At 39.3% G+C, this 72,089-nt stretch overlaps 1 protein-coding gene, 3 long non-coding RNA genes and 2 pseudogenes across 15 annotated transcripts; 3 read left to right on the top strand and 3 right to left on the bottom strand.

The window, feature by feature from the left end:
* The first annotated feature begins 22,693 nt into the window (after window positions 1-22,693).
* LOC131246578 (uncharacterized) lies at window positions 22,694-25,897 on the top strand. The gene is made up of 3 exons (XR_009171442.1): window positions 22,694-23,171; window positions 24,179-24,514; window positions 24,674-25,897. It is a non-coding gene; the product is annotated as an uncharacterized LOC131246578 (long non-coding RNA).
* A 4,055-nt stretch (window positions 25,898-29,952) lies between these two features.
* Window positions 29,953-35,811, bottom strand: LOC131246575 (uncharacterized). Of its 12 annotated transcripts, none has more exons than XR_009171438.1 (7): window positions 35,476-35,811; window positions 35,212-35,319; window positions 34,026-34,106; window positions 31,770-32,039; window positions 31,542-31,613; window positions 30,963-31,326; window positions 29,953-30,798 (listed from the first exon to the last, which is right to left on the bottom strand). XR_009171438.1 is itself a non-coding variant. In XM_058246837.1 (5 exons), exons 1-5 carry the CDS (start codon window positions 35,502-35,504, stop codon window positions 31,585-31,587), a joined length of 318 nt encoding a protein of 105 aa, XP_058102820.1. In that variant the 5' UTR covers window positions 35,505-35,811; the 3' UTR covers window positions 31,333-31,584. The 12 variants fall into 12 exon arrangements, 1 of the variants encoding a protein (XP_058102820.1); XR_009171434.1 differs by having other exon boundaries at window positions 31,542-31,851; window positions 32,011-32,039; XR_009171432.1 differs by lacking the exon at window positions 34,026-34,106 and having other exon boundaries at window positions 29,953-30,126; window positions 30,631-30,798; window positions 31,542-31,851; window positions 32,011-32,039.
* A 1,246-nt stretch (window positions 35,812-37,057) lies between these two features.
* Window positions 37,058-39,441, bottom strand: LOC131247140 (CRM-domain containing factor CFM3, chloroplastic/mitochondrial-like; annotated as a pseudogene).
* Window positions 39,442-44,606: 5,165 nt separating this feature from the next.
* Window positions 44,607-47,289, top strand: LOC131246572 (chalcone synthase 3-like; annotated as a pseudogene).
* Window positions 47,290-55,922: 8,633 nt separating this feature from the next.
* LOC131246577 (uncharacterized) lies at window positions 55,923-57,989 on the bottom strand. Its single transcript, XR_009171441.1, has 4 exons — window positions 57,822-57,989; window positions 56,514-56,947; window positions 56,323-56,410; window positions 55,923-56,221 (listed from the first exon to the last, which is right to left on the bottom strand). It is a non-coding gene; the product is annotated as an uncharacterized LOC131246577 (long non-coding RNA).
* Window positions 57,990-59,538: 1,549 nt separating this feature from the next.
* On the top strand, window positions 59,539-66,413 carry LOC131246581 (uncharacterized). Its single transcript, XR_009171445.1, has 3 exons — window positions 59,539-59,631; window positions 65,918-66,116; window positions 66,210-66,413. It is a non-coding gene; the product is annotated as an uncharacterized LOC131246581 (long non-coding RNA).
* The last annotated feature ends 5,676 nt before the right edge of the window (window positions 66,414-72,089 follow it).

Genomic DNA, 72,089 nt, shown 5'->3' with positions numbered 1-72,089 from the left:
GGAAGCGGAACCCTTAAACATTCTTCTAAGTTTAAGACCATTGCTAAACGAATTCAAAGAAGTCTGGCATGAAGATTTACCTGATGGATTGCCCCCATGAGGGACATCTAACATCACATAGACCTCGCCCCTAGGGCTAGCCTACCCAACTGTCCTCATTATCGGATAAGTCTAAAGGAGTGTGAGATACTTCAGGGGCAAGTAGAGGAATTGTTCTATAAGGGTCTCTTGAGAGAGAGCATGAGCCCATGTGCCTACCAGCATTATTAACACCAAAAAAGATAGAAGCTAGCGCATGTGTATTGACAACCGGGCAATCAACAAATTTACTATCAAATATCGGATCCCAACACTATGGTTGGACAACATGCTCAATATGCTAAAAGGGGCTAAGGTGTTCTCTAAACTAGACCTAAGGAGTTTGTTCTGTATACTGACCATTAAGCATTAAAGTTTATTAATAGTCACACTAACGTGAATTGTATCCATGATAGATGGGTTGCGTTTTTATAGGAATTCATGTTCGTTCTAAAGCATAAGTCAGGGCAACAAAACAAGGTGGCTAATGCACTTGGCCGTTGTACATCACTACTTGTTATGATGAGCAACAAGGTGGTCGGTTTCAACTGTCTCAAGTAGCTGTATATTGAGGATGAGGACTTCAAAGATTCTTACATGAAGTGCTAAGAAGGTCACCCCAGTGACTTTCATATATATAGGATAGTTTTCTCTTCAAAGGGAATCGATTGTGCATCCCCCAAAGTTCTCTGAGAGAGCAGATTATTCAGAAGCTACATGGAGGTGGCTTTGGTGGACACCTTGGGTGAGACAAGACGCGAGCTCTTGTGGAAGAGAGATATTATTGGCTGCAATTGGTACGTGATGTAAAAAGTCGTATAACATTGTCATATTTATCATACCTCCAAGGGACAATTTCAAAATACGGGCCTCTACACCTCGTTACCTGTGCCTGACGGTCCTTTGGAGGATTTATTTATAGATTTTATGCTTGATCTCTCACGAACACAACGCGACATGGATTCAGTGTTCGTGGTGGTAGATTGTTTCTCTAAGATGACTCATTTTATCCCATGCAAAAAGACCCTCGATGCAACACACGTGGGGAATCTATTCTTCAGTGAGGTCATACGGCTACACGGGATCCCTAAGACCATTACTTCTGATCGTGACACGAAGTTCATTAGCCACTTTTGGCGGACTTTGTGGACTCGATTCGATACACGACTTCAATTCAGTAGCGCCTACCATCCACAAACTGATGGGCAGACCGAGGTTGTGAATCGCACATTGGGAAACCTCCTTCACTGTATTTCAGGAAAAAAATTGAAGCAGTGTAATTTAGCCTTGTCTCAAGTAGAGTTTGCATTCAACAGTATGGTGAACCGTTCGACAGGGAAATCACCGTTCTATATTATCTACGGACGAGTGCCTCGCCACACACTTGACTTGGTCCCTCTGCCCAAGCTCCCAAGTACAAGCATTGCAGTAGAACATATGGCAGATAGGATCATGGGCATCCATGCGGAGGTGCAAAACAAGCTACATGCCTCAAACGAGAAATACAAGGAACAAGCGGACAAGCATTGGCGACAAAAAGTGTTCAAGGTAGGCGACCGTGTTATGGTCCATCTGCGTAAAGAGAGATTTCTGACCGAGACATACCACAAGCTGAAGAATAAGAAGATTGGACCCATATCAATCATCTAAAAGAAAAATGACAGCGCTTATGTTGTTGATCTTCTAGATAACATGGTGATCTCACGGACTTTCAACGTCGCAAACCTGACCGAGTATCATGAACCAAAGCAGGACCAGAACTTGAGGACAAGTTCTTTTGAAGTAGAGGGGACTGATGTAGAGTGGTTCATAGACAGTTTCATGGCTAAGATGGACTAGAAAAGGCCTAGTTGATGACAAAATTGATCTGGACCGTCAGAACTTAGATCAAGCGTATCTCACAATCCGTAATGAGTTATCGGGCATAAAATATATGATTTTGGAGTAGAATGAGCTACTTTATCCTACCAACCCTGCTATGCCAGGTTATGCAAGCCAGATTTGTGAAATACCCTTAGATCGACGGTCGTTTCCCTATTTTTAATTTCGTTTTTACTATAAATAGTAAGTTTTAGTTTGATTATAACTCTTCATCCGTTGAGCTTTAGGAGTTGTGCCGAACGTGAAAGGATCTCAGAATAATTAGGAGAACGGTTTGGTGAAGCCAAATAGAACACTTACTATTTTTGGCCAAAAACCTTGCGCACTAGTAGACATCATGACCGTCTATAAATAGTAAGTTTACTATTTATAGTAAGTTGCGAATTCTAGGAGTTTTAGTTATAGTTTGCTTTTGATTTCTCTCTCATTGCTTGGTATCCCTATTTAAAGGGTTGTGAACTTGTTTATTTCATTCATTAATGAAATTTGAATTTTATAGAATTTATTTTCTATTTTGCTTGCTTTCTTTCTCATGGATTTGAGAAGCCTCTGTGAGGAGTCCAGAGAAATTCCGTGGATTCGGAATAGTTATCCTTGCGGAAGACGGTGATCAACCTCATCATGTTCATCCCTGTGTCACCTGTCCCAAAAAAAAGAGAATTATCTTCTGGCTTAGGAAGGCTAAAAACTTACGACGCCGTCTTCTCATGCTTAGAAGAGGCTTCATCATAATCAACCTGACCTTCTTCCAAGTTTAAGTTTGAGTTTGATTATAAAACTTCTTCCAAGGTTTGGTATTACTATTAAAAAGGTTGTAAATTTATTTTTATCATTTATTAATTAATTTTTAAATTTTTAGAATTTATTTCTATTTTCTTATTTTCCCTCATAAATTCGAGGTTATCTCTATGCATGAGGAATCTAGAGAAGCTCCATGGATTTGGAGTAGTTATCCCCTTGAGGAAGACGGTGATTAAACTCATGTTCACATTCATCTTGCGTCATATAATAAATTCAAAAGATTTGATTTCCAAGAGCCCTTTTTCACAATGTGTTGAGATTCCAGGCCTATCAATATTGAATGCTACGGGCTATGCTGAGCACCGGTGCACAGTGTGCCATTTTAAATAGACGTGTTTTAATGGATTGGCGAATAATGATAGATGTTTATTTAAGAATTTGGAAGGCACTTAATTAGAATTAAAATAAAATTACTCAATGAATTTTGATTTATGTGGAACTGTCAGTTTTAACAGGCATCATTTGATGAAAAATCATTTCAATTGACTTTTGGATTTGATTGTTTTTATGCAAGCAGAGCTTCTTAATGTCATAAACAATATTTTAAAACTCTGGTTGGACCAGTAAGCTAGACTGGTTTAGATCGGACTGGACAACCTTTGGAGGTGGGTCACTATCCTCATCACATGTGCTTTTTGGTCGGGCCATCAAATCATTCAACGCAAGACGGTTTGACCACCTTTCGTAACAACGAATATTGCTCTTGGCAATTTCTCAGGAGATTTTTAGATTTTAACATTTTTCTTGCTTTTTATGAAAAAATATTGCTGAAATATTTTAAAGTATATATTATTAATTATTAATTATTAAAAACTTCAAATAAATGGCCGGAAAAGGATTGATTTAAGTTTTTAAATGATTTTCTTTATAAATATAATTCAAGCCATGAAACCCTCACTTCTACAATTACTAAGGCAACTTGAATCAATGAGTCATGTCTAGTTCTAAGAGAAACTAGCCTTGGCACAACATGGAAGAGATGAGAGCTTACAAAGTTCAAGTTTTAAAAAACATGTCATCAGAACAGTGGTATAATGCAGGTTGGCCAGACAGGACTAAGTCCAGCCGTTAAGTATTGAGGTCCATAGGTTAGACCTAGTCTTACATCTGTCTAGTGGCATGAGAAGTAAGCCCAGCCCATACAATTATTTTAATATGGCCGATTGAGCAATTGGATGGATCCGATCCCAACCTGGATTCAAGTCCTTTGTTCATTAGTTGTAATAGGACATTATCAGTCTCGGCTAGTCCATTAATCACTTTTTGGGGGATCAGAAGTGAATTTGATCATTCTGTCTATTTTAGATTATTGGGTGATGAAGAATTCATTACTCTATTGTTGTATGTTAATGATATGCTTATCGTCAAGTATACCATGTCTAAAATTAACATATTGATCAAAGCTCAGTTATCCATGACATATGGTATAAAAGATTTCGGGGCTACAAAGAGGAATATTCCCGATATCGATATACACAGGGGTAGGGAAATGAATAGGCAATGGTTGTCCAAAGAGGAGTATCTTGAGAATGTCTCAGTCAAGTTTGAAAAAGTCTAAACTGGTTAACACACCACACGTTACTCACTTTCATCTTTTTTTGGAGCAATGTCTTATGTCAGATGAAGAAAAGCGTTATATGTCTTGTATACCCTATTCGAGCATAGTTGGCTGTCTTTTGTATGCCACAATCTGTACTACACTAAATATTTCACATGTAGAGGGTGTTATAAGCAGATACATGTTAAACCCCAACAAATAACATTGGTAAGTAGTGAAATTATTACTTTGTTACGTACGAGGTATGATAGGGACTACGTATTGGTATCCAAAAATTCTGAAGAGATACTTTTAGGCTATGTGGATGTGGATTATATAAGAAATGTGATCAATAAAATGTCAACTTCTAATTACTCGTTTGTTTTAGCAGGTGGAGCATTAGTTGGATGTTGAGGCTTCAGCTTGTGCTTGCTCTTTCCATAATTGAAGCTGAATATATGTCACTGACGAAAGCATTCAACAAAGTTGTTTGATTGAAAGATATGATGAATGAGTTTAGGCTTCAACAATCCTCCCTCTTCAGGCAGGCCTCCCTCCTCTCGGTTAAGGTTAGGGGCCTTTTCCTGCTTGATAAAGTCGGGCTGGGCAATATTAGGCACATTCCATTAGAAGCGAGTTGCTTCGAACACCACTAGTCCAGTTTTCTTTTCTTTTTTCTTTCTTCACTTTTACAATAGGCCTCCACTAAGTCTTTTATCCTAGCAGAAGCTCGAAATATGTCCATGGCTATAATATTTTATGAATGAATGAAACAACGGATCCTTTTTCTTCTTTTTTTAAAAAAGTTTAGGCTTCAACAGGAAGTTGTACCTCTGCATTGTGAAAGGGAGAGCATGATCATTTTGCGAGGAACTTGGTGTATATCATTTCTAAACTAAACACATTGATATATGTCATCATTCTATCCAACAAATGCTAAAAGAATGATGTGTTACTATTGAGAAGATTCATATATGCAAAAATCCAACGAACATGCTTATGAAGGTTGTTCCTACAAAGAAGTTCAAGTTTTGCTCGATTTCTGAGGTTGGTATAAAGAAGAAATGAATACAAAGGATGCATGAAAAGTGATGATGATGGTGTTACTATGAAGATGATTAGAAATAGTGATAGCAATTTAGAGTAGTGGAGTGGAAGATTAAAGCCATGGTGGAGATTGTTGATCGAGTGACTTTAATATGGTTAAATTTCTTTCTTGGTTCAATCGAGATATGTTTCAGTTGACTGTTGCACATTGTGATGTATTTGGTCAACCGAAGGTCCAATTAGTAGATCGAAGTATGTTGTAAAGTTTTTGGTCAATCAAAGGTCTAATTAGATTGATTGAACGGGCATGTAAGTGTTTACGTAAGTGCAGGTTTTGTTTCTTAATTTTGTACAGAAGTACGTCCGTAAATGCAATTAGGGTAATTTTAGAGACGTTATGGAGGATTGCCTACTGATAGCGGGAGTAGTCTTAAAACCATTCTGTTTTAGAAAACCATTAGCGCCACGACCATTTTGTCAATTAGAGCTATTATTGATAATTTATTCTGCATTCTTTGCTTTATTTGCTTATCGTACTTCAACTATATTTAGATTAATAAAATTGGCATGTAGCCTTATTTTTTAGTTTTTCTATAATTATATTGCTTTTATTAAGGAATACGACCAAATTATCACCATTATAAGAAATGTCATTGTTTTCAAGGAAATAAGAATCCATTTGAAGGACTAACCCTCTCACTTGCAAATCGTTAGATTACCTTGTCAATCAGTGGTTGAATTGACATTTGATCTTCACAAATCCAATCTTAATTAGTCTAACTATCTCAACACCTGAAGTCACAAGTTGTTCTGCTCGATCCGATTCAAATACGATTTTGACATGCCTAACACTTACATAGTCACACAAGCATAATTGAAATTGTGTTATTCGTTATATTTATGGCCGCATGTCCGAATTGAATAGCAGTATCATTAAAAGTTGTTCTAGCTTAATCTCTATATTAGAACTCTATTCTTTTACACTCGTTTGGCATTTCTTATCTAATCCAATAAGAGTCAGGGAATTAAAACTTTTTGTTCCAGCTCTTATTTTAGTAAGATCATCTAATAAAATTACTTTTTAGAACAAAAAAAAAATAATAATCTTTCATGAAATAAGGATGTTTAGTAATACATTTTAATAAGAGCCTTTTTAAAGGGTATGTACTGTATTTTTAAAGCTTGCAACTGTTTCATCTCAAACAAGCATCCCCCTTCATGCATCTCACCTTGGATGTGAGTAGTCCATCATATTGACATTGGGGGTGCATCGTCCATCATGTGGAGCCCATCTTTAATGTGGACTATACATTCGTATGAACCCAACCTTCAAAGTGAGTCGTCCATCAATCGCAACCCGCCTTGGATGTGGACTATTCATTATTAGGGGTTGACCTTTAAAGTGAATTATCCATTATGTGGTGCCCACCTTGATGTAGGTCATCCATCACGTGGAGCCCACTAAAATGTCATTTGTCCTTTATTTAGGGCCTTTCAATGTCCACTCCCCATCACATACAACCCACATTTGATGTGTCTATGATGTGGACCCCATCTTTAAAGTGGTTGTCCATCATGACGGCTGCCTTTGATGCATTAGGGGCCAACCTTTAATGTGGATAATCCATTATGTGGGGCCCAACTTGATGCAAGTCATCCACTATGAGTTGCCACACTTTGATGTGGGTCATCTTTCATGTGGGGCCCAACTTTGATGTGAGCCATCCATCATTTGAGGCCCACTTTTAATGTCCATCAACCATTATGTGGGGACACACCTTCCATGTTGATCATCCAACATGTTGGGTGACTTTGGATATGGCTCATCCATCATGCAAGACCTTTGATGTGGATCGTCGATTATGTGGGGCCCACTTGATCTAGACCATCCATTATGTGGGGCCACACTTTAATATAGGCCATCCATCATGCGAGGCTCAATTTTGCATCATAGGGGGCCTTACCTTCAATATGGGTCATTCATCATGTGGGCCCATTTTGATGTTAATTGTCCATCATGTCGGCACACCTTTAATATCAACCATCCATCATGTGGATCACACCTTTGATGTGGACCATCCATAAGGTGGGCACACTTTAATATGGGTCATCCATCATGTGAGGCCCAATTTTGCATCAGAGGGGGTCTCACCTTCAATATGGGTCATTCATCATGTGGGCCCACTTTGATGTCAACTGTCCATCATGTCAACCCACCTTTAATATCAACCATCCATCATGTGGATCACACCTTTAATGTGGACTGTCCATCAGGTGGGTCCACTTGATGTGGATCATCTAGCATGTGGGACCACAATTTGATGTATCCCATACATAATGTGAGACCCACCTTGATGTTTGAATGGAGCCCCACCTTCAATATGGGTCATTCATCATGTGGACCCACCTTTGATGACAACCTTCCATCATGTGGGCCCAGCTTTATGTCCATTATCCTTCAAATGGGTCCCACCTTTGATGTGGATTGTCCATTAGGTGGGCTCACTTGATGTAGACATTCTACCAGGAGTGCACACTTTGATGTGGGCCATTCATCATGTGGGTCTCACCTATGATCTGGACCATCCATCAAGTGGGCCCACTTAATGCATATAGTCCGTCATGCGGGGCCACACCTTGATGTGGATCTTCCATCTTGTGGGGCTCAATTTTAATGTGAATTGTCTATTATATTAGCCTACCTTGATGTGGACCAATCATCATGTAGGCCCCACCTTCAACATGGGTCATTCATCATTTGAGTCCACCCCTATGAGAGAGATCATAGAGAGAAGAGAATTTGGTAAGATAGAAATTTCTTTAAAATTTGTGGTGCAAAATTGTTCCAAAATTATTTAGAAGATGTCTACCAGCTTTACCAAAGTAAGCTCTTAAAAAATTAGTAAACTCTTTGTGTCCTTAAGGATCAATTAAAAGGTAAAATCTATAATATCTAAGATAAATAAATGTAAAATAAGCTACTACCAAACAATGGTGTTTTAAAACACCATCCCAGAGTGGGAGTGCGTAGCTAACTTAATGGTTACTATTAGCCTTAAGTTACAACTAGCAGCAATTATATGATGAATTTAATGAAATGTATACATTCACAGATCCCTAAATAGTCTTGTTAATGCATATGCATGTATTATGATATGATGCATGACCTCGTAACAACACTCCCTCGAGCGACTTCGTCTAACGATTGCGCACGACCAACACTCCCTCATTGCGACCTCAACTGCCGAGTCGCCAAATTGTAGCTAATACAATGTGTGAATAATGTTAGCCGAGTATTTAATTAATTCCGTTCATCCACTAGATTGGGAAAACTGGTACACCCCACGTATCATTGCCCTAAACTGGTTGCGAGGCCAAAGCCCCTCAACATACGAGGCCAGGACCCCACGATCCTTGATCCCATCGGGTTCCTCATCCCCGATTTCAAGCATATGGGGAGTGCTAAGAAGAGGGATCGCTTGCGGTTACTACTGGGAGGCTCGTCACCCCAGCGTAGGCCGACAGCTCGGACACAGTGTCCCATTCCACTATACCTGGCTCTCGAGTCAATGGATCAGTTTCAAATGGTTATCAATAGGCTTCAGTGGTTGAAGGGTGTTCCAGGTTCCATACAGGCGTGAGCAGACATGGTTAACGAATATGGTTGGTCAGTAAGCGAACTAAACCGTGCGAGTTCAGGCGAGTACGTGATGGACGACATCGAGTACAAGCGACCCATGTAGTCCAACTACTGTCACCCATTCGCATCCGCCCAAACCAGCTGGTTTAACTACAAGATGGTCCTACCAATGAGACCACCTTCTCTCACTTCAGTTCCCTGACCAACCCAGGGGTTTATGATCTTCAATAATATTCCAACAATTCCGGATTCGCCTTCTAACACTAGTAAAGTCATGCACTCATACATCAAACATAAAAATTCAGATTTTCTACAATGCAACTACCAACAAAAAAAAATATAAAATTTATGTGTGTGCATGTTGAGTGGGGTTGCTGAAGAGATCAAGAGCTATACATCATTTATAATACAAACATACAACAAGGATTAATGCTAGCACAAATATACAATAAGGATTTATGCAAGCATAAACATACAACAAGGATTTTATCCAATCGTACATACCACAAGGAAGGTTATACTAGAATCACATATGAGATGAACATGCCACTGCAAATCAAGCTCAATCATGTTGAAGAACAAATAATCAACACTTAACCATTTCATGTGATTTAGGTGAACTTATCATGTAGGGCCTTGGCTAGGTTCTCTCTAAATTACTCATGCACATCATCCTAACATTCATAATCATTAAACTCATAGTAAAATTGGTGGTAGGCCACCTAAGGATAATAGTTCGCACCTTGTGATGAACTGCTCGATTCACGGCGCTCGTAGGGTTATGGTGTTAGGAAATCATCATTGAGATGCCTAAATAAGCATACAAGCTTGTAAGAATTGAAAGGGATTAAACACAAGACCTAAACCTACAAACGTAACTCAGTACATACCTTCAATCATCACCGAATCGACATTAATGAAGGACAATGTTGTTATAGAGGAGATGAGAGGGTGAAGGTACACAAACCCTCATGCTTCCAAGCTCTCCCTTTCTCTTTCTCCTCCTTTCTCCTCTTTCTCTTCTCCCTTTCTCTCTTTCTTTCTCCTAGGGTAAATTCGTATGGGGAAAGGGGTGCCCAAATGAAACCCTTATATAGGGCCAGATTTGGTGTAAATGGCCCGAAGGGATAGGTTTTTACTATACTAGCCCTATGGGAGGGTCTTTCTAACCTCTATGGCCCACTATGAGGTGTACATATTAATATACACCATAAGATAGTTAGCCCTAATGATGATCTACGTATAGATGTGATCGGCCTGCCATTTGGATGCGCCAATCAATAGATATGATTAGAAGTCTATTCAACGGTCACCAATGGTCGATCAGGGCTGCGGCTATATGGATATGAGCAAGGAAATATCCTTACTCCACGTATGAAGTTTGGTCATAAACCGACGGTCCAAAATCCTCAACTTTGCCTAAGAGTGGATGACCCAATTCACTTAAGTTTCAGCTTCTTCATTTAGGGTATTTGCACTTCTCATGCACTCGTCCTTTGACTCAAGTTAAGCGGTTCTAGATAGTACACAGGTCTGACTCATGCGATGGACATCAAGCCCAGTAAAACGGACATTATTCTATAGTTTTGGAACTAGTGGCCCACCAACAAGTCTAGGGCTTGTTTGGAAAAAAGGGGCATTTCTAGAATGAATTAGGTATTGAAATTTTTTGTGGGCAATGATTGCGGTTTGGATTAACTATGTTTATAGTGTGGCCCATTTACAACTAGTGAAAGTGGATATTTGGTCATGATTACTCTAAACCGTCGGTTTTAGGCTAAAAGAGTAACGGGGTTGATTTAGTCTATTAGTCAAGATCCGGGCCTTATCTGACTCGACTTCGGTTAGATCTTTAATTTAGTTATGATTGTCTTAATTAGTTAACGATAAGTCGGTTAGATTTAGACCCTATATAAGTAAATCATGGGGCTAAACTTGATGTTCAAGTGACCAGGTGGATTCGTTGGCTTCCTACGGTTGATTAATCAGACTTATGCGGTTCTTTACTGGTTCCACTCATGCATAAACTAACATTAAGTTCTAATGGGAAGTAAGTGATAATATAAGTTAATTATAAAAAAAAATTCAAGGATTTTTGGAGATCCAAAACAGTGAAAATCCATGACATTACAATAACACTCCACTCTTCCAATGGAGCATATGCTTCCCGTCTTTGTACTTTCGGGAGCTTCGTACTCGCGTATACATTCAACCACTGTGTATATGATGCATATGGCGCCCTCCATTTTGTAACAGCCGTATCAGAATTTACCAGAAACCCTAACCGACACGCCTCCGCAAGCATACCAAGGTCACCTGTCTTGCTTGCGGGGGCTTCGTACTCATGTATACTTTCAACCACAGTGTATGCGATGCATATGGCGCCCTCCAGTTCATAACGGTCTATCGAAATTCGCCCAAAACCCCAACTGACACGCCTCCTCTCTCATCCCCTCCTGGGGCCACGAAATCCTCGTCCCATGCTCCCCGCCCTGCATCTTGTACCAGAACCTGGAATACGACACCAATACGATGTCCGAAACGCCCACCACCAGCATAGATTTCAAGCGCCTCACGCAGATCTCCACCTTCTTCTCCAACGCCGACATCTCAACCCTCAAGAGCCAGATCAATGACCGTAGATGCCCCACCTTCGACGTCGTAGCCGCTTACCTCTAGCGGGCTCACACCCGAGCCCTCACTCTGAAAACCGTTACGAAACTCCTCTTCCCGAGTGACACGCGCTTCCAATACCATCCCTTGCTATTGGGTGGATACTACGGGACTGTGGTGGTCTTCCTCTGCACCGTGACGATGCCAGAAGCGCTTTGTAATGGCCTGATACGTTACGCTGCGGGGCTGATATCAGGTATGAAGAAATCGGTTGTTGGAGACGAGTATCAAAAATCGGTTTTAAATTTCATATAGGTGAATGGGTGGAGGGGTTTCTGTTCGGAGGGCGCGTTCGTTATGTCGGACATGAGCCGGTTGCGATTTACTAATGTGGACTTGGGGTGGGGCCTAGGGGTTTTGTTAGGTCTAAAACCTAGCTTCTTGTTGACGTGTGGCTGCAACCACCATAAAAAAAATTGAAACTTTTAAAGAGGAAGAAAGAACTACAGATGTATTTTTATTGAATTAATAAGAATGAATACAAGGTGCCTTTTATAGGCTTTTCTTATTATGTCAAATAACTAATTTATCCCTATCTAGATTCATCCTAGCGGCAACTAAAGAAAGAAAAAATCCAAAAAATATCTACCGTTTATCTTCACCCAGCTAATACTTTAAACTTAGAAAAAAATATAAACTCACCGCTAGCTCACACGGTATGCACAGCTAGCTCAAAAGATCCTTACATGGTTTTGGATTTGCACACATCCACCACCGTGTCCAACACTCCCCTTCAAACCAAAACTGGCTTCATTCCGAGCATCGTTCTTAGTCATTTGAATGCATCTGTCGGCAATGCTTTTGTGAAAATATCCGCCACTTATTCCGTCGTATGACAATACTCTAATTTCATCATTTTCTGCTTCACATAATCACTCAGAAAATGGTATCGAGTATCAATGTGTTTGCTTCTTCCTTGCTGCACCAGATTTTTAGTTAGCTCGATTGCCAACTTGTTATCCACATATATGACTGTGGATTCTTCCTGCGGATGCTTCAGCTCCTTTAGCAGGTTTCTCAACTAAATTCCCTCATAGACGGTGGACGATGCTGCCACATACTCTGCTTCACATGTGGACAGGGTGACCACACTCTGCTTCTTCGAATTTCATGTGAAAGCAGTTGTTCCAAGATAGAATACATAGCCAGTGGTGCTCTTTCTTTCATCTTGGTCACCTCCCCAATCACTGTCTGAGATCCATACAACATTACTTCATCATGGATAAAAGATACCGAATTCAATAGTCCCTTTGATATACCTCATTACTCGTTTTGCAACTAGCCAGTGTGACTCTTTTAGGGCTTCCATATACCGACTTAGAAGCCCAACACTATAGATTATATCTGACTTAGTGATTGTGAGGTACCTTAAGCTTCCAATTAGGCTCTTAAATAGGGTTGAGTCAACGTTTCTTCCTTCTCCATCTTTTGTGAGCTTCAGGCCTATTGTAACAGGTGTATTTACCACTTTACATTCGACCATCTGAAACTTCTCAAGAAGTTCCTTTATGTACTTCTTCTGGGATATGTAAATGCTGCAGACTTGTTGCTTCACCTCAATGCCCAAGAAGAAAAACATCAATCCACCATTAGTCATCTCGAACTCTTTGAACATAGCTTGATTGAATTCTTCAAACATTACCTGACTGTTCCCAGTGAACAGCGGATCATCAACATATAAACAAGCTATAAGCATATCACCATAGGCATTCTTCTTTGTGTAGATGGCATGCTCATACGGACATTTGACAAAACCATTCTTTTAAAGATAGTCATCGATTCGTGCATTCCAAGCACGGGGAGCTTGCTTCAACCCATACAGGGCTTTCTTCAGCCGATATACCTTGTGTTCCTCCTCTTACATGATAAAACCTTTAGGCTGGTCAACGTAGACTTCTTCTTCGAGTATTCCATTCAGGAATGCGGATTTCATATTTAGTTGGTAGATCATCCAACTGTGATGAGCTGAAAGGGAGATAATCAGTCTTACATTGTCATGGCGAGCAACTGGGGCGAAAACTTCTTCATAGTCTACCCCATATTTCTATTTATAACCTTTTGCTACGAGCCTTGCTTTATATCGTTCAATCTTACCATTAGCATTCCGCTTGATTTTGTATACCCATTTGAGACCAATGGTCTTCTGGCCTTTAGGGAGTGAGGTCAGCTCCCATGTTCGATTCTTCTCGATGGCTTGAATCTCTTCTTCCATAACCTTTCTCCAGCATTCTTTATTTACAGCCTCTTCATATGTGAGAGGCTCGTGGTCCACATACAGGCAGAGCAAATTCACTTCCTCAGTTTCTACATAGATGTCGTTGAGGCTTCTCATTTTAATATGAGCCAAGGGTGAAGGAGAATTGGATGAAGATGTGCTGGATGAATTCTGATTTGATAAAGTACTTCCAGGGGAGTTGAAACGTACTCCTGGACTTCTGCGATCCGAAGGGGTTGATGTGGTGTCTATTCTTGCTTCTCATGTCTCTCTTCTTCGTATTCTTCGACCTCAACCTGCTTTTCTTTGGTCAAGTTTCCTTCGTTCCATTTCCATGCTTCTTCCTCACAAAATACCACATCTCTACTGACCACCAGCTTATTGGTTAGTGAGTTGTAGAGCTTGTATGCCTTTGACTCTTCACTGTAACCGATGAAGATGCACTTCTTGCCACGATCATCAAGCTTTTTTCCTCTCACTTCTGAAACTTGAGCGTAGGCGACACACCCAAAGATCTTAAGGTGCGCCATGCTTAGCTTGTATCCACTCCATATTTCTTGCGGTGTCTTGAATCTGACACTTTTGGTCGGACACCTATTAAGCAGATAGGCAGTACATGCAACTGCCTCTGCCCAGAAATTTTTTGGCAGACTTTCTCCTTCAGCATGGTCCTCGTCATGTCGAGGATGGTGCAGTTCTTCCGTTTTGCAATTTCATTTTGTTGTGACGTATACACTGCAGTGTGTTGTTGCTTAATGTCATGTTCCCTTTAATATTCTCGAAAAACATTTGAGGTGTACTCCCCACCTCTATCAAATCTAAGAGTTTTTATTTTAAGACCACTTTCTTTTTCAACAAGGGCCTTAAAATTTTTAAAAATAGTAAAAGCAGCGGACTTCTCTTTGATTACATACACCTACAATTTTCTACTGAAATCGTTAATGAAGGTAATAAAGTATTTATTACCTCCAAGAGAGATTGGCTCTAATGGTCCACAGATGTCAGTGTGAACCAACTGTAATGGTTCTCTTACTCTTCGGGATACTCTACTCGAAAAGGAGTTCCTTTATTGTTTCCCAAGTGTGCACGCCTCACACACATGTTCTGGATCTTCAATAGCAGGCAAGCCACGCACCATGCTTGATGAGGATAGAAGTTTCAGGCCCCTAAAATTTAGATGGCCAAAGTGAAGATGCCACATTTAAGAATCATTCTTTACTTTTCCATAAAAACACTTCTCAAGCATTGTGTTTATATGGAGAGGAAACATACAATTCTTCGCCAGCTGGACTTTTACAATTAAACGTCCATGCATATCTCTTATGGAAAGAAAAGAGTTCTCTATGTCTAAGACATACCCTTTTTCGAGGAGTTATCCGAGATTCAGTATATTGCTTTTCATGTTGGGCGCATAGTACACATTGGAGATATAGTTTGGAACACCATTCTTCTGAAAGATTTTGATTTTGCCTTTACCTTTCACCGGCATTTTTAATGAGTCTTCAAATGTTACATCGTCATGAACTCCTTTTGTGAGTTCCGCAAAGAGTTTCTAGTCGCCGCACATGTGATTGCTTGCACCCGTGTCGAGATACCATATATCCTGCTGATCACTACCTTTCTCTTGTGTAAGGAGAAGTTTGAAGCTTTCTTGTTCATAGCCTGATGCTTCGACATAGTTGGATAACTCATCTTGATTCATCGGCTTACTCCAATAATCAGATGCATAGTGGCCAAGATTGCTATAATTATAACACTGGATGTTCTTTATACTTCCTCGTCCACGCATCGATCTGCCTCTACCATTTCCTCTTCCATGAAAATTGGTATTTTTTTGCTGGATTTAGCCGTGACTTTGTTGGTATTCGCACCCTCTGCCTTTTGTGTGATTGTTAGCAAAACGTCCACCACGTTGTGAACTTTCACATCCACCATTGTTATCATTCAAAGTCATCTTGACTCCAAAGCTTGTTCCATCAGCACGAAACTGGCATTCTTCTACATTCGTTGCTTATGAACTTGCAATGACCCCATCAGCTCCTCAATGGAGAGTTTTTCAATATCTTTTGATTCTTCGATCGCCACAACTACATGCTCAAACTTGGTTGTGAGGGATCGAAGTATCTTTTCAATAACTTGGACATCTTCAATCTTCTCACCATTTCTTTTTAAATTATTGACAATTACAAGCAAACGCAAAAAAAATAATCAGTAATATTCTCACCTTCCTTTATGTGAGTCGCTTCAAAATCGGCTCTTAATGTTTGAAGGCGAACCCGCTTCACTCGATCTACACCCTTGAAGATGGTGCCAAGGGTATCATATGCTTGCTTGCTTGATATTCCTTCGACAATCTTTTCGAAGGTGGATTCATCCAACCCTTAATAGAGGAGAAACAAAGCCTTGTTGTCCCTCTTCCTTTGATTTTTTGGAATGGTCTTTTCTTCGTTGGTGAAGGCGGCTTCTTCTTCCATTGTGGGTTCTTCATACCCATCGGTGACGATCTCCCATAGTTCTTGCGACTCGAACAATGCCTTCATTTGGATGCACCATTTTTCATAGTTGTCCTTTGACAACTTAGAAACTTGCAGCTAGATAGTGCTGGCTGTCTTTTTCTTTTTAAAAAAATGGCTGATTTTTTTTTATTTTTTGAAAATGAAGGGATATAAAAATCTGATTGTTTTTTTAAATAGTTTTTTTTTTAGCTAGAAAAACAAACTGCTGAAATCTTTTTTTTTTTTTGCTGAAACGGGGAATCTTGCACAGATTCTTGGCTTTTGCAATATGATTTTTTTTTTTTTGAAAACTGATTTTTTTTTTGCTGCAATCTGATTTTTTTGAAAACAGATATTTTTTTTGCTGCAATCTGATTTTTTGAAAACAGATTTTTTTTTTGGACAGATTTTTCTGAAAAAAAATCTATCTTGGCTGAAAAATTGCTAGAAACCATTTTTGAAAAAAAAACCTCAGGACTTGTGGGTTATGGGCCCACCACACCTGATGGCTTTGATACTAGTTTGTGTTGGGATTTTGGCCTATAGAATCACACAGATCTAGATCTAGGATAGCAATCCAATGGCACCAAGCACATAAGAGAATACACAGATTTAACGTGGAAAACCCTTGCGGAAAAAAAACCACGACACAAAGCGACAAAATTCCACTATGAAAGTATCAATTACAAAGAGAGAGGACCTACCCGATTCGAACAACCTTGAATCTTACCCTTGCTACACCCTTTGATAACCCTAGAACCCTTTAGGAACCCTTGGAAACCTTTTAGAAAGCTTTTGTCTCACCTAGAATAGCCCTAAAGACCCCTATTTATAGTTTAGGAAACTTCCCTTTCGCACCCTTGCGAAAAGCGACATAGAAATCCACAGTCCTCATTAAATTTAGAAACGAATTTGCGTAACTACAACTGGTTGAGCGGACTGCACGACCGGTCGAGTATGGTCCACGACTGGTCGAGCACCTCGGACCCAAAAACTGATGCTCGCTTGAGTTTGAGTCGAGCGAGCCACGACCGGTCATACAACTCCCACGACCAGTCGAGCCAGTCCCTCGATCGGTCGTGCACGGTAAAAATCTCAGATTTAAGACATCTGACAACAATCTCCACAATGTCTTCAATCTTCAACCGTGTAGCTCGAACTCATCTTATCTTTGCATCACATCATAACTTCTCATGCACACCGTCCTTCTTTTCTGCCATCGCCAAGCCCAGAGAAGTTGCACATAACTTGAACTTCTTTGCAGGAACATTCTTGTTGATCATGTTTGCCGGATCTAAATCCACATGCCTAACCACCTTTGCTCCTGTCTTCCCAAAAGAAAAGACGTAGTCTTCTTACCATCTCACCGCTACCCAATATTACTTGCCGGGGTACTTGCTCACAACACTGATAGCCTGTGAAATAACCAGTCCAATCCAGACCATGACATACACTGCCAACCGCATTCGAATAAGGCTCATGAGATATCCTGCTTTTCCTCATCTGTTTTGGGACATGTCCTGAGGAAAACTTGAGGAGAGACGTGTAGGGAACGCTCTCCGACTTTACATGGTCCATCACCTCCCTAATCAATACCTATACACAAGGTATTCCTCCTATGATCTCCAAAGCCTACTCCTCCTTCAGTCTCAATGTCGAGAACCATCTTTACAGCCCCACAATCCTTCATCCTAAGTATCCCACTTAACCGAGTCTTCAGTACATTGATTTCAAACATGTCATAATTAGCGATCTACATGTTATCAATTCCTAACTCACCATGAAGGAATCATACCACTACCTAGGCGACAGGTAGAACCACGACCTCCTGCAAAGTCTTTTCTCAACCCCTTTAACTTCAAACTGCTTTAGTTGCTTCATGTAGATCTGCTCTTCTCTTTCCCTTGCAGAAGTGCAAACTCCACATCCATCCTTCGAGCTCAAGATCACATTGGCTAGCCAACGCCAATCACAGATCTAATAGACACCTACTATACCGTCGGCACGAATATCTCTGAGAAGCTGATCTCTTCTCTCTGAGCAAAACCCTTCACTACCAACCATGCCCTGTATCTATGTTGTATCCTTCTAAAGATCCACCTGCATCTAACCGTTCTCTAGCCCACTGGAAGCTCACCCGCTCCCATATGTCGGTCTGGTACAACGAATCCATCATATTGCCCATAGTCACCTTACACTTCTTAGCACCAGGCTCACCTAGAGCCATCTGAATAGAAGATGAATCCCCTGCGATATTGGACTCGTCCATGTACCTTACCGATATCCTACGATCATGCCGTGTGATTCTTCTCACAGGTGACTGCTCCACCTTCTCTGTATCCCTATCTACACTTCTTAGCCTTCCTGCCCTCCCCACTCATGTGGCCATGCCCAATATGTCACACACATGCAGAGGTGGAATCCGCTACATCCACTATAGTTCCACCTTTTGAAGTACTCCTGATCAACCTGTACAAGTTATCGAGTCATTGTGCTTTCATGATTACCCGTGCCCCCTTAAATACCTTAAGAGTACTATCAATACTTGTTTACTTGCATCCTTTTGCCTCAAGTAGACCAAGAGAAATCAGATTCTGCTTCAAATCAGGAACATGCCTGACATCAGTCAAGGTACGCTCCACCCCATCAAACATCTTGATACACACTGTGCCGACAACCACAACATTACATGCAAAGCCATTGCCCATAAATACCTATCCACCATTGCACTCCCTGTAGCTAGCAAACCAACTCCATTGAGGAGTCATCTAAAAAGATGCCCTTGTGTCTAGCATCCACTCGTCCTTACGATTATCGTATAGCTGTCTGATAGTAGACACAGATAAAATATTACCATCATATCCACTCGATTCATCTGACGTGGCAGCATTGGCCTCCCTGTACGAAGCCTTAGAATCTTCTCTCTTCGATTTAAGATTTTCACAATCCTTCTTCACATGTCCTTCCTTCCCACAATTACAACACTTTACCTTTCCTTTGCCCTTACCCTTTGATTTGGATCTATAACCTGAAGAACCTATACCTTGCTCAGAATTTCTGTCCCTCGTAAATAGTGCCTCAGAAGATGTCCTCATGTCGCCGTTTAGCTTTCTCATAGCCTTCACTTGAAGGGCTGAGATAACGGTGTCGACACTCAGGGTTTTATTCGTGCTGCACATAGTATCCTTGAATGACTCATACGAACCCAGAAGAGAATTCAGCAACATACATGCTTCTTCTTCATTTTTTCATTACTTCCTCTATATCCAGCAATTTATAAACTAATTTATTAAAGTTGCTGATGTGAGCCTTCAGATCTCCACCCTCTGCCATCTTGAAATTATACCACTGCCGCTTCAAGTGCAGGCGATTTTCAGAGGATTTTTTCGTATAAACATCCTCTAACTTTGTCCATAACTTAGCCGCTGTTTTCCCCCTCATAACATTGTGGAGAACATCATCCATGAGACATAAACGGATCGATGATAAAGCCTTCTTATCAAGAGTATTCCATTCATCATCAGTCATAGTAGACTTTTTCTCCTTAAGAGCACCATCTTCGCCTTACTTGATTAAGGAACTCATCATCTTGATCTTCCATAACTCAAAATTATTTTTCCCTGAGTACTTCTCAATATCATACCTAGTACTTGCCATTATTACTAACCCCTCAGATTCAGATCTATGCCCCAACGATTGCTCTGATACCACTTATTGGGATTTTGGCCTGTGGAATCACACAGATCTAGATCTAGGATAACAATCCAATGACACCAAGTACACAAGAGAACACGTAGATTTAACTTGGAAAACCCTTGCGGGGAAAAAAAACTACGGCACAAAGCGACAAAATTTCATTATGAAAGCATCAATTACAAAGAGAGAGGACCTACCCGATTCGATTAACCTCAAATCTCACCCTTGTTACACCCTTTGATAACCCTAGAACCCTTTAGGAACCCTTGAAAATCTTTTAGAAAGCTTTTGTCTCACCTAGAATAGCCTTAAAGACCCCTATTTATAGTTTAAAAAACTTTCCTTTCGCACCCTTGCGAAAGGTGACAAAAAAATCCGCAGTCCGCATCAAATTCGGAAACGAATTTGCGTAACCACGACCGGTCGAGCGGACTGCATAACCGGTCAAGCGGATCCCGCGACTGATCGAGCATGGTCTACGATCGGTCGAGCACCTCGAACCCAAAAACTGATGCTCGTTGGAGTTTGAGTCGAGCGAGCCATGACTGGTCGTGCAACTCCCATGATCGGTCATGCCAATCCCTCAACCGGTCGTGCACGGTAAAAATCTCAGATTTAAGACATTTGACAATAGTTTGTTGGGTCTAAAACACAGCTTCTTGCTGACATGTGGCTACAGCCACCATAGAAAAAACTGAAACTTTTGAAGAGGAAGAGAGAACTGTTGGTGTATTTTTATTGAATGAATACAAGGTGCCTTTTCTTGATAAGGTTGGGCTTGGAATGATTCAAACCGCCGCTTAGCCCTCCCCCTCCTCTATCTATATTTCTCCATTGTTTGATGTACAGAGGTTCTTTTACAATAGGTCGGCCCATCCCTTTTTATTGCGGGGTTGACCTGAAAGCGATAGGTTGTACATCCCCCTTTTTCCTTTTATGAAATATAATACGAATGCTTTCCGTTAATAATAATAAAAAAAAAATACAAGGTGCCTTTTATAGGCTTTTCTTATTATGTGAAATGACTAATTTATCCCTGTCTAGATTCATCCTACGGGCAGCTAAAGAAAGAAAAAATCCAAAAAATATCTACCATTTATCTTCACCCAGATAATACTCTAAACTTAGAAAAAAAAAAATCTAAACTCATAGCTAGCTCATACAGTATGCACAGCTAGCTCAAAAGATCCTTATACGGTTTTGGATTTGCACACATCCACCACCGTGTCCAACAGCTTAATGGTGGGCCAGGGCTAGGACAGGGATGGTGCCTGGTATGGTGACATCTGTCATCGGACATAAGGATGAAAGAGGGGTTGAATGGTGGCTTTGGTATCTTTGCCAGAAGGAACGGTGGAAATGTTTGAATGGGAGGTAAGGGAAGAGACACATAAGGGGGAGGAGATTGACGATATTTTCCCTGTAATGGTGTTGTCTGCTCTTTAGCTTGGAGCTACATTTATGAGGGTACGTTGGTAAAGTGGGTCTTTTTCTTTTTCTTTTTGATGTTTTTATTTCAAAAGTTGGAATAATGTGCACTTGTAAAAGATACCGTTTTAATGTTACCAGTCAAGACCTATTTACAACTTAAAAAAAAAAAAAAAAAAAAAAAAAATCTCCGTGAGAAGTCTAGAGAAACCCGTAGATATGGAGTAGTTATCATTGAGGAGCACAGTGTTCGACCTCATTGCTTCCATCCCTGCGTCACCAAGCCTAATTAAGTAGGCCCTAAAATCTCGTTTTTAATGAGGGGACGAGAGTCATTAGGTGTCTGTATGGCTTGTCAGCTGGAAGCTTCAGATCGCGGATCCACTCACAAAGGGTTACCTTCACCTAAGTTTAAGGAGCGTTCAAGTGGCATTACGATCAGTTGATCTAGTGGGCCATCACATGGACACAAAGAAAAGACTGTCGAATCTGGCAGATTAATGTATTCCGAAAGGAAGGGCTAAGTAGAATAAAAAAATAAATAAATCAGCAGCCACATTCAGCGGCCGAGACCATGCAGCAACATTAATAATAACACACTACAAGAAAATAGGGCAAAACCGACTGTTGGTGGAACCCTTTGCCGGCTGGAACCAAATCCAGCTGCCGTAAAAGGGTCTCTATTAAATCAAAATGCGAATGCTTTGATCTCATTTTCGGCACTTTTCCTCTCCCCATCGCCGACTCTCTCTCTGCGCCTTTCCTCTCTCTCTCTGCACCTCTCCGTCTCTGCTCGATCTCTCTCTCTCGGCCCCCGTCCTCGCCCTCCCGCCTTGAGAACCTCTCTCTCTCTCTCTCTCTCTCATCCTCTGGCCAGATCTGGTCCTTTTACTCACTGCAAACCGGTACAGATCTAAACCCCTCTGCGGTTTAGGGCTTTTGCATTCTATTCCCTTCCCTTCCCTCTCTTTCTCCCTCCTAGGTTTAGGGCTTTTGGATGAGATTCGACACATGTTGTTCAGTGATGGAGGCGATTATTAAGATGTGGTGGCGTTGAATTTGTAACTTGCATTTCCTCTTCTTGTGAATTAATTTGGTGAGACTTCTTTCCCCTTATCATTTTCATTTCACTGTTGATAGTTACATGAAGTTAATGTAATCATATGAAAGTTTTGTAATTGATCAAGAAAGTAAAAAAAATAATATGAATTTCTATTTTTATTTCACTAAAGCATTTCATTATTTTTATATGAAAATCTGCATGCTAATTGTTTGAGGAAATGCCTCAACCAAGAATGTTCTTGTGTTAATCATGCTAGAGGTCCTGCGTTTCAACTCTCTGTAAATGGGGCACAAATCACTATATGGTTGGATGAACCCATTGTATCATCCATCTAGTTGACCCTGCTTTAGTGGACCAACACATAGATTCACAATGACTGGGGAATTTTCCCCTGTTGACCATTTTTGTTTTCAATCATCTGTTCGATCAATTGGCCAGGATGATTATGTTAGTTTGACTTTTGAACTATGGTCAAAAGTCAAACTGAGGGCTATATAATTTGATTGGTCTGTTTTCACATGAATGTGTGCTATGTGTATGGTGGATGAGACAACATAAAGTGAAGAGTGCTGGTGAATGGCCTGGATCTCCAACTGAGGTTCCCAGAGCAGATTCAGGTTCGGTATCCATCTCTTTGTCAACTGAATGTGTCTCATCTAATGTTCTGGTACTTGTGTCTCAATTCTGCTCTTTAACTCATCTCAGCCATCAGTTAGCACCACTGATACAACTCTTTCTTCTGGCAATGGAGCTTTGGATCCTATGGATATGTCTCCTTGTTCTACTAACCACTTAGATGGCATACATGATGACAACACTTACACAAGATTTACAAATCAACAAAACCTGGAAGAAGGGCATCACCAGAAGCCGCAAAGATGTGGAAAGAAAATGGTTTTACTAGGTAAATATACAAAAGGATGTACTAATTGGCTGAATGTTAGCAAGTTGTTAATATTACTTGGAGCATAGTTCAAGAGCTTCTACCACTTCTTTCGAATTCAGCGCCATTTGCCGTTTATCATCAATATCTTCAGGTCCAATGCCCTGGGTTCTGTTGGCTTTATTTTGTGTGCATCTGTTAGTCTACTCTTTTTAATGGTAATCTGATATGATTTCCGTTTTAGTTGGTCTTTGGCTCTTTCATTAGCTGTGTCTATAGAAACCATCTGCCAGTGAGATTCAAATGTTGATACCATAACCTACAGATGTGTGAGATTTCCTAGTAGATTAATTTAGCATTATTTGGATATGTAAATTAACTTATGAGCCGAATGTTTTGCTCAATGTTGTTTAAATCCTACAGTTTTCTGTTCAGATCCTATGATCTAATTGAAATCTTAGAGGGGGCTGAATTGCCTTTAGGGAAGATGATGAAACGTCTGAAATCCCAAAGAACAAAGAAAACGTCTGATGGACAGCCCGGATCTCTTACAATGTGCTATGTTGGAACATGGGCAGCATCTGGTTTGTGGTGACTGTTGATGGTGGATGCAAGAATGCATTGTTTCTACATTTGAATGTGTCTAGATGCCCAATAGAAATGTCATTTATGTATAGACTGTTGAGGTTGCTTATGCTGTTTCTAATCCAGATGTGTTTGAGTGGTTTTGCTTCTTTGCAGCTGCAGTAATCAGGATGGAAGACGGAACGTCTTCTATCATCTTCGATTGTTTGGAGGGAACATTGGATTCATGGTCCTTTGAATGAAAAGATCAACTAGGTAAGCCTCTTCTCTGTTATATCCCCTTGTGCGTTCGATCCTTGCTCATGCCCCCAATGCAGAATAGAGGAATTATATCCTGCACAGCAGTACACGACTGTTTCTTGCTGCATGGCCCACGTTTCAGCAATCCACAATGAAAAGAACAATAACTATTTTCTTGAATCAGAGTACCTATGCTATGCCTGGATGTACACAAGAATGGTTTTGTGCTTCTCTTTTTCATCCTTCTTCAAGGTAACTCAATAAACAAAATTGTTAGTCTTATTCTATTGGCAATTTTTATTTATTTATTTATTTTTTTCATTTTACAGTAATAAACATATGCTAGAATTCTACATATTACTATTTAAGAAATTCCGCTTTCTGCTGCTTCATCTTCATCTATGAATGCAGATGGGTATCCAATCTAAGTGTAGTTTGAAATCATCCAATCACCCTGCCATGTTTACTTTGGTGAGTTGGCTCTGCCATATTCAGGTTTGACCAGCTCTACTATGTAAATCTCCCTTTTCTTTGAATGAGAATACTGTTGGGGTTCCTTGGGATTTCTATGGCTCCACTGTATTTTTGGCACATGAAAAGCGGTTGCATTCATAGTATAAATTCAGTGGGTTCTCTGAACTGTTGGCTGTCCTTGAAAGGGGAATTTGGGGATTTTGAGAAATTAGGTGTTAGGGTAGGTGGAAAATTCGGGAACTTTGCAAATTTTGGTTTTTAGGGTTTTGGGAAAATTGGAGAAATCAAGATTATTAGGTGTCAAGGGTTCAGGAAATTTTGAAAATTTACCTAACTGGGGTTCTAGGTTTGCTGGTTTCATTTTCATACAGGTACTATTGTAACTCTGTCATTGTTATGCAGAAGGCGGGAACAATCATGACGATCACCTGGTGCAGAAATCATGAAATGGTGTGGTCCATTTGGCGAGTGGATCACCATGATTTTTGCGCCAGGTGATCACCATGATAAAATCAAATAACCATTTGTATTTATGATGGGCTTATGCTGTTACTGCAGATTCGACAGATCAAATAAGAAGGGTATATTAAATGGTTACTTTCTTTGGTTGGTATTTGGCTATGGATTTGGTGAGTCTCTTTGCATCCTGTTTCCTTTCATGTTTCCATTTCTCCATCTTGGAATCATTTACAACCATTATTCCTTTATGTACTATAAAATAGTTGATGGTTCTAATGATCACAGCTATCAGCTTTTGTTGTGATTCTGATTGGGGATCTGTATAATATAAGGCAGGCCAATTGAGTATATTGGTAATGGAAGAAGTATAGATTTTTTTTTACCATAATATATATTCCCCTTTCTCTGAACACCTTCATGTTCTTATATATATATATATGAATGTAATGTATAAGTATATAAGGCAGGCCAATTAGAAAAGAATGTATGGATGTCGTGAATCCGACTAAAAGCCATCATGTTTGGCACTGTGTAACTGTGTCTCCAGTAACTATACACTTATCAGCATCCAAGACTCCAAGGTACGTGGATTCTAAGACCTCTATTCTCTTAGTAAGCTATTTACATGGGGTTGAGCCCTAGTGGTTTTTCTTGCCCATATTCTAACGACTTTCTTATACTTTCAGATATGAAAATTCAAGTCCATGCAATCTTATCCCAATTTAAAAGCTCTAAATAAACCTTATTAGTGTTGGGGTATCTGATAAGTGCACTGAACCTGCTGTGAGTAGAGGAAACATCTATTTGAAAAAAATAGCTTTGACTTGAATGTATCAAAAATGTCTAAGCACATGTCTGCATCAGGTTATAAAGTTCTCTTCACCAACTTCTGCTGGAGCTGAGTGCGTCGATCCTGATTGCAGCTGGGTGGAACAATGGTATTGTTCTTTTTTCGCCTCATGACACTGTCCTTTAGCTTCATATTGGTGTCTTAAGATACCACCAAACCCACAAGATCTGACAGTGATGTCAAGCTATCTAGACCATCCCAATTGTAGGTCCCAATTGTGGATGGAGCATATAATCACATGAATCAAACAATATTCCTAGCTGGTCCCGAACAATTCTGATATCAAAGCTGTTAAACATAGTCTAATAAGCAATCATGAATGCGTTACTTAAAGAAATCAGTAGGTGAAACCACTTGCCACTTATCCTATAGCTTTTTCTTGGATTATATATTCTCCTTGTTGTTTTCTTTTACACACATACACATAATTCTGTAAATTACAATCCACTATTTAAATAAATATTTTTTTAAAAGGCTACAATCCACTATTTAATACTACAATATTATCCAAAGATATTATTATTAAGTTGGTATTACTTATAATCCATGGATCTAATGTGGACGCTCAGAATCTTTAGATCATTCTGATTTCAAGGTGGCTCCATATTCAATAAGCCCAATGATCTAACTGGTCTGGATCAACATACAAGCATGCAATGAGTCACTGCCATTTAATGTGGCGTGACAGGTTTAGCTTTAGACGAAAGTAAACAAAAATTTTATGAAATAATCAATCATTTCAGATTTCTTTCTGATTACTGTGGTTGCTAGTTTCCTAGTAGTTATTTGGATTTGCAGTTGTGGGCCGCTTTCCTGATGATGATATTGAAGAAATTGAACATTTTAGACTCGGGAAGGTATAATGTATTTATTTGGTAGTGCATAATAGCTAGTGACATAAGCTAGGGATGGCAATACATTGGTCACGGCTTGGGCTCCTAAACTTGGCTCAAGGACCCATTGGCATGCTCCAATCATCAAGTGGGTCATGGTTATACAAAAGGAATGAATGATTTAAACATACTTGAAATTGATCTGTCTGATCATCAGTGAAAGTCAGTGGGCCTACCTTTTTCATTTTTCTTTCTGTCTCTCATTTGGGTCCTTTTCAATTTTCTCTGATGTTGGTGGGTTTTGATGCAGGTACATAGCTTTGATGAATATGAAGGGATTGAGGTGGCATGGAACCAGGTGAAGCTGTATGACTTCTTACAGAGCCCTGAAGATCTAGAGAAGCTTTACTGTGAAATCCATCTCCCATATAGGATTTAATCTTTAAAAAAAAAAAAAAAAAATTGAATCTCAGTTCCAAGATATATTTTTGTTTTCTTCTTGCAATGCAGAAACCTGGCATTCAATCGGCTGAGTCAGAATATTCTATTCTCCTTAGCTTCCTTGAAATCTCTCTGTTATTTGTAAGTTCTTGTAATCTGTGAGCATGTTAAAGTCTCTGGTTTATGAGTAGCCAGTTCATATTTGCCAACCGATCTTTTTTCCAAGTGCAGGAATTTGAGTCACAATTCCCTCTCCGGTTCCATTGGGGACATATTTACTGGTCTGAAGAATCTAAAACAAATCTAAAACAAATGTAAGTATGCTAATGGGCTAAGTTTCTTCAATCTATCTAATTTTTTTATATTGCAATGTGAGTTGATACCATTAATGATCCATGGTTAATTCTGTCAGTGACCTGCAGAGCAACCAATTTATTGGATCAGTTAACTTCGTGGCTGGTCTCCCTCTACCATACCTGTATGCCTTGAATTAAGTGTCTTACTTTGTATGGATTGTCTTTTCTTCAACACTTTTTAAGCCTAAGTACAAAGTTCTGATTTTAACTACTCTTTAAGTTTCAGTAGTGTATTGATTTTGAGATGAAAGGCTATTATGATTAGGCCTTTCTATTCTAATAAACATATTAGTCAAGGCTAGTAATAAATCATGTACTAATCATATGTATTAATGAGAAAAGAGATTCGTGATGGAATAAGTTTGGTGCTTTCTTAGCAACGTATTAATGTGTAATGTACAGGAATAGTTCAGTGCTGGAGAGTCCACTTCTCATTACAGGTATACTACTTTAAGGTGACAAGAAAACTGGCATTTACCGGCGGTCAAAACCGCCGCCAAATCCCCATAAAACCGCTGGTAAATCCTTTAAATTTTTTTATAATCATTCATTCATTCATCACCTACATAATCATTCATTCATTCATTCATTCAATTACGATCATTCATTCATTCATTCATTCAATTACGATCATTCATTCAATAATGAATCAATTACGATCATTCATTCAATCAATTACAATTACAATTACAATATCAATAGTGATACCACGCTCCCGCTCGACCTTGAGCTTATCAAGAACCCATGCATACTTGAATGACCTCTTGTTCATCTCAGCAACTTCCTTCTCAAACCTCTCAATCACACGCTTATCAATTCCACCAAGCTTGTAGATAAGATGCCCCCAGTTGTGGTCGACTTGCCAGAGTCGACATGACCAATGACGACAATGTTATTGTGAACCTTCTCCTTTCCCATGATGGCTAACAAAACAGAGAACAATTAAACTGCAATCACCAAACAATGACAATTACAAGAGTATTCTAGATGGTGAAGCCAGAAACAAACTCGACAAAAGGCCTAATAAACTGTGAAAGAAGTTTTCTTCACCAAAATGTTTAAATTCACAGATACCCAGATTAACAACATTAGAAAACAAAACAGTTCCATGCACGTAAAAAAGGAAGCTGAACAGTATCTTTCCACCACACCCCACCAGGGGAAAAAAAAGGATAAAAATCAGACAAACACGTATGCCATGTTTGGAAACCATGGATTCCATACCAAACAATGGAAAAAGGCTTTCCTTTGATATGACAATTTGTGTTGTTTGGATAGCAAAGGAAAGGGTGAATTTCGCCCAACAATCATATCACCCTCATCCATAATTTGGACTCTTGGCACAATAAACTATGTGACTATTGTGAGAGGAAATATGAGATTTCCACTTCCTATCCTAACAAGAACTCAAAATTAGAATCCATGCTTAATCATTTTAACCATTCTAATCAAAATCATCATTAGATATTGTTTTTCTATTCTTTTCCCATGGATTCTGTGCATCCAAACATACACACAAACTCCCACTAATAAAAGAATAATGGTTTTAATACCAACATCTGGTATTTAACCTTACAATGCCACACAAGTAAAACCCAATTTTCCAGAAGAACATTCAAAGAGAACAATCAATTGCAACCCAACAAGGTAGACATGCATGGCATGAGTAGTTGCACAGAAATAAAGCCAAACCATTCATCAGGCATAAAAGTCAGTGATAAGGCCCACCTATTTCACGGATCAGGTGAAATACACACCCGACACATTAACATGGCTACAAGTGATAATCTCCCATTTTAAAAGAAAACGAGAGAGAAACTGATGCGATTTAATCAGGACAAGATTAGAAGAGACTGAGAGACAACATGCCACCAATCATATGCTACAAACATCTGATTAATCAATTGTTTTGGCCATTTGAGTATGGATTATAGCCTATATTTTTTCATTTTTGACCATGCATTTAGCTGTATTATATGTATCAGAATCAAACTGCAGGTCAAAGACTCCAGCCCACCTTTTGGATTTGATCCATAGCCATAGAACAGTGGCCACATTATATCCCCCAATTAACCATACAAATGGCACTGGAAAAAATAAGAAAAGGTAATGCCGTCCAAATTTTAGATTGAATTAATATTGATGTCCTCAAAGAGAGGCATACTGCATCTGGAACCAATCCATGAAAATGCACTCATTGATTCACAAAACCAAAATGTACTGTAGTTGGTGAGATTTGAAAAAAATAATAATTAGTTAGGTTGGAAAATAACATGATAGATGATGAACAAGAACTTATTTTCCAACAAAATATACAGCCATCGTGGTTCATATAATAAGAAATTACCTACAGAAATACAAACTAGTTACTACTTTGCCCATGATGATGGTAAAATGGAAATTACTGAATGAGCCTGGCAATCTCCACTGAAATTGTTGTAAGATAGATCCCTGAAAAGATATTTTATCAATGAATTTGGGTCAAATTCAATGGGTAAATTCTGATTCTAAGAAATACGAGTACTAAACATCGAAACAAAACAACAAGAACAACAAAAGAAAAGAAAAGAAAAACAGCATCTGGAAAAACATTTCTGTAATCGTATGAGCTGCGAAATGTTTACATAAAAAGTTAAATCTCAACAAGTAGAAAGTAGTTTGAATTCAAGGGTTCTAGGTTGAACTCTAGTTTGAATCTCAGCCCATTTAGTAAATGGGCTGGGCATAGGTTTGACTTCTTTGCTTGCTTAGTGAACAGGTCCAACCCAGGCTGATCCAACTCAACCAAAACCCAACCCATTGCCAACCCAAGATTAAATGAAAATCTTACCAGAAAAAAAGTGGACTGCAAGAAATGTGATGGAAATTACAAGTAGATTTGACTAAGAAATTAGTTTGGTAAGAAACATATGTTGATCAAGAGTTGGTATCAAGTCAAGAAAAGGGGTATTGTACCTTATGGAGAGGGTGGATTTCATGCACGTAAAGATGGTCTTCTAGCTTTTACAGCTGCCACTTTGTTGCATGGTTCATATACATGAGTAACTAGACTAGATCACAGCATTTTTGGAAACAATATGAAAAAAGTATCCCTTCCAAAATTATCACATCTGAAAGATTGACCTGCCAAACAATTTATAAGGATCTTCCCACTGATTCATACACAACATAATTAGCAAACAGGTGCCAAAATTTTGACTCAAAATACCACTACAACATGACATGCATATTTTAGATATTCTACATGAATATTTGTTTCTCCAACTTTAGGAAAAGGTAGACATTACCAGGATAGTCAAAATTATATTCATGAACTCGCATCAGTTCCTCCTCGGAAAAATTATGATATAAGGAATCCTGTAATATCATAGGCACAATAGACTTAAATGCAAGCACTTTTTCACAAAATAGAAGCCATTTGTTACAAGATTAACATGAATCAAGGCAACCACAAATACTTTATGGTCAGTAAGATCAAGTTAAAGAGACGTAAACAGTGTTTAAATATCTAGGTCTAGAGCTCAGACCATAGTAGATCTACGGTAGTGTTTAAATATCAAATAGCATGTAGCGTAGTGTTCACCTATCTAAAGAAGAATAGCTTCTTTATATGTACGTAACTAAAGAATTAGATGTGTGCTGGTAGATTTGCTGAAAAAAAAAAAAAAAAAAAAAACTAAACATGTTAAAGCAAAAGATTTGCTGAAAAGGAACCCATTCTTAGTTAAGCATACATTGTGGACTGATAGACTAAACATGTATTGTGATCGTCGACAGACTGTCAGAGGTTTCAATATACAATATATAAATTAATATATATGTATTTGTGTGCTTGTCTGTGGAAGGGGAAAAAAAAGGACACTCACCAAAGTAAACATGGCAGGGTGATTGGATGATTTCAAACTACACTTAGATTGGATACCCATCTGCTCCGTGGCCTTCAGAGCAAGGTTATAAAGCAAATAAGCAGTCAACATTCGGTGTAGGAAAGTGAAGAAAAATGATGGCTAGGAATGTCTAATGTGTGTGATTTTTGAAACACAGAACATTCGTGACATGACCCACAAGAGAGATGGTTCTTATTGATACATTACCCTGCAATGTGCACTGTGGAGAGATGGCTCCGCCATATTCTGGTTCTACCAGCTCTACCTTACCATTTGGCTTGAAGAAGCACTACAACACCGATAAAATCAGGATGTGATTTCAGAGCTTATTTCACATTTCTAACAAATTGCCATAGAACACAAAGTTTTCAGACAGAATTTTTACTCTATGCTAAAAACCCATTATTTTTACAATCTAATACCGAATCCAACCACCTTCAATACTCACATAAAATACTTCTGGTGCTTGTGCATAACCTGTATAAACAGTAGAGAATGGTCGCCAGATTGATAGAATCCTATACACTAGAAAAGTACATCCAAAAGGTAATTTGAATTGGTAGCAGAATCACAAGATTGAAAAGGAAAACCAAAAAACACAAGATCTAAAACATGAACACGATCACTATTCTATAATGGACAAACTGATCCAATAGAAAATAGATGCATTATCATTTATTTTGTTTTATTGATGTATCAAATATTTCATAAATGTGAAGCCAGGTAAAGTATCAAATAAATGAAACCAAATATCTTGGTCACCACAATTTTGTGTTCATGCACAAAAAACTATACAAACCTGGAACATGTGCAATTCCTGAGAAACAAATCTTAATATATTCAAAGAGAAACAGATCCTAATATCCCAGAAGATATCCCACCATATCTTGTTTCCTAACACCATGGTTGTAGTCATCATCATCATGTAATGCGTGCATGATATTAAACCGTAGAGGAAGAACAATTTTGATAACATTCAACATCGTAGGGTGAAGGTCCCACTACCTGTTTTGGTCCTACTTGAACCAACATGTACCCGTCAACCAAAAAAGGTTTTACACTAACTTGATGTGTGCATGCCTTTCGGTTCTCCAAATTAGCCTAAAGAATCAACTTCTTAAAGCAGTGAAAATGCTAATAGAAGTAACCTGCCCTGACATAAGATGCAAAATATTTCCACAGCATTATCAATGAAAGAGCTTTTAAGCTTTCCAAAAGTATGTAGCTGAGTAGAAATTTTCAAATTTTAGCATTATGTACAAAATTCAAAATCAAATTACAATAGTGCGATAGAAGTAGTGAAGGATTATCAAGCTGAAAGGATAAACAGTCTTCATTTTGTCTTTTGTTTGCCAATGGGTTGGATTTTATATTCTAAGCTATGTTTGTGATATTTTATTTTGAAAATATTAGCTTTTTCATAAACTATTTTCACTTTTGTTCCAAGCATTTTGTCAAACCCATTGTATTCAGGGATCAGACCAGCCACATGATAGTTTCACAGCTAGTCTAGTTTTTCAAACATGGCTAACACCAACCTTAACTAACAATAAGTGACAGAAATTATAGTTCTTGTATTCCTAATCATCATCATCATAGCCTTGTCCCAGCAAGTTGGAGTAAGGTTGTGAGAATGAAGCCTAAGAGTCACACGTCAACTTGGTGACAATAACCACGAACATAAATAATCAGTCAATTAAAACAGACAATTTGTAAGTTGTAACTAGTAACAGATGTAAAAGGTTTTAACGAAAAGCCTTTCCTCAGCAAGGTAGTGGCAACAGGAAACAACAACACGTCGATAAGGTAGTGGCAACAAGAAACAACAACAAGTAGCAAATTACAGCCTAGGAATCTAATGTCTGTTGCAATCTATAATTTTCACATATTTTGGTTCCTATTAGACCTTTACTGGCCCAGGATTGGGAATATTGGTTGGTGCTAAAGTATTAGTGCTTTGGGTCAGTCCTAAACTTACATGCTGGCTACTCTCTAAAGTATCTTTCATTGCTCTCATACCTCAAATACTTTATCAATGATTCAGTTAAATATTAATGCTGATAAGTAATCAGCCCACTTCAGTTCCAGCCTGATTGCAAGAAACAATCCTGTAATGTCAAAATAAAGGGTATCTAGAAAATCAATCCTTAGGCTTTATGAAGCAAGAACTAGTGTGTTCCTTTTCTCAATGCAAAATCTCATTGAGGAGAAAGCTGACAAAATTTTGTAGTAGAAACAATCACAATATGATGGAACCAAAAACAGAAACACAAAATATGAGGAACATATCAAATTCCTTTTCGCATAAATCAAATTATAGACAAATTGGGGAATATCCTATCAATTCATAGGAGCACACTTGATTGAATGTTTCACCAGGCCTACAATCGGTTGCCATGTCCATACGAGCAACAAAGAAGTGTTGATGGACTGGTGCGTATAACACAGGAGCAATAATTGTACCATATTTTCTGGATTCCCTAGGTGGCAATGCTCCTAAGCTGAGAATCCAGTGAGTTTAACTTCAGCTTCAATTTTGCCTTCCTATGAGCAAAAAGTATCTAAGCATCCTCCAAAAAAATCTCTCGTGGCCAAAGAAGAGAAAATGTAGTTGCTTGTAATTAGGCTTTGGTAGGAAGGAACATGCAAAAGAGATGAAATCCATACTACAGTAAACAAACAGGTTGAAATCTAGCGAGACTCTCCCCTGCTTAGCTATATCAAATGAATTAAATAGATTCCTGCAAAACATCATGCGTACAGTATTTCTTCAATATATCTACAAGCTGGATTAGCATTCCGATTCTCTAAACATCTCAACTCTGACAAACAAGAAGCCCAAGAATTTCTGTACATGACACGTCCACATAAACAAACTAATGCATATATAGTAGCTTAAAGATGATTTATTTTCATACTCTCCAGGTTGTATAGTGGGAATCCATGGGTAGCTACAAGTGATTACTGACACAAGCTAAGAATTTCATACTCTCTAGGTTAAGACCATCCTAAACTGCCTGCACTTCAACCACTGTGTTACAGATCCTGCCATAGATATAGAGGGAATCCATGGGTAGCTACAAGTGATTACTGACACAATCTCTTCCTTCTTGTGATCCTAACAGAAGAATTCGGATGAACTAGACCTTGTTGTATCACAAAACTCAACACGCTTGAGAGCGACACTGCCATTGACAGTAATTCTTAACCTAAGTTTCATAATTCAATAGAAAGAGAGAAATTACAAGCCCCAAAAGTACAGTTCCTTTCCACATCATCTTAAACTAAAAATAAACAGAAAAAAAAATCCACACAGAGGTGCAAAGCATGCAATTCACATCTGATTCACAGAAGATAGATCTAGTCTAGTTATAATAGAAATAAAAAATAAAAAATAAAAAGTCTGCCTCCAAAATCCCCGGCATCCTAATAGGTTGGCAAGTGAGTGCTTCAGAGGCAATGGATCATTCATATTACATACAAGGTGAATGTTGGGGCATTGAACATTAGAAAAGGGCCCCATCAGACCGAATGGCCGCACCCATTGGCTCTACTTTCAAAATCCAAGGAAGAAGGGGAGAAAAAAAATCCACTGTAGCAAATGATGAAATGCATGGATATGATCAAGCGGCTGAGATTTGGCCATCACCACCAGAAATCGCAACCATCCTCACAACCACTCCACAATTTGACGATGGAGTGGGGGGATGGAGCGTTTCGGCAGGTTTTATGACGATCGACGGCCTCTATGGGGAACCTCTTGTTGCAATTGGGCCATTCGACCTTCCTTCGTATGATCTCAATCTAACACCATTTCGGATAGAAATTGTAATTTTGGGCTTTCTTTTATATCAATCACAGGGGCCGCGATCTCTATTACTCATGTATGGTTTGAGCATGTTTCCCAGCAAACCAAACTGCCTCTATATTCCTGCAAATCATAATAAAAGTCAGGTGCCAGATTGCCGACTAATGGAAGTTAACTCGCATTCATAGAAAATCTCCGTCTAGAAGATGAAGGCTTGGTGTGAGTAGAGAGAATCCAAGGCGAGAAAGGAAGTGACGACCAGCTGAGGTCGTTGAAGGCTTTGGGGATGGTGAGGTTTTGAGAAGAGAATGGCTTTGGATGAAGATAAGGAAGAGACACTGCGGGGAAGAGTGAGATGGTATGGTTTCGTTTTGGAGGTCTGCGCACAGGAGAAAAGGGCGGACGGAATTGGATTTCGTTTTGGGGGAGGGGCGCGTGACGGACGGCCCTCTAAGACTTGGGTTTTAGGACCATGGGGCCCACCGTGATGTATGTTATTTATCCACTACGCCCATTAATTTTAAAGTATTATTTTAAGGGTTGATGCAAAAAATGAGCCATATCAAATATGTAAGAAGACCACACAAATATTAACAATAGAAATTTAATTTTTATTATTTCTTATGGTGTGGTCCACTTAGACCTTTAATTTACATAATTTTTGGGTTCATCCACTAAAATTATATATAATAATTGATGGGCGGCTTAGATCAAACACATATACTCCAATGGGCCCCATGGAGCCCCTTAAGCACCATCAATCTCTAATGAGGTTCCGATGAGGATGTAGGTTTTTGCTATAGATCATTAGGTTTTAGCTACGGATTAAATCTGTACTCTAATTGCTACAGATTTAATCTGTAGCTAAAAGCTTTCAAAGTCCATAGCCTTTGCTCGATTTTTTGGTACCCCAAAATCATATATTTTATGCCTGATAACTCATTCCGGATTGTGAGATACGCCACTACCAGAAAACTGGGCAAAGGCTACGAATAAAAGCTGTAGCTAAAGACATATGGCTACGGTTATAATCCGTAGCACGACCGTAGCCATTGGTACCGTAGCCATTGGTCTTAAAGCTATGGCTACGGATTTAATCCGTAGCCATAGAAATAATAGATACGGATTAAATCCGTAGCCATATCTTCCGTAGCTCTAAAGTATATACAGCTACGGATTATATCTGTAGCGAAAAGTTGAGGGAGAACCATAGCAAAAGGCTAAAATTAGCAACAAGTACGGTTTCTGGATAAATGGCTACGGTTAATAGCCGAAGCTACTGCCTATTTTTTAAAAATAAATAATAATGGCATCTTTTACCATTGTAGTACATGCCCTGATAGATCAACTCATATAAGCTAATACATATAAATACATCATGGCTAAATCATTCATTCATTCATTCAATCAAATACAATCATTCATTTCAATCCATTCACAAAAGTACAATGGCAACATAATAGTTACATGTCTATTTAAAGTTCTCATTGACAACAAGATCCAATGCCTTCTCGTAGCTAAATAGCTTCTCAACAATCGCAAGCGAGAACTCCATGGATGTGCCTCTACTGGTTATCAATTTTCCATCAACTAACACCATATTCTCAGCTTCGCTTTGATCCAAAAGCTTACTGCACATGGTTGAAAATCAATTTCATCATACAAACAATGTAGTCATATGAAAAAGCTATGTCTCTTCACCTTCATCCTGCTAAAAACAAATGCAACGATCAGTCAGCAGATGCAAACACTTGTGCTATAGAGATACTTTAGTTGCGGACCTGTCGATACATGCTGAATGTTAATTAAATGTGAATATTTTCCACAGAGCCTGTAGTTCAAGGAGAGTTTTTCAGGAGAAGCTTTGTTGTGCATGTGTCCTAAAGCATGTTCAGAATATCACATTCATTTTTCAGCGCCCTTTCATAGCAACATTTCCATATCTCATATGTCATGCTTCATCAGATGGTATTTCCCATAGCCTTTATGATCCCATGTGCCCATCTGCTTTTGGTGGATGTGTTTCACTTGAATAAAAAATTAGTTGTTCTCATCTACCTTGAGATTTGTGGAAGAAAAAAAAAGAGTTTAGTTTCCATTTCCTGAGTGCTCCATCTGCCTAGCAGATTGGCTCTTGAAAAAAAAGAACAACCCAGCTTGCAGATACTTCATAACAGGCCTAAACAAATGAATGTGCTCACCTCCACATCATCTTCAGAAGAATATGCATCATCCAACTGGGAGTACAGGCCTTCATCACCCACATCCTTAATAGTCTCCATTTGTTCCTGCAAAAGAATAATAAACATGGCTACAAGAAGACAAATATTGAAAATTTGCAACTCTTCGATGGGGTTGATGGCCTTAGTTGCCTCAACATAAACACTCTACTGATAATCATCTGGAGATCATACCAGTTCAAATTTCATAATCTCAATTCTTTTTCGTAGATCTGAAATATGATGATTCAGAGCCTGAGATTTTTTTATCCAAAACAAAAAAAAGGGGACCATTAGGATTGAAAACAATATCGACTTCAAAACCTATAATTCATAGCCAGGTTCATCAGCTGCAATGTTACCTCACGCCTTTGAAGCTCGATTGAATGCGCTCATGCCTGCCTCCTTGTCAACAGGTTCTTGGGCCTCAACGTTTGTGGGCGTTGATAGTTTTTCCCACGATAGACGACAATTGCATAGCCTTTAGAAGTTTTATCCAAAGAAAATTAACACCCCACCGCTCTCTGCCTCAAGAGAGATTGCAATATGCTTGACTTGTTGAAAGCTCTTCCCTTTTATAATTATCTTGACCAACTCCCTGTACTTCCAACGCAGGTGCATGTTTTCTACGGTGCCATCAAAAACACCCCGCCTCCCTGAAACAGAAGATATGTTCATAAAATGGTCTTTTATGATTCTGTCTGAGATACACTAGGAGAAAAATAGGAGACGATGATTGGGAATGGTGAATTATCAAGCAGTAAGAAAGGTTTCATGCTCAGGCCAATTTTACAGAACAGGAACCTCTCCTCGTCAGTTATGGTTTCTAAATCGGTTGGAAGATCAGCTGGCTCCAGATATTCCTGCACTTTACGTAGAGCCTTCTCCACCTTCTTCACCTTCTCCTGTGCCTAATACTTCCAATAACAGAAATTAGAAAGCATATATTGGGTAATAAACCTGAAGTGCCAGATCAGTTTTACTAGTAGTTCCAAAAACAGAACTAATGATCAACTCCATTCATAAATACTATGTATGGCATTTAAAATCGTAGACTTGGAACGCATTGACTGGATCTGGACCATTCCCCAAGCGGACGCTTGCCATAGAGAGTTGACAGTCCAAAACCATTTCAATCAGATGACCTTAGACATCACATCAGCAGCCTACAAATCAGCATTAAAACACAAACTCCTATTCTAAAGGTCATAACTATCTGGTAGGTCATGTTTTTGGGTTGTGGGCCATCCACAGTAGGATCCACCTGATAACAGTCTGGACCATGTTCAAACTTTCCTCATGAGCGTTTATTAGATTTCAGCCATAACTATCCTCACCATGATGGATATGCAATCTTATCCCTAATATGATATCACCGTGGTATGTGAAACACACATGAGCTAGTTTCCTCTCTGAGTATTTGACGAGAGCAGCATGTTTAGCTAAAGCCACATTTCTCATCATTTTTACTCTATTGTCACTGCTCGGTTGATTTCCCCAACGAGAGTTTGCTGCCAAAGTTTCTGCCAGCATACCGGCAACGAATGGCCCACTAGCACTTTTGGCATTTGAAGCAATTAAGGTCGACGCCCTCAGTCGTGCTTGCTCTTCCTCATCCTACCAGATCTTTGCTAATTTATGCCTTTCTACTAATGCCACTTTCATGGCTGGTGGTAAGAAGTCATTTCCCCTGTAAAAAATGATATAATCCTTGTTCCTAGAGACAAGCGCTCTTCAAAATCTGCACAAGTGAGGTGAAACAGTTCTCAGCCAGTAAGTGAGATGAAACTGATTCTTAGCTAATAACAAGTAATTACCCATAAAGGACGTGCTCCAGTGAAACCAGTACCATCATAAGCTATGGTGGTACCATGCAGATGTGGTACCCATGTGATATATTCACGACATCCCGACAAGTGTATCATATGCTTCACCTCAAGTTACCCCTAGGTCACAAAAATCAGCCCAAAAGACAACGGGTGGGCCATAGATATAAAATACATACCTATCTGAATAATGAATTATCCAAAATAATAAGCAGCAAAAAGAAAAATCAGCAATCAGTAAATACATACCTGGGCAACCTTGATTGAATTCTGAGTAGCCCCTGGATATATCAAAATAGGATAAAATTGAATGTTAGCCTGTATAAATAGATATCAAATACTTGTTGAAAATGGAATACGATTACGACATGATAATGAACAATTCTCCCAAAAAAAGGTTCTCTTCTATCATGTACCAACATCATATTACCTTCACAGCTGATTGACAATTCTCAAAGAAATCAATGATAGTATCAGTCACCCAACTCATTCCAACTCAGTTAGAATTGTTCAGACTCATTCTGGTTTCGGAATGTGACTTGCCAATGACACATTTCATTCTCCACCAACATCATGTCACGTAGTATCAATCAATATTCAGAACCATGATACAAAAAAAAAAAAGAAAAAAAAAGAAAAAAAGAAAGAAAGTTGGAGAGCAAGTTGGGATCACTAGAGAGACGAGTGAGTTTCCAAAAAAAGAAAAAAAAAAGAAAAAAAGAAACACATGTTGTATATGTTTTCCCAAAAGCAAAATCCAGTTATTCCTACTAGACTCTAGCTGCTAAATGATACCCACTGGCTTTGGATGTGCTTCATATCTCCCCGTAGGATGCAGGTGGCTATGTACAAAATTCTTGTCCTTCCATATACAATGATAGAATAGATGCTCAGTTGAGCTACAGAATGCCAGTACAGGTAGAAAGAATTTGATCTACGTACCAGAAAGTGGAAATACGTGGAAAATTGGACTTATAGCATAGACATATGTAGAGCTTCCATAGTAAGCTTCAATGTTAGACTAGAATATGTTTAATCCCTTCCCATGAAGAGAAGACCTGAAAAAAAAAATCAGTCAAGTATACGTTACAAAATAGAACTCAATCAAGCATGAGAATCACAAAATGGTTATAGATTCAATAGAGAACTAATTTTTAATGATTAATCTAATGTGCCAGCAAAAACTCACCTTGAAGCCCTTCTCCCTCCTCCTTTACCCAAGCTTGGGACTGGCAATGCAAGGAGTTGCATTAGCGGTGTTAAAAAAGGGCTTAAGCTCCATTTGGTTTGAGATAAATTTATATTCATAAACACCAATGTGATGACCAAATGGAGCCTAAGACTATAAATATGTTCAAAGATATAGTACAAAATTCATGCAGACCATAAATATCGATGAACTACAGAGTACCAGAAAAAAAAAAAAAAAAACAAGTCAAATATCATATCGAGTAACTAGAAAAAACATGCAAACTAGAAATATGTTGAACTACCCAATTTGTGAATTTAGTAATTCAAAATTGCCAAGTTCACTGATTCCATGGAATGATTACCCAGCGTAGCCATCAAAAATTCCTTGACTTCCCAACTTCATGAATTGGGGACTTCTAACTTCTTTTTTTTTAATTGCCAAAGATTTGTGCCCATTTTATTAATTGGGAATTAATAACTAGTAAATTTAGTAATTCAGGTAAATCAAACACATTAATTACACAATCAATGAATTTGGCTATAGTTAGATTAAGTGTTCCAAACACCTATCTTTAGCATAATAGATTATGGTTCCTACAAGCCCCAAGTTGAAATAGAACAAAAGAAAGAATACCTTTAGCGCATTGAGGTAATCAACTAAGTCATTTTCAAATGCACATGGTCTGCTCAGATTCTTCTGATCTTTCCATGGGAAATCTTGCATCCACAAACCTTGGGTTTTGTTGTTCCAGTCAACATAGATCAAATTCGTTGTATGTATAACAATACTTACCCCCTGAGGACATACAAGGAGCATGGCCTTTGAATGATATCTCCCATATGAAATGGGAAGCAGGGGCGGTGCAGAACTTAATTTGTGGGCATGCTCGTTTGAAAAAAAAAAAAAAAAACAGCAACAAAACTGAATGTGCATCTGCCCATGCACATACTGCTGGTGGGCCCCAAATTTTCAACATATTGGATGCATACGGATTGGTGATTCATGAGATGTGAACAGTAACATTATTGTCCTTTAAAATGCATATGATCATTCCTTTTTATTAAAACAGAGATTGAGCTAATCTTCATGGTGGGGCTAATGGATTGCCAACAGCAGCATGCCATCTTCATGGATGGCATATGCACATCTTGGCAGGGCCTAAGAAGGTTTCAGTGGTTGCTGTTTTCCATCCGAACTGTCCCTCGAGGTGTGGCCCATGTGAGTTTTGGATCTAGCTCATCTTTTTAGATCACGGCCAAATTCATGCTCAATGCAGCAAGCATCTGCACAAACCCATAATCTCTGAACCCCCTCAACCACCCAATCAATCTAATCAATACCCCCTCAAACCCCCAATCCAATTCCACAAAACAAAAGAGAGAGAAATCTGAATATTCAAAAGAGAAAAAAGAAGATAAGCGGTCTTGCATACCTAAATGGGACACGATCGAGCAGTAGAGACGCGGATGATGGCATGAGAGAGGGGAGGTTTCGTGAGATTGAGAGAGAGATGATGGTTAGGGGGAAAAGAGGGTTTCGTGAGAGAGGAGTGTTCGTGAGAGACGATTCAGGAGATCGAGAGAGAGAGAGAGAGAGAGAGAGAGAGTGGGTGAAAAGAGGGTTTGGGTTTTTTCTCACGAGAGTGGGAGGGAATATTCATTTTTTCACGAGCGGGGGAAGGAGAAAAAGGGACCCGCGAACGAAAATTTCCGTATTTTTAAATACTACGGCTTTAATCCGTAGCTAAAATGCACGTTGGTCTGTAGCCTCTATACCAATTTTTGAATCTCCACACCCCTCACCATTCGCACAGCCTCTGACGAGCTAGACGCGGACGGTCCTCTTAAGAGTTTTATGGGGCCCACCGTGATGCATTTGGTATATCTACTCCATCCATTAATTTTGAAATTTTTTTTATAAAGAACGATGCCAAAAATGTGCAAATCGAACGTCCACTTGAAACACACCATTAATTGATGGTATGTATTTAATCTCCACTATTTCCTACAGTGTGGTCCACTTGAGCCTTCGATCTACCTTCTTTTTTGGGCTCTTGCCCTAAAATGATCCGTTAAAATGGATAGACGTATTAGATGGAGCATACATATTGTAATGGGCCTTGTAAAGTCCCTTAAGGGGCTGTTAAATGCTGTAGCAATGGGTGGTGGGCGTTAGCTTTTAGCTACGGTTTTAAGCTGTAGCAAATTAGCTACGGTTTTTGTCCGTAGTTAAAAAGTAGCATGGTCCGTAGCCTTTGATCATTTTTTTGGTAGTGCGCCCAATCTAAGTTCCGACGGTCCGAATCACTTCTGTCATCAACCAAGCCTTTTCTGATCCATCTTGGCCATGAAATTGTCCGCGACCCGCTCTACATCAATTTGTGGCTCCGTTCCACCTTTCCTTCAAAAAAAAAAAAAAAAAGAAGAAGAAGAAGAAGAAGAAGAAGAAGAAGAAGAAGCATCTTACATGTAAGTTATCATTTCAAATATCAAAGAGTTCCAACCAAGTGATGTAGAGTGGGTCGTGGACAAATTCTGGCCAAGATGGACCAGAGAAATGAGTTATTCAGTGTACAATATATGACTTTAAGGTAGGAGAAGCTACTTTAGCCAACCAGCCCGATTGAAGGCGTAAGTGTTTAGGACCGTTGAAACACTAATGCAGGCATATCTCGCAAACCGGACTGAGTTGTTCGATGTATAATATATGATTTTGGGGTAGGAGAAGCTAATTTGTCCAACCAACCCGGTGTCCATGCCGAATCTGCGAGATTCCAACAGATCCAAGGTCAAAAGTCCGTTTTAATTTCGATTTTACTATTTATAGTAATTTTTAGTTCAGTCATAACTCTTGATCCTTTGAGCTTCAGGAGTTGTGCCCTACATGAAAAGGCCATAGAAATTTTAAGGGAATAACTTGGTTAAGACAAATTGGACACTTACTATTTTTGGCTGAAAACCATGAAGTCTAAGTAGAAATCATGACCATCTATAAATAATAAGTTTACTATTTATAGTAAGTCACATTTTGAGGGAATTTGAGTTAGAGTTTTATTCTGAAAATTCTTTCAAGGTTTGATATCATTATTTAAAGGGTTGCAAAATAGTTTTTACCATCATTCAATTTATTTTCAGAATTATTAGAAATTATTTTCTATTTTCTTCCTTCGTGGTATCAAGGAATCTTTGGGAGGAGTCCAGAAAAACCCCGTGGATTCGTAGTTATCATTGAGGAAGACAGTGTTCAACCTGGTCACTTCCATCCCTGCTTCACCCAGCCTAATTAAGTAGGCCCTAAATTTTTATTTTTATTTAAAAAAAAAAGAAAAAAAGTAGGCCCTAAAATCTCGTTTTTAATGAGGGTACTCAAGAGTCATTAGGGGTCTATGTGGCTTGTCAGCTGGAAGCTTCAGATCGCAGATCCACTCACAAAGGCTTACCTTCAGCCTAAGTTTAAGGAGCGTACAAGTGGCATTAGGATCAGTTGATTTAGTGGGCCACACCACATGGACACAAAGAAAAGACTGTCGAATCTGGCAGATCAATGTATTACGAAAGGAAGGGCTAAGTAGTAAAAAATAAAAATAAAAAATCAGCAGCCACATTGAGCGGCCGAGACCAGCAACATTAATAGTAACAGTTGCCAATAACTACATTGTTTTGACCCATAACCCATAACTCATCCACATGGTGGCCAACTTGATCAACACCTCTGACCGCCCATTCCTGTCATGAAAACGGTGGGCCCCAATTCACAAGAAAAAGAATTAAAAAAAAAAAAAAACAAGTGTGATACGTGGCAGCTCCTATACCCGTCGGTTCCCTAGCACAACTTCAAACAGGCGTGCCCCTCCAAGCAACCCACCCTCATGTATATAACTCAAATGCTCCCTCATTTCACCAAAGCATCATAGTGTCCAAACGTCTTGGATCGACTTTTTTTGAGCATTGTTACGTTATGGTGAAAAGTAGTGTACAAGAAGGCATGCAATGGAGAGCCATGTCTACGGTTTCGATTGATGAGATCAGGAAGGCCCAACGAACAGAGGGTCCCGCCACAGTGCTAGCCATCGCCACAGCCACACCGCCGAATGAGGTGATCCAGGCAGACTGCCCGGATTACTACTTTAGGGTGACGAATAGCGAGCAAATGACTGATCTCAAAGAGAAGTTCAAGCGAATATGTGAGTACATGAACAACGTACTGACTTTGTGTTATTTGTTATATCTTCACTAATCCTTGGGGTCAGGTTGGGTGCTACTAAAATATGAGTTCATCTCATTCCATTTAATCATAATTAAAATCAGATGATGATGTATAGCAGGTTCCAGACACTTTCATGACAAGGATGGACCTGAGAAGGCCTGATAGGAGGCGAAAATGGTTTGGACCGTTAAAACCTTAAATAAGTCGTATCTCACAAATCGGGATGAGTTTTTCAACATATTATATGTAATTTTGGGTAGAAGAAATTACTTAATCCAACCAACCCTGCCAGATTTGCAAGATTTCATTAGATCAATGGTCAAAAGTCACATTTAGTTTCATTTTTACTATAAATAGTAAGTTTTAGTTTGAGTATAACTTTCGATCCTTTGAGTTGTTGAAGTCGTTTCCAACATGAAAATGGCTTAGAAAATTTAGGAGAATAATGTGGTTATAAGTCCAAGTTGGACACTTACTATTTTTGGCCAAAAACCATGAAGTATAGTAGGAATAGACATTGTCTATAAATAGTAAGTTTACTATTTATATTAATTCACGTTTTTTGGGTGTTAGAGTTGGAGTCCAAGTCTAAAACTCGATTCCTCATTTAATGATTTGTCATTTCTTTTTTTTCTTTTTTCTTTTTTTATCATCAATCAAGTTATTTCAAATTTATTAGGAATTATTCATGCTTTATTCTCTCGTGGAATCGAGGAAACTCTGTGAAAATTTGAAGTAGTTATCTCATGAGGAAGGTGGTGATCAACCTCATCACGTCCCTTCCTGCGCTAGATGAACTCATTTTTAAGTTGCACCCAAACAGGTCCTTGGCATTTTTTATGTTTTTCTTGCACAGGAAACTTCATCATCATATTCATCAGCAGGCCGTCTCCTCAATGCTTTTCCGCCCGTTCCATTAGGTCCTCAGAGGTCCTTCTCTCTGGTGGGGGACAGGGGGCCGGTTTTTGTTTTTAGGCTCCCCCTGCTTTGTTCTTTTCGGGTTTTGCATATTCACGCATAGTTACGATAGGCGGATTGCTTTGTTTTTGTCTTCAACCCACCCGAATCCCAGCTAGGTTGTATCTTCCTTTTTTCAAAGGATTGGCGAGCCGTCGTTTAAAAAAAAAAAAAAAAAAAAAACTTCATCATCGTAAGAAAAATTTTCAGTGCCAGATTTGATTTCTTTTTTCGTCACAACATTATTTATACAAGCTTGGGGCTGGTTTATATCTCATCTGTACCGAGTTTATACTGATAATATATTTTCAAAGTGCTAAAATAGCATTCGCAGCTCATACTAAACGATTTGTTTTTGCACCATGCAGGTGATAAATCGATGATCCGGAAACGTTACATGCACCTAACCGAGGACATACTCAAGGAGAATCCCAACATCTGTGCATTCATGGCCTCATCCCTCGACGCCCGCCAGGAAATAGCCATCGTCGCTGTCCCAGAACTCGGTAAGGAAGCAGCAGCCAAGGCCATAAAGGAGTGGGGCCACCCAAAATCTAAGATCACCCACCTAGTCTTCTGCACCTCGAGCGGTGTCGACATGCCTGGCACCGACTACCAGCTCACCAAGCTCCTTAGCCTCCATCCATCCATCAAACGATACATGATCTATCAACAAGGCTGCTTTGCTGGTGGTACAGCCCTCCGGCTTGCAAAAGACCTAGCCGAGAATAATGCTGGTGCACGTGTTCTTGTTGTGTGCTCCGAGATCACTGCGACTGGTTTCCGCGGCCCGTCCGACACTGACCTCAATAGCCTTGTTGCTCATGCACTCTTTGGAGATGGTGCAGCTGCAGCGATTATAGGAGCTGATCCTAACTCCTCCGAACAACCACTCTTTCAACTTGCGTCAGCCTCACAAACCATACTACCTGATTCAGAGGGTGCAATCCGTGTCCACTTACGTGAGGTGGGCCTCACAATGCACCTTGTCAAGGAAGTGCCAGGGCTCATATCGAAGAACATCGAGAAGATTGTAGCAGAGGCATTCGAGCCACTCAGCATCGATGACTGGAATTCGATCTTCTGGATCGTGCACCCAGGTGGGGCGGCCATACTTGATGAAGTAGAGCAAAAAATGAAACTCAAGACAGAAGTTGAGGGCTACAAGGCACGTTCTAAGCGAGTTCGGGAACATGTCAAGCGCCTCTGTATTATTTATTTTGGATGAGATGAGGAGGAAGTCTGTAGAGGAAGGGAAGACGACGACCGGAGAGGGACTGGATTGGGGTGTGTTGTTTGGGTTTGGGCCTGGCCTGACTGTTGAGACCGTGGTCTTGCATAGCCTTCCAAGTGTAGCCCACTAAGATGTGGGTATGGTTCAAGGTTCACTGTCCACCAAATAAGGTTCTTATTTGAATGGTTGAATTATTGTTAGGCTTAGTTCTGTTATGCTTTCAGATGCATTCCGTAATAAATTCAAAAGTTCCCAGTAGCAATATAATAAGTTATTATGTTAGTGGTCACATTGGACTCTCTTTCCAATGGATTCATCTGAGCTGTCCATTATATCTAGAACATATTTTATAAGGTACCAATAACATATCGTCGAATGATCCAAGCCATTCTTGATTTGGCCTAATTTGTACAACCATCCTTTTTCCAAGCATTGAATGAGATGGTTACAATTTTGGAACAAAAAAAAAAGAAGAAGAAGAAGAAGAAGAAGAAGAAGAAGAAGTAATTTTTAAAATCTCCTGCAATCCATGTTATGAATTTAGATCCTCTGCTTGCAATAAATAGAAAAATTTTGTTTGTTACAAGTTGATGGGGCCACATCATCATGCACTACATTTAATGCAGTAGTGGTGACAATGTAAATGATGACATGGACTAATTACAATGCAGGAAAATAAAAATTTTATGTTTGTGGCAAGTAGAGAATCTTGGCAAGTAGAGAATCCGAATTTGTTACTTGATGAGGTCCCTAGCTAATAAATAAATAGATTAAATTGTTGATTCAACATATTTTCTTGTAAATTGACCGTCCATACTAAAGATGTTGATCAAATGGTCAATATATTTAATATATGTGTGATGTTTGCATGGTAGCTCCTCATGAAATATGTGCTGGACCTAACCAATAACCTATGAATGGAATAAAACATAATTAGGAACACTTCTTCAATCCTTAATTTCTTCAAGGATAGATCGCGTGGGAAAAGGAAGGCTATTGAAAATAAGGGCAAATCAAGGAAAGATATGATCGTAAATCTAATCAGCATGATGTTTGCATCATAGCCCATGAAACGTGTTTGGGATTTAATGGACAGTTCAGATTAATTGACTGGACTGTCCAAGTGAACCTATTCAACAGAGACCACTAACCATCGAAAATGTCCGCCTTTATTTTCTAACTGTTTTCGTATTTCAATCAAACACGAGCTAACTTGTTAGCAAGGGCAGCAAGGGCCTGTATTTGGTTAACGTGTCTGGTTAGAATAATGTGGGCGTGCAAAAGTCATACTTCACTCAGTATAAGAGCGCGGTGTGTTCTGCCTGCGCTGAAATGGATAGTTTAAGACCCAATTTTAGGACTCAACTACCTTTTCAACCACCAGTTGTGATAGTGATAGATGATTTGCTAAAGGTAGGATTTTTTTTTTGTATTTTTAACTTAGCCACGGAAAAGCCTAATCCATTAATAGAATCATATATGTATATGAGAGACAAAGAGAGAGAATGGATTTCAATCTCTAAACAAAAAAAACCTTTCCTACCCTCCACTTCAAAGCATGAATTGCTCCAAAAATAATTCTAAAAAACGCATATCATAAGAAAATGAGAAAAACGGGACCCAACTACCGGCAACCCAAAAAACCAAAACCCACTTCAAAATATCTGACGGGAACCCAAAACCCACATGGCATTTAAACATCACTGTCAACCCCAGTAAGGTTTCAATGGTAGGAATTTACCCGCATTTTCCCATGCGGCCCACTTCTTGGATCTTGCTCACTTTTAGTCTCAAGTCCTTAAATGAGCTCACAAAATGGATGGACAGGTAGATTTCTCATAAACACCACAGTGGGCCCCACCTAGGTTTCTAGTGTAGCGCAGAAATTAGTGTCCAAATTAGATACATATTTTGTCTAGTTTGGACATGGATTTCTGCGCTGAAAACTTAGGTGGCGCCCACCATGATGTTTATGAGAAATCTACACCACCCATCTTTTTTGTGAGCTCATTTTAGGGCTTTGTACCAAAAATGAGCCAGATCTAATACTTAAGTGGGCCAAAAACGTGAGGATTGAACTTCCACAATTGAACATTTGTGGGGCCCCAGAAGTTTTGAATCAGGGTAATATTTGTGTTCTCAGTTCATCCCAGTAGGAATGACATTATGAACGATATAGATGGCATGTAAACATCAATATCGACGCCAGTAAGGTTTCAATTGTAGGAATTTTTCTACCCACCTTTTTCTTTAATGCAGCCCACTTGTGTCTTGGATCCTGCTCACTTTTAGTCTCAAGTCCTAAAATGGGCTCATAAAATGGATAGACGGGTAGATTTCTCACAAACATCATGGTGGGCCCCACCTAGGTTTCTATCCATCCGTTTTGTGAGCTAATTTAGGGCATGGGACCAAAAATGAGCCAGAATCAATACTCAAGTGGGCCAAAATGTGAGGATTGAACATCCACGGTTGAAATATTCATGTGGCCACATAAGTTTTGAATTAGGGTAATATTTGTGTTCGCAATTCATCTCAATATGAATGACGTTATGAATGGTATGGATGGCATTTAAACATCACGGTCAACCCAAGAAGGTTTCAACTGTGGGAATTTTCCTACCCAACTTTTCCTTTAGTGCGGCCTACTTGAGTCTTGGATATTGCTTACTTTTAGTCACAAGTCCTAAAATGAGCTCACAAAATGGATGGACAGGTATATTTCTCACAAACATCATAGTGGGTCCAACGTTGGTTCATTGGAAATCCGCATCTTACTAAACTAACAATATAGTTGTTACCGAAACCGGATTGGCTGGTGTATCACACACCATCGATCTTGCTGGTGTGGGTACGTGTCATGCAAAGAAGACAAGCACCTCCACTCCTCGAGCTCCGAGTTATAAAAACAGCTCAAAGGAGATAAATGTTATAGAGCCCCCAAAATGAGTTGAAGGTGGAACGGTTCAAAGAAGATTAGATATACATGGACCATAAAATGATGTATTTATTATATCTACACCATTAGTCCATTTTGTGAGACCATTTTAAAGCCTGACTCCAAAAATATTCATATCCAAAGCTTAAGTGGACCACACCATAAATAGCAGCGGTGATAATGATTCTCACTGTTAAAACATTTGTAGGGCCACCATAACATTTATTTTCCATCCAATCTGTTCATAAGATTACAGAGACTTGGATTAAGAGGACAAACAAGTATCATATTAATCCAAAACTTCTTTGACCCTAGAAGGGTTTCAAATGGTAGAAGTTCAATCCCCCACTACTTTTGGCAGTGTGGTCCACTCGATCTTTGGGTTTGTCTTATTTTTTTGCTCAAGCCTTACGACAAACTCGTCAAATGGAAGGATGGCTGGGATATAATGCATACCTTATGATGGGACACACTAAACTTAGTGATGTCAACACACCAGCCAGATTGGTGGTATGTCATCACCGAAGCTGATTCGCTGGTGTACCACATATCACCAACCTAGCTAGGGTGGGAAAGTGTCGTGGAAGACCAACGCTGACACTCTTCAAGCTCCAACTAGATCAAAGTTACATGGCCCCACAATAATGTCTTTGTTATATCCACACCATTCATCCATTCAACGATATCGTTTTAGATCATGAGACTAAAAATGAGTCATATCCAAAGCTCAAGTGGACCACACCACAAATAGCAGTAAAGATAATGATCCTCATGTTAAAACAACAGTTGTAGGGCTCACCGTAATGTTTATTTTCCATCCAAAAACCAAATATCATGTCGATCCAAAACTTTTGCCCCCCAAAAGGGTTTCAATGGTAAACATTAAATCACACACTACTTTTTGCAGTGGTCCACTTGATCTTTGGATCTGTCTTATTTTCTGGCACAAGCCCAACCACAAGCTCGCAAAATAGACGGACGGTTTGGATATAACATATACCTCGTAATGGGACCCACAGAACTTAGTGACGTCAACACACCAGCCAGGTCGGTGGTATGCCGTACACCAGCCAAACATCTTCCGGCCACCATAACGACAACAATAATTAATAACAATGACAGCAATAACGGCACCGGCACGCTGAGATATGGGCGGGGCTTGGGAGGATCTCAGAAATGATGACGCTTCTGAAAATAAGAGAGGTCAATGGACGAGTAGGTTTTCCTTTTTGTGCATGTATCAACCGTCTACGAAATTCAATACTGACCATCGACTGGGCCTTACTTTGGTTGAGCTATTCTCCAAAATCCATACTGATTGGACAATCCCAAACAAACTTTTCTCCATGGCCCACTGAGGCTAGGAAGCGGATTGGCTGGTGTACCACACACCACCAACCTAGCTGGCTCTGAGTTGTACCGAACGGTTCTTCAAAGGAGATCAAAGTTACAAGGGCCCACAATGATGTATTTATTATATCCACACCGTTCATTCAGTATCTTTTAAGAAAAAGTAATTTATTTTAGTATTTTTTTTTTCTTTTTTTTCTTTCTTTCATTTTTGTTAGGTTGATTGCAAAACAGTAACATTTCCTTCACCCTGTTGGCACTTGGCAAGGTTTGTCTGAGCAAGCTGTAAATGCATTCGGAGTCATGAAAGCTGATGGTATTCTTTGCCCCTCTTTATAATTTCTTCTGCCCTTTATTCTAACTAAAATTGTTACATGTGCCCCTAAAAAGATAAAGATGAAGATGAAGATGAAGGAAATCTTCTTTTTGTTCGAGTGTCAATATATATATATATATATATATGGCAAAAGGTACTATACGCTCGACCTTACCGTAGGCTTCCGTAAGGTCGAGCGTTGTCATAATGCTGGCCGTCGGATGCTCAACTTTGAAATCAACAGCTCGAGTTAAGACGGGATTTTCCCGTGAGAGACCGGTCGTTCCGGTTACATGGAATCCCTGGCCCAGCAACCTTCTCTCTATCGCCCTCAATACTAGCAACCTCTCTCTCTCTCTCTCTCTCTCTCTCTCTCTCTCTCTCAATCGGCACCACCAGCCGCTGCCGCCTCCACCTCTCTCTCCCTCCTTCTCTCCCTCAATCGGTACCACCAGCCGTGACCGCCTCCACCTCTCTCTCCCTCATTCCCTACCACCATGATATGCAGCCTCAGATTACAAGAAAGACCCCTACCACCACGCTGTGCAGCCTCGGATTGAGCCTTACAGGTAAGGCCTCTGTTTTTTGGTATTTTCCCTATTTTTTTGGTATTTCAATAGGTTTTAAAGATTTATCAAAAGATAAATTACTTCTCTCTTGCAAGAAAATGGCGCATGATGTGCCAAGTAATGGTATGCAACAGTTTTCATTTAAGTCAGCTCTATTGGTAAAATATGTCATTTTGGAGGAACCATTTTATCCTCGAGCCAGGGATATGTTTATACAAGTGGACCCATGGTTCAAGGATGAGGGATCCAGACTGTTGACCTGATGGGTGCTACCATGGATGGATCATGTTCTAAAATATCACACTGATTAGAAATTCTAACCTTCCAATCCTTTTTCTTTCTGCTGAATGTGGAGTGGCTGCATTTTTTCTCATAACCATCAATTTGCAATCATGAAGAATTTTTGGGCATCCTTGATCTTTGGTGGGGCCCATGAGATCAATGGTCTATATACCAAACCATGACCTCCACTTGTACTGTCTAGCATATCAGGACTCTGTTCACACCCGATTGGGATCAGACCACTGGCCCAACACCATTGTACAAATCTATGGCTTTCCAAATTACTGTCCAAATTACTGTCAGTTTTGAAATCGAATTTTCATATGTGGAAATTTCTTAATGTCAGAAATGTAACACCAATTTTCTTTTCCTACTTAAAAATCAACAAATTTCATGCTTCATATCAACAATTTTCTGTCTTTCTCCCCTTTTTTTTAATATGCTTGTGTGTTCGCCTAACAAAACTCTTGATGTTGAGATGTGTGCTTATTTCACTATCAGGAAAAAAATTGAAATTTCTTTGAATTGGGAGTCATAAGTAAGAAATTATACCTCTTATTTTCAATAAAAGGAGAGAGGATCTGAGCCTTAATGAACACAAAGGTTGTCGATGCTCAACATTCTTACATCAGGGTTTACCACTAATGAACTAATGGACCTTGTTATAGATGGTGAATGTCACAAAAATCTTGTAAAAAATCAGAATTTGTTTTCCAGATTGGGTGATCCTAACCCCTTGATGGTTGACTTGTAGAAAGTTGACAGAAATTTGCAACAATTCACATTTAGTGGAAAACAAGCAAAAGATTGAAAGAGAGGGATCTTTAATCTGGGATATGATTTTGGGTGTCTGCAAATTGTGAAAACTAGAATAGTCCATTCAAACATTGAAAATTCCAAAATTTGATTTTATAAGATCTTATTCTCGTCTGGATGAAATCTGATTTCTAAGAATCAAAATGGATGGTTGCGGTTAGACCTACAATCATGTTCCTTGAGTTGCGTAAATTTGATGAAGATGGTCTCTCCTCTATCCATCTCCAATAAAGGGGAGGCCAGTGAGTCCTCTTCTAATCACACTCTTAACGGCTGTGATTGGAGTAAAGAGAGTTGCTCAATTAGGCAGACCACACAAATAGAAGGAGAGGAGATGAATTTCTCATATATTTTTTTTCTTTTCTGCTGTCGTTTCCTCTCTTGGCTTTAGATGTCTAAGTAGGGTTGGATATGTGACCCTTATGACCCACCCCTGTTGGGGACAGGATCATAAATAGGAGGCTCCTAGGGTATCTCTTGGAGAACCACTTTCAGTTCTCATTCCTACAAATGTATTTGTAGGATATGCCATACATTAGCAAATGTCTGTTAACCTATCTATTACATGCACCCAACATTTCCACTATGAGTAGTGTCTACTCTTGGCTCAAAATCCCACGTGAGAACAATAGGTGGACAGCTAAAAGCTTACCATTGAATTTCCATAAAGATAAAAATACTTAAATGATGAAATAAAAATATCCAACAATTAAAAAAAAAATGATGGAGAAACCTTGTGAAAACAATTCGAGGTGCCAGGAAACTTTAAAAGGCTTGATGGAGGTTTTAATTTATAAGATGTATCTAGAAAGTCCTGGGAAAACTAGTGGATCTCATGTTAGTGTATATGAGGCTTTCATGGAATCCTAATGTAGGTGGTACACATTCCCATCTATGTGTCAGCTGCTAAGTGACTTAAGAATTAGTTAAAACCAGTGTGTGATCAAGTTAATTACATCCAAGGATAATGGACCTCATGGTTAGGAGACTTGATCCAATCCTCCAATGGGAATATTCAATCGAGCCTATCACTAGTACTCATGAACAAAGTGAACATCTATAGTCCTTTGTGATGAAGGGCTTATGCAATAAGATGCTTGATAGTTCTAGACAAAGGCTAGTTCATTTATTTTCTTGTGCTTGAGACCCAAATCAATATCAGTTTTTGCATGTAAAAGAAAAAAAGGTTTGTTTTATCTGGTTTTTTTTTTTTGTAAAATTTACTTTTGTATTTTTAATTGGTGAAGCCAGTAACCTTGTTGACTTGGACAGTGGCAGAAGATTGCTAGTGGCCTTGTATTATTGTATCTAGTGTTAACACTTGTTCCCTAACCTGAGATTCTAGCAAATATCCTAATCATGCTAAGCATACTTCTTGAAATTGGATCTACTTGTTGATGTCAGAAATGTAACAGAAGCAAGTTACATGGGAACCATGAGAAAGAAAAAGTTCTCTATGATGCAAAACCATAACAGAATTATAGACTGAATTTTCTATCTCTATTGATAACACCACCAGAATCTACTTCTGGCAGCTTCTCTTACGTCAAAGCCTTGGTTTTAGGTAACTTAGTGTCTTTATCTAAAACTATATCATTCATCTCTTAGTGAAATTGGTTATTGTTAGTATATGAGAGACGTTATTATAATTTCTATCAGGGCATGTACTACCATGGTAAGAAATACCATTATTATAATTTCTCTTCTTTTTAAAAAAATTATAGGCCATAGCTACAGCTATTAACCGTAGCTTTTTATCTGGAAACCGTAGCTGTTACTAACTTCAGCCTATTGGTACGATTAAATACAAATATAATCCGTAGCTGTCTTTTGAGTTATGGAAACTATAGCTACGGATTTAAACCGTATGGTTTATTCGTAGCCATATCTTTAAGACCTATGGATACGATACCAATTGCTACCAATATGCTACGGTCTTTATCCGTAGCTTTTTCCACTTTCTCTGTTAGTATAAGTTAATACAATCTGTTGCATAAATTGTATTTTTGATTTCATACTTTTAGGGCACCTTTGGGCGTCCGTGGTGGGCCCCACGTACATGATATGTAGAGATGCCTGTCAAGTTTTCTCTCTCTCTCTCTCTTTTGCTTTTGTTCTTCCTTTCGTTAACTTTTTTTTTTAAAAGCTTCCATGTTAAAAGATGTACTATTACTTGGTTGTTTCATCTGCAAAGAAAGATGCCTGGAATGAACATTGCTATCTTAATTTGCTGCAATACAAAGCTGCTATGCAAGAAATTCTTTGTTATGTTAGCATGACCATGAGTTGTAACATGCACGCTTTGCTTTGGGCTACAGGCTGTGTGTTATTCTTTTCGCTTACTTGCGTAGAGCCATCTCAGGCCTGTTGTAGAATTATTCTGCAAGAATCCTTTCGCTCACCCATATTGAACGTAACTTCACTGCAATGTAACCACAAATGTGTTGTTTTTACAAGAGATGTTTGTTTCTTATAGGGGCCAAGGAGCAGCAATAGCTCTTCATCAAATCCGGAATCCAAAACTAAAGACAAGTGTGCTGTAATGTAAAGAAAGCATTTGTATATGATGTATTTCCCTCCCAGTTTTGGCCAATTTATTGTAATACATGATAAGGACATCACCTAAGCAATCATCATCTGTGTGAATTTCCAATCAGCTTTTTTTTGGTTACGTAAATAAAATAAAAATTATCTAAAGCAATAGCCTTGTTAAAGGACTTTCATTTCGAGATAAGCCAAACATCGATCATTTCATTTAATCATATTCCCATATGTTCATCATACAACCACATCATCCAACTGGGTTGGGAAGGGTCTTCTCATCTGAATGGTTTTCGAGATATGCCCTTTAAAAGTGGGGGCCCATAGTATCAATGGTCTGGATCGCTGAAGCACAGTTCCGTTGACACAAACTGCAAACTGGAGAATACCATCCATGTACATGGTCTGCAGGTATTAAAACACCAATATCAGAGGCTATCAAGAAATGTGTGTATTAGAAGTAGCAATTGCCTCACGTTGTCAGGCAAAATAGACATGTCCCAAACCTGTTGATAAAGGCGGTCGAACGATGACCTGTCAGCCTTGAATAGCAGTGCCTTTGTTATTGTAAACTTGCGTTGAATGATCTCAGATCTGCACAAAAACAAAAAGTACTTGAAATTGGTAAAAAATATAAGAGAGAAAAAATGCAACCCATGAGCAAGTCAGCACATTGAACGAGATGATAGGCACGTACTTATGCTGCAATTAATTTCTAGCCTCAATCAGGCAATTTGCAAACTAGCCAACTTGCACAATGAGAAGCTCTCCACTCCTTGAAATCTAAGTGTATACAGACTAGTATTTTGTGCACCTCTCTACATGCTTGGAGACGTCTCTGTGCATCTTAGGCCAATAGAAACTTTCTTCTATTAAGCTTAATTTGATTAAAGAGATGGATGACCAGATCAATTTCAGTAATTTGCTACCTGATCAAAACTTATAAATGCTACCATCAAACTGAAACTCAGAAACATTTCAAATTAGATTGATTGGGAATCTTCCCTCTCAAAGAAAACCATAGCAGCAACCACCCTTCCCATCTCCTTATGAAGCTTTCTCACCCCTTCAAAAATCTCCCACAAGCCTTGCAGGGATGCCTGCCCCACCAGACCTTTTCAATGCTACCAGCTGTATCTTACCAATCCATGAGAGGTTTCCCTTACAGCTGAACATGTCCAGCCCAACAATTCAATATCTAGGCCTAAGTCCTGCCCACTGACAACCGGAACTATGATAATCCCTTGTGATATTCTCGATATTATGAAACCTGCTATTAAAACTTAATAAAAACCTACATACAAATTATTCTTGTTGATGTTAATAGAACTTGGAACCCCGGCCCATGATCGCTTGCTGCTACAGTTGTTAGCTTGGGGATGATACTGTGATGGATTTTAAGCTGAGGCTAAAGCAAAGCAGTAGGGACTAGGTGGAATTTAGGAGTTGTGGTTTTGGTGTAGGGTTGGCTGTGCTATTGTTTTTATGTCATTATGTTGCTTTGGTTTTGGATTGCATTTGGGGGTTCCCTACAATCAAAGTCTTCATCAATCATTGGATCTTCCTAGGGAGGTAAGGGGCATTTTGGTGGAGGTTTTGCAGGGATTGGCTGTACTGGGAGGTTTTAGCTTCTGTTTCTCCCCCAAGTTCCTATTAATTTTATAAAGCTAGATTGTTATGCGGGGCTGTTTTGTTTTTTCTTTTTTCACTCCTTCCAAGTATTGATGTACAAATCTTTTTTTCCTTATCAGTAAAGTTACAAGTGGTGGAACTTGGAACCCCGGCCCATGGTTGTGGAGAGTTCCGTTTGTCACAAAAGCTTGACCGCATTATTGCGGAATCACCAAAACATGTGTATTGTCATTATTCAAACACTAGAAATGTATCAAACACATGATCCAGAGCATCTCAATCTAGAAAAAAATACAGGAAAAATACTAAAAAACAGAGGCCTTACTTGTAAGGCTCAATCCAAGGCTGCACAGCGTGGTGGTAGGGGTCTTACCTGTAATCTGAAGTTGCACAGCGTGGTGGAAGGGAATGAGAGAGAGAGAGGTGGAGGCGGTCGCGGCTGGTGGTACCGATTGAGGGAGAGAAGGAGGGAGAGAGAGGTGGAGGCGGTCGCGGCTGGTGGTGCCGATTGAGAGAGAGAGAGAGGTGGAGGCGAACGTTGCTGGTGGCGGAGAGAGGGCTGCACACGGAGGTAGCTCATGGCAGGGATTGAGGGAGAGAGAGGGCTGCTGGTATTGAGGGCGATAGAGAGAAGGTTGCTGGGCTAGGGATCCCATGTAACCGGAACGACCGGTCTCTCACAGGAAAATCCCGTCTTAACTCTAGCCGTTGATTTCAAACTTGAGCATCCGACGGCCAGCATCATGACAACGCTCGACCTTACGGAAGCATATGGTAAGGTCGAGCGTATAGTACCTTTTCCCTATATATATATATATATGTTTGAGCTTTTTCTAGAAAAACATATGATGTAATATTCTATTTGTAGCAATGTCAAGATGTTTCTTTCATTAGGTGGGATATGTTTGTAGGAAATAATCTCTCTCAGTTGGGGCTGCCAACTGTAGGCCTGAGGCTGGCTTCAGCCCAGATTTTGAACCTTTCAATCTGAGGTTGGCCATCCACATTTCCTTTTTAACCATCCGCTTGCAGACCAACTATTGGATGGCTAGGATTGTTTGGTGGCATCTGCAGGATTGACTAGAAGTAATGCATGCATATTTTTTGCCACTTAAATATCTAAAAGCAGCAGTTCCTTGACAAAAAAGTGGATGAATATATAGCATCCTTGAGTACTTGGTTTGTATAAGTGGTGCCCATAATATATCCATCAACTATTGCGGGGAATGGATATAAGTGGGGGCCTTCAACCACTTATACCTTTTTTTTTCTTTTTTTTCTTTTTTTAAGTTACTTTTTCCATTCATAGTGAGAAAAATTACAAGGAGGATACTATATTTTGGGTTACCCGCGGAGCACAAAAAAGATCCAAGGGCAGCCTATGTTAAGAACTATACAACTTCCAATTATTTCAATTCTACATGTGCAGATTTTAAAATTTATTTCTTTAGTTTAAACACATTCTATTATTAGTTAGGTAAATGATGAATATTTGTTGTGATTAATTAAGAAATTGGAATTGTTTAAGAATAGGATAATTAGTTGCCCATTTGAGAGTTTCTATGTGGCCAAGCATAGATATAGTGTGCTTTTGGATGCATAGAAATTCTCAAATTGTCCCACGTATAAACAGTTCAAGGTTGGATAGATTAAAATGTTTCAGTTCTATTATTTAAATGCACATGCTTGTTCTGGGTTGTATCTGTCCATTCTTCTCTTGTTACGTTTCTTACATTTATTTCTAATATCAAATATCTTCACAATGTATGGATAATTGGTGTGGGAATCAAATGTAAGATCAACGTATCTGGAGAGACATGAGGAGATGCTGCCGGAATTTCGGCGTACGCATCTAAATGGGAATTTGAAAACATTAAAATCTATCTGGTCTTGGATGAGTGACTAATTTAGTCAATTAGTTAGATATACTATTAGTGATTCTTTACGATGCCTAAATCATTGTCATTTGGGGGTAGGCTGTCGTTGATTAGTATGTAGGTATGTATCTCGTTTGAAAAGAAAAATTGTTATGTAACTTGGCTTCCTTTGCTAAATGAACAGATGATAATAGGGCTTGTTAAAATATATTAGGAAGCTTTGTCAGGCCCAAAGTATATTTTTACTAACCCGTCTAAGTGGCTAAGGAAGATACTTATGGATAAGAGTTGGATTCATCTGCCAAGGTACCCATTTAGAAACTTCTCATTTTAGTTGTTGTGGCTTAGTGGTCAAAATGCATTCTTCTGACATATCCTCCAATTTCATTAATTGATTTAGGGTGAGCCACGCATACTTAAATGGAGTTGCGAAATTCATAGATTTTGCATTTGCAAATGCAAGTAATAGAGGGAAGATCCGTTGTCCATGTAAGAACTGTAACAATAACTTCTGGGTGTCTCGAGAAGTAGCATATGATCATATTGTGTGTGATGGATTTAATACAAGTTACACCTACCGGCATTTCCATGGGGAAGTTACATCTTCTTCCATGCCTGCTACCACAAATGTCGTAAGTGATAATCCAGAACCACGTACACGATGATATGCACGGATTGTTACATGATGTGTTCGGTATTTCAAATCTAAATGGTGAAGAGAGTGATGCGGGCCACACGCCATACTGACCTATATTGGGGCAGAATGCTGAAGCACAACAATTTTTCAAATTGGTAGAAGATGCTGATCAGGAATTGTACCCGGGTTACAAGAAATTCACTAAGCTTTCTTTCGTTGTAAAACTATATCACATAAAGTGCCTTAGTGGATGGAGTGATAAATCATTCACCATTTCACTTGAATTGTTAAAGGAGGCTCTTCCCGAGGGCGAAATGTCGCCAAAGTCTTTCTATGAAACCAAGAAGATTATTGGGGAGTTAGGCCTCAAATATAATAAAATTGATGCATGTCCCAATGATTGTATGTTGTACTGGTGTTCACACCCCAAGTGCAGGGTTGTGATGTAGTAATAAACTCGGTAAGACCGAGGTCGAATCCCAAGGGATTGATACCTGTACGTAATCTGAAACTAACTAGAACTAAAATTAGACTAAGATGAAATCTAAATCGATTGTAATGTGAGGATTAATGGTGAAATAATTATCTAAAATTTAAGAAATTTAAAGGTTGGAAATTAGGGTGCCAAGGATCCACTTATAGAGATCAGGGAGATCTACGCTTGATTCATGATCTCAACTAAAGTTCGAGTCCCATCTTCATCCAGTTGGAAGATATACCATGAAAATCAAATCTGAACTTCTTTTGACCTAGTTTTCAAGAGATAAGACAGATGAAAATTAGAGTAGATTCCATCACAAAACCATGCCCATGAGACAAAGTAAACAACAGAATTAAACCAATTCACATCTAATCTAAGGAATGTATGAATGTTAGGAAGGTTTCCGTCATCCAACCATGCCTAGGAGACGATGGTAAACAACAGGGTTCCCAATTTCACAAACCCTATAACGCAAAGGAAATACCATCGCAGATCTATTGTAATTTCAGTCACAACAAACTATTAAAAACTAAAGGCATTCCTATTAATCAAACTAGAATCAACGTCAGTTCATCACATGCATCCAAGCCGTAGGATCAACTCCATCACGCCACAAGCTTCACCTCTTAGCCCTAGCTAAGAGGTTCAGCCCAACATGAATGGGTTGGATCCAAAACAAACAAAATAAAAAGAAAAAAAATAAAAACTACTTTACTATCTCCCTGTCTCACGTTCCACGTTGAAGCCCCCCCAAAACCAAACTTTTTTTCTTCTCCCTCTTTCTTTTCTCTCTTATAGCATCTACTGACCGTGGCTGGGTCGGTGGAGTGCGTAACAAGCAAGTCGGTGAAGCTTCCACAGCTCCTTTCGCAGCTACGTGCGAAGCACGAACGCGGAAGCTCTGGCGCGGGCTACCGGTGGGGCCCATCTTATATGACGTTTGTGAAATCCACGCCGTCTATCATCTTCTCAAAATTTCAACCAAATATGGAGAGTTATCGTTGTCCGTTGATGCAGCCCACTAAGACAATCAGGCTGCAATGGCAGCTGAACAGTCTTCTTGCGATCGCTGATACAATCTTGTGAATGTACATGGCCGCCAAAGATCAGCATGAATTTGATTGGTTTTGCTTCCTCTACCTGATGGATGACTCGGATCAAGCCTTTACTGCATGATGGTGGCCCACAACGAATGGACGCAGCCTCAGTTGCGAAACAGAGTCGACGCATGTCAACTCTGTGAAGTGTGATGGCCCACTGATTGCTGTCAGATGGAAGATCCATACCGTCTATTGAAATCTACTCGAAAAACCATTCAAGTATGGTGGTTTTTGGATTGAATTCCGTGTGGCCCACAATATCTTCTACTCCGTCGTTCATCCTGCATTTAACGGTTAGGATTCTGCAACATCTTACATGGTCTGAAGAAGCCACCTTGGTAAGGTAAAACCCACCTATGCACACAATGGACGGTCCCGATTGATGATATGTATGAGGAGTGGGGCCCACTAGTGAGAAACGAACGCACAATGGGAGGACGCTGTGTCCTTTCTTGAGTTGGAGAAGATGGAGTCAGTCAGCGTTAGCTGACCAATTTTGAGATATCCAGTGCACGGCTAGTGCACTTGTGGTATACATGAGATCCTATGGAAATGTTCATGAGAAATCCGCTCCGTCCATCCATATTTTCAGCTCATTTAATGCCTTAAGACCAATTTTGAGGCATATCTAGTTAGCAGGTGGGCCCCAGATCGCTGATATGGGGGCTGATCTGTCCGTTGGGCTTCTTCTAGAGGGATCCGATGGATGAAAATCGACGTGTACGGTTCATTTATGGTCCTCAGGCGATGTATGAAGTTTCGAGCTGAACGGATGGTAAGAACCCTGTGATCTTGCACTCTGGACATCTTTCAAGCCACTTGAGCTTCAGTTTCTCGGTTTTCTCGGTTTTCTATCGTGTATATCTATTGATCTCGGTCTCTTGGAGTCCATCCCATGCTTTGGTAAATTTTTAGCACTAAATCTCAGCTTTAAGCACCCTTTTTCAGTCCCAGCTCGTAATTGCACCCTGCATTACAAACGCGATTAAATCAGACCATTAAACAGTATCATGTTCATAAATTTGAGTAATAATTGGGGTTTGATATCCAATATTTGTCCCTCAACAACTGGAAGGAGGTCATCAATGAGCAATCATGTGCTATATATGTTACTTCCAGATGGAAAATGACTGAACATCAGTCAGATGATGAGGGATATTCTTCATCTGCAAAGGATAGAAAAATTTCAGTTAAGATATTGCTTCATTTTTCCTTGAAACCAAGGCTTCAAAGGTTGTTTATGTCATTAAAAACAGCTTCCTCTATAAAATGGCATGAAGTAGGACACACCGACGATGGAATATTAAGGCATCCCGCTGATTCCCCAGCGTGGAAAACTTTTGACCATAACCACTCAAGCTTTTCTTTAGACGGTTGTAATATTAGAATTGGGTTAGCAGCTGACGGTTTCAATCATTCAGGACAATGAGTATTGGTCATAGCACATGGCCTATTATTCTGATACTATATAACTTACCACCATGGATGTGTATGAAGCAACCTAATATCATGTTGTCCTTACTTATTCTTGGCCCTTATGGACTCGGTAATAACATTGACGTGTATATGCAACCTTTGATAGATGAGTTGAAGGAACTATGGGAGGTTGGCGCAGACACTTATGATGCCTCAAGCAATGAGACGTTTCGATTGCGTGCGGCATTGTTGTGGACTATCAATGACTTCCCTGCATATGTAAACTTGTTTGGATGGAGCACTAAAGGACGTCTTGCTTGTCCTTGTTGTAATAAGGACACTTTATCTAAATGGTTAAAACATGGTCGAAAGTTTTGTTATATGGGTCATTGTCGATTTTTAGAACATGATCATAGGTTTAGAACTGATAGCAGATCCTTTGATGGCACGGAAGAATTTGGTGAGATGCCAACTCCACTATTTGGTTCTGATGTGTTGGCCCAGTTACAGGGAATTAATATTACCTTTGGGAAGAAGACTGTAGGCAGTCATGGGCATAAGAGAAGATGAGAAGACAATGAGGAAGAAAGATATAACTGGAAAAAGAAGAGCATTTTCTTTGATTTTCCATATTAGGAGCATAATCTATTGCGTCATAATCTAGACATGATGCATATAAAAAAGAATGTATGTGACAATGTACTTGCGACACTGTTGAATATTGTAGGGAAAACAAAGGATAATGTAAAGGCGTGTCTTGGCTTACAAGATATGGGCATAAGACAAACATTACACCCAAAATAGCTTTCATCTAGCAAGACATATTTGCCACCTGCATGCTTTACTATGTCACCAAGTGAGAAGGATGATTTTTGCAAAATCTTAAAGTGGGTGAAAGTTCCAGATGATTATGCAGTTAATATTTCACGTTGTGTGCATCTCAAAGAGCGCAAAATTTCAAAAATCAAGAGCCACGACTGTCATATTATGATGCAGCAACTACTTCCAATTGCAATACGAACAACATTACCTAAGAACGTAACCTCAGTCTTACTTTAATTGAGAAGTTTCTTTAGAGAATTATGTTCCAAAGTTGGTCGAGTAAGAGACTTTGACCGATTGAAATCTCGAATTGTGCTAACACTTTGTCATTTAGAAAAAATCTTTCCACCAGCTTTTTTTGATATTATGGTGCATTTGACCATTCATTTAGCGGGCGAGGCAAAAATAACTGGACCGGTACAATATCGATGGATGTACCCCATTGAGAGGTACATGTTAATATTTAGAAATTAAAATTATTTGCATATTATGCTAGTCATGCTAATCGATCATATATTTTTAAACTTTTTAATATTGGTGATCACAGATATCTGCTCACATTAAAGTCGTATTTGCGTAATAGAAGTCGGCCTGAGGGATCAATTGCGGAACGGTACTTGGCGGAAGAATGCTTAACATTCTGCTCGAGGTACTTACATGGTACAGAGACAAGGTTCAATCGCCAATACGGAATGATGACTATGGTAACACTGTTATAAAAGAACAAACCTCTATTTTCCCATGAGTAGGTCATGCATTAGGGAAGTCTGAGGATTGTGTACTGGATAAAACTACATTTGCACAGGCACATCGATATGTCCTGTTTAATTGCCATGAACTCAACCCATTTCTTGAGTAAGCCCACTATAGGATTTAATTTATACTAATTTTTTTTCTAACTTTTTTTTGGCTAAAACTAATGACTTTTATAGAGAACATATGAATGTTATTAAGTGGATGAATTGTCGCGCAAGGCCAAGGGACATAGAATGCATTCACAATGATACATTTTATAAATGGTTTAGTGATCGTGTAAGTAGTCGATTTGATAGGTTTAAGGACATGTGCATGTTTTTTTATTTTTTATTATTCAAATATGAGCTTTTGAATGAATATTTTCGGTATCTGAATAGGTTGAACAGTTGCGCTATGAAAGGAATGAGCAGGTTTCAGAAGACCTTAGATGGCTAGCTCGGGGTCCTAGTATGGCAAGAAGATATAAGGGTTTTATTGTAAACAACTTCAGATTTCATACCAAAGATTATGAGAAAAAAAGAAAAACTCAATGTAGTGGAGTTGTTGTCACTGCAAAGACATCAAGCTTCTCAAGTGCCAATGACAGAAATCCTATTGCAGGAGATGTAACATACTATGGTGTATTGACGAACATCATAGAACTGGAATATTGTGGTACTTGAAAGGTTGTATTATTTAGGTGTGATTAGGTTGATGTTCTATCTCAAGGCAGGAGTGTTAAGAAGGATGGGTTGGGGTTCACGCTTATGAATTTGAAACGATTATGCCATACAGGTCAACAATTGTCTGATGAACCATTTATGTTCGCATCTTAAGCTGAGCAAGTGTTTTACGTACAAGACCTCATCGAGAAGGATTGGCATGTTGTAATGAGGATGAAACCTAGAGACTTATTTGAGATGCATGGGCAAGAATCTGCAGATGATGTTGATACATTCATAGGCATGTCACCCTGCGATAATCAATGTTTGGAAGACCCGAGTGATGACACTGTTACTTGGGAAAGGACAGATGTCGATGGTACAACAGTTGTCACATATTTACCACCCACCCAGCCAATGGTAGAAGAACAAATAGTTGATACTGAGTTATCTGATCCCATTAGAGACGACATTTTGTACAATAATTGATTTCTTAAGTACCATATTTTCCTAATGTATGAAATAGAAATTAAAATGCCTTTTTTCATATGGTTCTGTTTTTTATTTATTCAAAATTGAATCGTCTTATCAACATGCATCTGTTCACTAATGTGACTCAAGTTCTTCTTAAGACATGAAACGTGCTCATTCTAAACACGCAGATAGGCGACCGATAAGCCTTATGACTGGTGGCATCAATCAGCCTCAGCTACCCGAGACTGATGTGGGTCCCTCCTAGCCTCAGTTGCCCCAGCTTATAGCGGGTCCCTCCCAGCATCAGCCTTCCCTGGCTACATCGGGTCCAGTCCAGCCTTTGTTGCTCGAGTTTACAGCGGGTCCTTCCCATCCCCAACTTCCCCTGCCTACGGCGGGTCTCTCCCAGAGTTTGCCTCAGGATCCACACCAGACAGTTGATTCATTAGAGGATGCTTCTAGTGGTATGTTATGATTTGGTTATAGTATCCTTAAAATTTTTTTGGCTAATGAACTATACAAGTATGCATATTATTTATGTGCATTTTTTTCAACAGATTTGACATTCACGAAGAGAATGAGTCGAGACCCCACACGATGCGATCAAGTTTGGAACATGCGTGAAGGGTAACACATTTTTATTACCACCAACAACCTAGGGCAGCCCGTTAATGAAAATGTTAGCAAGCTGACAAACTTTTTGAGGACAATAGCATGTAATGGGGATTACACACCCCTTACATATTCTAATTGGAGGGCGGTGCCAAACGAGAAGAATGATGATATGTACAAACTTTTCATGGTAATGGTGATTTGTTTTATGTATTTTATTATTTTATTATTTATTATTTATTTATTATGTGATTGTCTACTTTGTTCATGTGATGCAGTCCAAGTTTCAATTTGACAAATAGATTAAATTTTGGGTGTTGATGTCGATTGGTAAAAAATGGAGGGACTGGAAGTGTGAACTGAAGAAATCCCACTACTCTCCTCATGATAATGATGAGGCATGGCTAGCAGACCTCAATGAGCATGTCCATATGGATCAGTGGAAGGCCCTCATTGAGTTTTGGAACTCTGAAGATGGAAAGGTATGTGATGAGTAGCTACTGAAACCTTCACGTTATGAAATTACACAACTGTCTTTTCTTGAAATTTCATAAATTACTCTGTTGATGTGTCACATTTTGGGCTCGTAATAAGATAAATACGAAAAATCAAAGAAAACAATGGATCGGCCACGCTGCAGGTACAAAGAGCTTTGCGCAAATACGTGATGAAGAGGTAATTTTTTATTGATCATCTGATAATTTGATGTCAATCTATTTCTGATATATACACTACTAAAAATTTAAGCAAAGGCTACGGACTATGCTAGTTTTTTGCTACGGATATAAACCGTAGCTATATTTACTACGGATTTAATTCGTAGCTAAAAGCTTGCCACACCATTAATAATTAACTGTCATGTAAGGGGCTTTATAGGGCCCACTAAAATATAAGTATTCTATCTAATCTGTCCATCTATCTTGAAATATAATTTTAGGGCATGAAACTAAAAATCAGGTATATCAAAGGCTCAAGTGGACCACACGGTAGGAAACATGGAGATTAAATCACATGTGCATCCTATGGTGTGGTCCACTTGGGCCTTTAATCTACCTAATTTTTGGGATCATGAACAGAAAAATATTATTAAAATTAATGAATGGCATAGATAAACCACATACATCATGGTGGGCCCCACGGAGCCCCTAACAGGACCATCATACGTCTCTTGAAATTCGACACCTAAAATGGGCGCGCGCTCAAAATAGAGTTGTGCCCATCCAAAACCCCAGTCCTCTCTCTCTCTCTCTCTCTCTCTCTCTCTCTCTCTCTCTCTTCGTTCCCTAACCCTCTCTCCCGATCTCTGCTCCTGATTCTCCTTTTTCCCTACCTAACCTGCTCCATCTCTCTCATTCTCCTCCCTTGATCTCTCCAATGCAGCCGTGAAGCTCCTCCCCAAATCACAGCCCTTGCCCTTCTCAAAATGCAGCCCCTGCTCAAATCACCTACCCAAATCGTAATCCCAACTCGATCTCACTACCACTGCCGTAGAAGATAAACCCCCCTCAAACCTGCCTACCGCTGCCGCTCCATCTTTCTCATTCTCCTCCCTTTCTCTCCAATATGTCTGTCATCTCTTCTATCTCTCTCCAGTGCAGCAGCCGTGAAGATCCTACCCGAAGAAACACACATCATTTAAAACCCTTCTCATATCTTTGAGGCATAGGTTTGATATATTCCTCTCTTTATGTATCTTTTTCTATATTTCAGATTTGATGCATGCTAACTGTTTTGATGAAATGATGAAATGGCATGTTATTTGTTTGATGAAAAGGGTAGATTTCATGCATGTTATTTGTTTGATGAAATGGCATGCTAACTGTTTTTTGAAATGACATGTTATTTGTTTGATGAAATGGCATGCTATTTAATTTGCAAACTTTCCTAGTTCTGTAAATCAGTTCATTGTGGTGATGCCAACGGTAAGTATATTTAGGATCCTATTGTCCTTTTACATAGACATTCTAAAGTTTGTTCGTGTTTTTAGGTGGAAGTGTTAGTTATCATATTAACATGATGCAGGCTTTAGTGCTATCAATGGATCAATACCTCTAGGGTTTGTTAGTTCTCGCTCATGTCCCGTCTATAAATGTGCAAAAATTGATAAGTAGCTTCTCAATGACTATTGGTACCTGGGCATGATATGAGATTTATATAAGTATATGACATAATTCTTTCTATTATGTTTCCCATGAATTGATGTCTAGATGAATGTTCCAAATAGATTCTTTGATATTTTTGTCTGCCAAAAAGATTTTCTAGGCACACTTGGCTAGTTTAGTTCTCCTATTTGAATCTTGGAAACATTGTATTCGTTTCAGAAACTCATCTAAGATTTGAAAAGGGTTCTCTAGTTCCTAGTTTGATTGATTCAAGTTAATGAAAAACTCACCAAGATAACAAAATATCAGGCAACTCTTTTCTTTTCTTTTTTCTTTTTTGTTAAGTATGTAAAACAAAGTTGTGAAAGTTGATCCTTCACTCAACTGATATTTTATAAGATTATAGGTGGGAAGCTATTCATGAGCCCGATTGCCTAATTGAGTTTCATTTAGTTCTTACAAATTCCATTTTGTTGTACAGTCCATGTTCGGTTTATCACTCGTCTATTGAATCACACATTTATTTTAGCTTGTGGTGTATTCTAATATTATGCAGTCTCTACTTCACTTGCAAGTGGTGTTTCTGTAATTTGTAGGAGTGTGATGCTAGAATTATGTTCAGGCTGTACACTTCTCATCTTTATCTATGATTAACACCCATCAGGTTATCAAGCTAACCTTCACATTTATATTTAATTCTTGAATTGTGAATTAACTCCTTTATGGGGATCTAGGGACATTCTTGATTTTGAACTGAGGTTTCAGCTTGTGCTCATTTATCATTTTGGAATCAGACTCAACACTAGCTTGATGGATAGTTATACTTTCTTTTCAACAAAATCTATTTGTTGCTGATAAGAACAAAAGACTCAATGTTCACTTATTTTATTCGATCAGCAACAAGAAATCTTATTAAGAAGTGGAAAGAAGAAATAGAGGTAGAGAAGAATGCATAATGTGGAGTCAATCAAAGAGCTGGGAAACATTCATGATATTTTTTACCTGCAGAAAATAAGATCCTGTTTGGATGCTTGCATCCGTCAATCTTGGAGTCATTAATCTAAGGATTTGCCTCAGATCCAACGTTTGGGGCCTCCAGGGTTTGGCAAGTCTCATGATAGGTGTTGCTCCCACTTTGAATCATGCTTCCACCTTCTCCTGCTTCTTCATTGTTTATGCTTTCTAACAATTGAAATGGATGGTTCCCTGCTCCTACACTCAAATTTGTGCCACTTCCTTGAAATGAAAGAAAATAATAAAAAAAGGGAACCTAGAAAGAACATTCACATTGATCTTGTAAGGACCTACTACTTGTAGTCTACGCTGACAAATAATTGATTGACAAAACATAAACAATCATGCGAGAATCATCTTAAGGCATAATAATTTGTATCAGTATAACTGGCTTTCTTTTAAAAAAAAAAAAAAGAAGATAAACATTCACATTGGTCTTATAAAGACCTATTACTAGTAGTGTCACGCCCCAAACCCGGAAATCGGATTCTTAGGAATCCCGATCGCCGAATCTGGTACCGACAGCCTCCGTAGTATCCCGTTCTGGCTCCTAGCGTTCATACACCAGATTCCGATCCTGGGATCCTACAAGGAGGATTTTTTTTTTTTGCCAATGTACATTTAACTCGTAATAAGCATAATCACAAGTATGCCCAAACTACAAAGACAACATCATCATCACATATCCACTAATAAAAACATTTGAATACAATACTGAAAGGAAATACATAAATCGAAAATAAGCTCCAGAAGACCGCTGCACGCTCCAAGCCCAACACTGCTGCAACCTATCATCATCTGCACGCATCTATCGTGCATAAGCTTATAGAAAGCTTAGAGGGTGGTGTACGTGTGTGCACAAGGTAAGTGCCAAGTATTCAATACAATGCCATCATCATACAATACCAAAAATACTACTAATCTATAAATCATACATTATCGGAATAAGTAGAAAGACTGACAAGATCATGAATTATCAGAGTAAGCAGAAATATTGACAAAATCATAAATCATAAGATAACAGAGTAAGCAATTTAGAACAACTATGCAAACAAGGAATCATAAAAGCCAAATATCAAATGCCGAGGATGCGATGCAATATACAATTTCTGATGAGTTCACGAATAGCGTCAGCCGTATCTAGACCATATAAATGCAGAAACACAGTAACCTTAAAATGTCGTATGCCACGAATGTTATGCAATATGCGGTGCGAATGGATTGACCATAATGGAGTGTGAAGTCGAGATGATAATACGTAGTAATGCAGGCTATGGGGTCCATCACAAGGGACTTCTATCCAAACCAGTCCCATACCTAAATTTGGATAGTCAGACTCAATGTGGTAAACTCCTGATCTTAGGTTAGTCGCGCACCCTAACCGAAATCATGGTCATTGCGAAGGCACACGTAACAAATAGTTACGCACCACCAACCCGAGTGGATAGTGAATGAATAAATGCATGAATGATATGCAACTCCTGCTCGCTAAAGCCACATATTAGTACAGTTCATCTCTGGGATCATCATCGGGGTCTATTACACTCTACACCAGTTTGTCGCCCCTATCCGAGAGCACAACTGGGTAAGTGGAAGAGACCTCACTATCCGCTTGCCAATATCGGGCCCGACTCGTCAGTAGCGGACCCATTCCTCAAGCTAGTCAAACTCAACCTAGACATTGCCCCCTCACTCAGGCGGGTAAGGTCACACTCCTTTCCCAACAGACCACGACACAGTGAAAGACGTGGCCTACTGGTATACGGCCCTCATGCGCTCATATATCCACTTGGTCTCGACGTTGGGGCGTCTCCTGGCCATGGAGGTTTAGGAATTTTCACCCAAGGACATCTATGGCGCCCGTATGCTAGAACCAAACATTTTCGGTGTCCCATTTGGCCTTCCACGATATGCCTATGAAGGTTACGGCCCTGATGTCGCTAGGGCGTACAGTAATCATAATGTGAGATGCATAAGTCATACAATCCAGTCATGCATCAATCCTGCGCATACCGCGTGCTCATGTGAGATAACCTCCGTCTATCAGGGAGTCTCATAACAACATGCTCAATGACATATGCAATGATCAACCACATCTCATAACAAACATGCAGATGATGCGTATGAGCATGTATCATGATGTTATGTTATCACATACTCATAACCGGTATCAACAACCGGCATCGACAATCGACCTCGACAATGTGGACATTTAACCAACATTGCCCTCAAGGAATGGCCCACATAGGGCCAAACATATAATGGTCCCACGGCCTCACACAAAGGCCTGATATACAACACAGTGGGCCTTACTCAAGGGACACATATACACAACAGGCGGGCCCTGGTCATGGGTCTAACATACATCACAATGAGCTCCTTCGCCTGGCTCACAAATGCATCATAGTGGGCCTCATCACCTAGGCCTCAATATACATCACATTGGGCCTTAAATACGGGCCGCATATACATCGCATTGGGCCTCAACAATCGACCTCGATATTCGGAATCGACACTCAGGATCGGCCTCGATAATCGGTACCGATAATTAACATGTATAAACAAGGCGGGGTCCATAGATAGACAACTAATCAACAATAATGTAAAAATCAGCTCTCGACTGTGGTTATATCAATCCGATAGCACGGAGCCATCTATCTATGGTGAATGGGGCCCACTTATTTGGGTTAACCCACAAAGAGAATGGGC

Source organism: Magnolia sinica, chromosome 5, assembly GCF_029962835.1.
Source record: "Magnolia sinica isolate HGM2019 chromosome 5, MsV1, whole genome shotgun sequence".
NCBI classification, from domain to species: domain Eukaryota; kingdom Viridiplantae; phylum Streptophyta; class Magnoliopsida; order Magnoliales; family Magnoliaceae; genus Magnolia; species Magnolia sinica.
The sequence above is the reverse complement of the archived record's forward strand: the minus strand, read 5'-3'. Positions and strand labels throughout refer to the sequence as shown.

Coding starts and splice junctions, on each gene's coding strand:
- LOC131246575 (XM_058246837.1), bottom strand. CDS start 35,504: ATGATTTGCAGGAATATAGAGGCAGTTTG. Junction 32,081..35,211: donor GATGGTTGCGATTTCTGGTG/GTGATGGCCAAA, acceptor TCTAGTGTATAG/GATTCTATCAATCTGGCGAC. Junction 31,852..32,010: donor AAGCACCAGAAGTATTTTAT/GTGAGTATTGAA, acceptor TCGGTGTTGTAG/TGCTTCTTCAAGCCAAATGG.